A 72,089-nucleotide genomic window follows, 5' to 3' on the forward strand; every position below is an offset into this window, starting at 1 on the left:
TTTTTAGGCCAAAAATATGATTACCTTATAAGATACGATCAAACAAACAGAAACATTCATAAGAATAAAATTAGTGGACGACCTTGGTTGTTGGACAATTCTCCATGAGGTGATTGTGTTGTAATAAAACTTTACGAGGTTGTTGATGTCCACTTTTTCATACTTTAAAGGGTAACCGTGAAATTAACCAATTAGATTTAGAATAAAAACATTGTAAATTGTATTTTTTTCACTGTTAAAAATCTCTATTTTCCACTGATTTTCCATCAAAAAATGTTTAGTGGCTATTTTCCACTGAATCTTCGTGGGAAAAAACTAAATAGTAGTAGTATTTATCACACTGAAAAATTAGGAAGTTTCCAAGCGTTTCAATAAGAACCTGTTTCCCACCATGTGTTTTCCTTGTGAGTTGATTCGGTAAAAATGAGGTGGAAAAATCATGTTTTAACACAAATTTTTCCGTATGTCGGTGGGAAAAACCAGTAATGTTTTTGGTTCCAAGTAAGTTGTATTCTACATCTAAAAAGCAACAAGTTATACAATATTTAAAGAACATTAATTATTACATATTGCAACAATCACCGATTCAATAGTTTCAAGAAAGACAAAAAAACTTAACATAATATAAATTCACACATACAAACATTTTAAAGTAAAAAAACACACTACAAAGAGAGAATTAATCCAAAAAAATGGTCACATCTTCTCAATTCTCACTTCTAATCTTGTTCTTCAACCTACTTTTAATTGGCTTTTCATTTGGCCATTTCATTCCAAGTGTTTGTAAACAAATCAAGAATGAAACATTTTGTAAGGAGAATTTAGAGTCAAATCCTAAAGCGAAAACAGCAAATTTGTTCACTCTTGAGAAAATAGCCATTAATTCCCATGTTAATGCTACAAATGACAAGGTCAATTCACTTTTAGTGAAGGAAAAAGATCCAAAATTGAGGAATATTTATGGGAATTGTTCAATTAATTATGAAGAAGCCGTGGATTTTTTAAAACAAGCAAAATTGTACTTGAAATAAAAGCAATTTTGGGATTTGGGCTATTCTGCTAAAGATGCTAAGCTAAGCCTTGCTTTTTGTGAGAAATCATTTTAAGGAAAAATGACCTAATAATATTACTTAAGACTATAAATGACAAAACATAAAAATATTTTTTCTTATTTACAAAATATAATAATTTAATTAGTAAACATACCAGAATTGGAATTAATGTGTCTTTCCATGATTTTGGGCCCTTTTTTAGAAACATAATCTGGATTTTAATTTTTGGCTTAGCATAGTACGATTTTTTTTTTTAAGATTAGTATAGTACGATTCAGTTTCTACTTTCAGAGTCTTTATCAAAACAAATTTTTCTCTCTCCTTTATTCTCTCTCTTCAAAAAGATTTTCTCTTTCTATTCCCCTTATCTTTTCAATCTCTCTAACTTCTCCTCTGTAGCAGTTCAAATACACCATTACTCAAACCCAAATTTCATATTTTTTTCTAATAACAAACGTTTTCATATTCATGACAAACAAGTATTTATTCTTCAATTGGTGTTTTATGATCAAAATGACTGGTATGAATTTTGTATAGAAAATGGTATGTTTTATTTTTATTTTTGGGTTTATTATTTTGGGTATGAATAAAAAGTGTATGAAAATGGTATGTTTTATTTTTATTTTTGGATTTATTATTTTGGGTATGAATATTGTATAATTTAGGTATATTTTAGTATTTTTCATTTTTATTTTTTGGTCTCACTATTTTGTGTATGAATTTTGTATAGAAAATGGTATGTTTCATTTTTATTTTTGGGTTTATTATTTTGGGTATGAATATTTGTATAATTTGGGTATGAATTTTGTATAGAAAATGGTATGTTTCATTTTTATTTTTGGGTTTATTATTTTGTGCTTAATGTTGAAAAAGAACAGTACATTGTGCTTAATGTTGAGAAAATACATGATTTTTGTGGATTTTGACTTCCAAATTTTGAAACGATTGTCATGTAAGATGTAATTTTGAGAAATAGCTCTATTTGAAAAATCTCAAATTACTAATTAAATAGTCAAAGTTGTTTGGGGTGTGAATATTGTTACCAGCATATCCATAATTAGGATACTCATTCTGGCATATTATGACTTACAGTTTCCTAATGGAACAAGAAGTTGGTGTGATTCAGTGCTAACTAAATACTCATATTCAGCAACTGTAAGTCATTTTGGCATGTTATGACTTACGGTTACATGATTTATGGGTTATGCTTTATTGCATATTAACTTTTTTTTACTGTATTTGGTATTTGTATACATTTTGTAAGTTTTCTACTGTTAGGTTTTGCAAACATAAAAGTATCGTTATGTTTTATAAATACACCCTCTATCTATGTATATATATGTTTTTCTCCCATCATTTAAAAAGGCTGATTTGCCTTCCCCTTTTACAAATGATAATTATTTTTTGGGTCTGCTTTGTGATATCATTGTTGTTATCTCTAATATGCTTTTAAAATCAATGTAGAGTTGTTATTTTATTAAAATGGGAGTACTAGTATTGTACTCTTATAGTAATGTATTATATTATATCATCATCGACTCATTCTCATCTATAGATAGAGTGATAGATTAGAGGTAAGATATGTGTCTCCCTCCGCCAAGGTTTATGTCTTTTTTTTAATTACATCCTCCGTTCCAAAATAAATGTTATCTTAACAAAAATAATTTATCCGAAAATAAGTCTCACTTTAGGAATTCAAGACAAAAATTGACAATTGTTTTCAACTATGCCCTTAGCATTAAAGAAGTAGTCTTATTGCAAATCTAAAAAAACATTTAATAAATAGGGACAAAGTAAACTTCACATTGAATTTATTGGTTTCTTAATGGGCGTGATATTTTCCAAGGTGACACTTATTTTGGGACGGAGGGAATATTCATGAGGCTACTCTTTACGCTACAAATAATTGATTCCTTTATTGATCGATGAACTAAAATAGGGCGGAGGCAGATGGGGGTAACGTTGAAAAATTATAGAAGTAATATGCAAATAGGGTAAAAGTATTATTTTTATTTTTCGTATATATATATATATATAATTTTTTAAATCTCCTTGGTATAATGTTTTTTCAAAATCTCCTTAGTTGAATTTCCGTCTCACCACTATGGGAAGACTAATTCAAAGTTGCTTGGGTTTCAATTATCAATCCTTCGAAGTCCAGCAACGTTTCTTGAAAATGTTCCATGTCTTAGCTGGGATATCTTCTGGGGAAATAACTCATAGATATAGCCCACACATCTCTACACATCTCCACACATCTAGTTTTCAGTTGATGTAACCCATTATATCGTCGGTGTATAGATAATGTATATGTAATGTATAACTATATATAAATTGCTTAACTTTTTGTGTAACTTTACATATACATCCTTATACACTATTATACATTACATGTACATTGTTATACACTATATATAATGTATAAATAGTGTATGTGCTTTGTATAACAATGTATAAACATTGTGTAATTGTCTTAAAAGAAAAGACAACTCCTAAAATCTCATTGTACACTACTATAACATGTACATTCTTATACACTATATATAATGTATAAGTAGTGTATGTGCTTTGTATAACAACGTATAAACATTGTATAATTGTCTTAAAAGAAAGGATAACTCTTAAAAATACTTATTTTCATTATTTTTAAAAGCTACTGGGTTAGAGATATTTATTGTCTAATGGTAAAAGAGATTGAAACAAGCAGAGGAAGAAAGCACTTAATATTTCTTCAAATTTCTTCTCAATTATAAATGGAGCTCCAGGATGAGATGTTGGCAAAACAAAGAAAAGTAGGTGATATAACTTTTGGGAAAAAAAAGAAGAGAGGGGAGGCTGGGAATTAAAAAGAGTGATGTGGAAGAGGGAAAAGTGAAGTGTAGACCAAGTTTCCAATAAGAAATTGATTAAAATGCTAAGATAAAACTATAAAATGTAATAAACTAAGTAGGCGTTTGGACATGCGATTTCATGTCATGAGATGAAATTAGCGTTTGGACATATGATTTCATCTCATGAGACAGCGTTTGGACATATGATTTCATCTCATGAAATCAGTGTTTGGACATATGATTTCCGTCAAGATAGGGGTATATTTGAAAACTTTAAGGACGGGAGGGGTATTTTTTATCCAAAATAAGTTTGGAGGATATTTTTAACCCTTTTTTCAAAGTAGAGGGGTATTTTTGACCCTTTTCCCTATATTTAACTTGTGACCACATTATGTCCTTTATCATAATCCTTCAATATTTCCTTTTTTTTTTTTTTTTGGGAAAAGCCTTTCTTAAACTACATATATATATATATATATATACATGTTAAGGAGAAATATTTACGAAACGTGACGATAGTTTTCCTTATTTACAAAACATAACGATATATTATGAAACATGACAGATTTTCATATATTTTTTGTTTTTTTATTTTTTTCCAGAAAATATTTTTTTTTAATTTATTTTTTTGCTCAAAGGCTTAAAAAATTACCTCAAATTTTTGTGTATGAAAGCTGTATGAAAAATATATGAAATGTGTATGTATGAGCGAAATTTTTAATATAATTTTCATACACAAAATTGTGAGCGAAAACTTTAAGCCTTGAATATTATATGAAAGTTGTTACAATGTTGTTGTAGTTGTATTAATTTTCCAGAAACCTAATATGAATATTATATACGAAAGCCTTGAATATTATATGAAAGTTGTTACAATGTTGTTGTAGTTGTATTAATTTTCCAAAAACCTAATATGAATATTATATACGAAAAATGTGAATGAAATTCTAAGTCTTAAACGAGATATACACATTTCATACCATTCTCATGCATAAAATTTTGAGTGTAATGTTTAAGCCTTGATCGAGATATACACACTTCATACATTCTTCATACATAAAATTTGAGCAAATTTTTTAAGCCTTGAGTAAGATATATACTTTTCATACACAAAAATTTGAGCGATTATTTTAAGTTTTGAATGTTGTATCAAAGTTGTATACAATGTTGTTGTAGTTGTATTAATTTTTTTTAGAAGCATGTTTTGTATAGGTTTGTAATGTTATATTTTGTAAATATAAAACTATCGTCACGTTTCGTAAATATTTCTCCTTAAGATGTATATATACGGAGTTGTCCCAATTGTAAATTGTCACTTTTGCTTTTTCTTCAAAGTATCACCATCAACTCAATTTTGATTGTGGGCCCAATATATCATACCAACTTGTATACACAAAACCTATTCAGTCTTTCTCGCCGCACCTACTCTTCCTCGAAAAAACCCTATTCAGTCTTTCTCGCCGCAACTACTCTTCCTCCAAAAAATCCTAATCACTCTTTCTAGCCGCACCTGTCTCTCTTTCTCGAAAACTTCCTAACCATGGCCGATCCACAACAATGTTCTGAGTGTTACTATGCGTGGAACATATATGATTGTCCTGGATGTAAACTTCAAGTCTATTTCCCAGGCCTAAAACATATTTTAAAGCTGATGGCGGTTTATGGATACACTAAAAATGTCATACTAGCAAAAATACAAAAGTACGAAGATGCGAAGGAACATTTGCAGATTGAATCGTGGATCAAAAGAAAAACTGTATTGTTGGAACGAATTGATAAGGTTGAACAACTATTGAAACGTGTTGAAGAGCAGAACAAAAGAGGGGAAAAAAGCAAGAGAAGTTCACAATCTCATTCTAACAGAAATGAAGACAATGATGGAGATGATTCTAGATCGGATAATGATGGAGATGATTCTAGATCGGATAATGATGAATTTCCTCCATCTAAATCGGCGGTGAATGAAGTTGTTCCTCCATCTACTTCGCCGCCGGTGAATGAAGATGTTTCTAGATCCACTCTGGCGGTTAACAAACAAAATGCTTTTAGATCTGGTAGAAACACAAGTTTGGAAGTTTATCAACTTATTGAATCATACATTTTATAAAGAACTTTATTGTATCGTAGCTTAAATAATGAAATAGAATTAGTTTTTGCGATTATCTGTGATTTCTAATTTAATCTATTTGCTCATTTTGTTTTTTATTATGTATTAGATAATGAAGATTTTCTTCCATCTACTTCGGCGGTGAATGAAATGGTCGCTCTAGATGTTTCTAGATCCACTCTTGCGGTTAACGAAGAAAATGCTTCTGGATCTGGTGGAATTACATGTTTCAACTTATTATATCATATTTTCTTTTATAAAGAATTCTTATTATACTCAAAGCTTAAATAATGAAATAGATTTAGTTTTTGCGATTATATATGATTTCTAATTTAATCCATTTACTCGTTTTATTTATTTATTATGGATCGGATAATGAAGATTTTCCTCAATCATTTTCGCCGGTGAATGCAAATGTCGCTTCTAGATCCACTCTGGTTGTTAACGAGGAAGAAAACGCTTCTGGATCTGGTCGACATACAGGCTTCCACTTTTATATCATACTTTTTTTTATAAAGAATTTAGCTTAAATAATGAAATAGAATTAGTTTTTGCGATTATCTGTGATTTCTAATTTAATCTATTTGCTCGTTTTATTTTTTATTATGGATCGGATAATGAAGATTTCCTCCATCTACTTCGGCGGTGAATAAAAATATCGCTTCTAGACCTCTGGCTGTTAACGAGGAAGAAAATGCTTCGAGTCGAAATACAGGAGATGTCAATTCCAGGAAAAATCAACCTAGACCAGTGAGAGGAGATGTCAATTTAAGAGAAAATCGACCAGAGCAAAGAGGAGATGTCAATTCAAGAGAAAATGGACCAGTGCAAGGAGTTGTCAATTCAAGGGAAAATCGACCAGTACAAGGAGGTGTCAATTCAAGAGAAAATCGGCCAGTGCAAGGAGGTGTCGACTCAAGGGAAAATTGACCAGTGCAAGGAGGTGTCAATTCAAGGGAAAATCGGTCAGTGCAAGGAGGTGTCAATTCAAGGGAAAATCAACCAGTGCAAGGAGGTGTCTTCAAGGGAATATCGACCAGTGGAAGGATATGTCAATTCAAGGAAACATCAACCAGTGCAAGGAGGTGTCAATTCAAGGAAAAATCGACCAGTGCAAGGAGGTGTCAATTCAAGGGAAAATCGACCGGTACAAGGAGGGGAGGTGTCAATTCAAGGGAAAATCGACCGGTGCAAGGAGGGGAGGTGTCAATTCAAGGAAAAATCGATCGGTGCAAGGAGGGGAGGTGTCAATTCAATCGGCCGGTGCAAGGAGGTGCCAATTCAAGGGAAAATCGACCGGTGCAAGGAGGTGACGTGTCAATTCAAGGGAAAATCGACCGGTGCAAAGAGGTGTCAATTCAAGGGAAAATCGACCGGTGCAAGGAGGTGTTAAATTCAAGGGAAAATCGACTGGTGCAAGGAGGTGTCAATTCAAGGGAAAATCAACAGGTGCAAGGAGATGTCAATTCAAGGGAAAATCAACCGGTGCAAGAAGATTCAATTAAAGGGAAAATCAACCTAGACCAATGACTGTTTCTCGCATTCGTAGGTCAGTCGGTGCTGTTGGAGGGAATAGTGGTGCTTCTGGAGGGAATAGTATTGCTACTTCCTTCTCCCGCGTGCTTAGGGCACGCCATACCCCTGACGGTATATTTGCTGAGAGGGGTGCACCAGGATGCAGACGCAACAGAAGGAAAGTGATGAAAAAGTGTCATCCTACTTCCGAGTGCAATTGCCTAACTTGCAAGTGCTCAGAGTTTCAGGTGCGTTTTGTTTCGTAGATTTTTTTTTTTGGGTGTTTTCAAGTTTACTAGTTCCCCTCTCTATTAGTTTTATTGTAAGTTTTGAGGTGTGTCTGGTGACTTGTGTTACTAGCTGTCATATGGGCATTAGTACTTTAATTTTTCTTGGGTGTTTTCTTAGGTTGAGGTTGGATTGTGGGTTATAATGTTTAGATTGACAGTAGATTTTTGGTTACATGTGAAGAGTTAATTTAAGTAACCTCTTAATTATCATGTTCACTGTTATGTTTTGATGGCCAACTTTTTTATCATACTTTTTTATAAAGAATTTAGCTTAAATAATGAAATAGAATTAGTTTTTGCGATTATCTGTGATTTCTAATTTAATCTATTTGCTCATTTTGTTTTTTATTGTGGATCGGATGGTGAAGATTTTCCTCCATCTACTTCGGCGGTGAATGAAAATGTCGCTTCAAGATCTTTGGCTGTTAACTAGGAAGAAAATGCTTCCGGTCGAAATACATGAGATGTCAATTTAAGAGAAAATCGACCAGTGCAAGGAGATGCCAATTTAAGAGAAAATCGACCAGTGCAAGGAGGAGATGTCAATTCAAGGGAAAATAGACTAGTGCAAGGAGGTGTCAACTCAAGGGAAAATCGACCAGTGCAAGGAGGTGTCAACTCAAGGGAAAATCGACCAGTGTAAGGAGGTGTCAATTCAAGGGAAAATCTACAAGTGTAAGGAGGTGTCATCAAGGGAATATCGACCAGTGCAAGGAGGTGTCAATTCAAGGAAAAGTCGACCTGTGCAAGGTGGTGTCAATTCAAGGGAAAATCGACCAGTGCAAGGAGGTGTCAATTCAAGGGAAAATCGACTAGTGCAAAGAGGTGTCAATTCAAGGGAAAATCGACCGATGCAAGGAGGGGAGGCGTCAATTCAAGGGAAAATCGACCGGTGCAAGGAGGTGTTAATTCAAGGGAAAGTCAACCCATGCAAGGAGGTGTCAATTCAAGGAAAAATCAACCGGAGCAAAGAAGTGTCAATTCACGGGAAAATCGGCCGGTGCAAGGAGGTGAGGTGTCAATTTAAGGGAAAATCGACCGATTCAAGGAGGTGTCAATTCAAGGGAAAATCGACCGGTGCAAGGAGGTGTCAAATTCAAGCGAAAATCAACCAGTGCAAGGAGGTGTCAATTCAAGGAAAAATCGACCGGTGCAAGGAGATTTCAATTCAAGGGAAAATCAACCTAGACTAGTGACTGTTTCTCGCGTTCGTAGGTCAGCCGGTGTTACTGGAGGGAATAGTAGTGCTGCTGGAGGGAATAGTCTTGCTACTTCCTCCTCCGGCGTGCTTAGGGCATGCCATACCCCTAATGGTATACAAGCCGAGAGGGGTGCACTAGGATGCAGACGCAAAAGAAGAAAAGTTATGAAAAAGTGTCGTCCCACTTGCAAGTGCAATTGCCTAACTTGCAGGTGCTCGGAGTTTAAGGTACGTTTTGTTCGTAGAGTTTTTTTTTTTTTTTTTTGGGTGTTTTCAAGTTTGCTAGTTCCCCTTTCTATTAGTTTTATTGTACGTTTTTTTTTTGTGTTACTAGCTGTCATATGGGCATTAGTACTTAAAATTTTTCTTGGGTGTTTTCTTAGGTTGTGGCTAGAATGTGGGTTATAATGTTTAGATTGACAGTAGATTTTTGGTTACATGTGAAGAGTTAATTTAAGGAACCTCTTAATTATCATGTTCACTGTTATGTTTTGATTGCCAACTTTTATATAAAGAATTTAGCTTAAATAATGAAATAGAATTAGTTTTTGAGATTATCTGTGATTCCTAATTTAATATATTTGCTCGTTTTGTTATTTTATTATAGATCGGATAATGAAGATTTTCCTCCATCTACTTCGGCGGTGAATGAAAATGTCGCTTCTAGATCTCTGGCTGTTAACGAGGAAGAAAATGCTTCTGGTCGAAATACAGGAGATGTCAATTTAAGAGAGAATCGACCAATGCAAGGAAATGTCAATTTAAGAGAAAATCGACTAGTGCAAGGAGGAGATGTCAATTCTAGAGAAAATGGACCAGTGCAAGGAGATGTCAATTCAAGGGAAAATCGGCCAGTGCAAGGAGGTGTCAATTCAAGGAAAAATCAGCCAGTGCAAGGAGGTGTCAATTCAAGGAAAAATCGACCAGTGCAAGGAGGTGTCAATTCAAGGAAAAATCGACAAGTGCAAGGAGGTGTCTTCAAGGGAATATCGACCAGTGCAAGGAGGTGTCAATTCAAGGGAAAATCAACTAGTTCAAGGAGGTGTCAATTCAAGAAAAAATCGACCAGTGCAAGGAGGTGTCAATTCAAGGGAAAATCGACCGGTGCAAGGAGGGGAGGTGTCAATTCAAGGGAAAATCGACTGATGCAAGGAATGGAGGTGTCAATTCTAGGGAAAATCGACCGGTGCAAGGAGGGGAGGTGTCAATTCAAAGGAAAGTCGACTCGTGCAAGGAGGTGTCAATTCAAGGGAAAGTAGACCCGTGCAAGGTGGTGTCAATTAAAGGAAAACTTGATCGGAGTAAGGAGGTGTCAATTCAAGGAAAAATTGACCGGTGCAAGGAGGTGAGGTGTCAATTTAAGGGAAAATCGACCTGTGCAAGGAGGTCAGGTGTCAATTCAAGGAAAAATCGACCGGTTCAAGGAGGTGTCAATTCAAGAGAAAATCGACCGGTGCAAGAAGATGTCAATTCAAGGGAAAATCAACCTAGACCAGTGTCTGTTTCTTGCGTTCGTAGGTTATCCGGTGTTGTTGGAGGGAATAATATTGCTATTTCCTCCTCCCGCGTGCTTAGGGCACGCCATAGCCCTGACGGTATATAAGCCAAGAGCGGTGCACCAGGATGCAGACTCAACAGAAGAAAATTTATGAAAAAGTTTCGTCCCACTTGCGAGTGCAATTGCCTAACTTGCAAGTGCTCGGAGTTTCAGGTAAGTTTTGTTTCGTAGATTTTTTTTTTTTGGGTATTTTCAAGTTTGCTAGTTCCCCTTTCTATTAGTTTTATTGTATGTTTTGTGGAGTGTCTGGTCATTTGTGTTACTAGCTGTTATATGGGCATTAGTACTTAAAAATTTTCTTGGGTGTTTTCTTAGGTTGAGGTTAGAATGTGGGTTATAATGTTTAGATTGACAGTAGATTTTTTGATACATATGAAGAGTTAATTTAAGTAACCTCTTAATTATCATGTTCACTGTTATGTTTTGATGGCCAACTTTTATATCATACTTTTATATAAAGAATTTACCTTAAATAATGAAATAGAATTAGTTTTTGCAATTATCTGTGATTCCTAATTTAATCTATTTGCTCGTTTTGTTTTTTTATTATGGATCGGATAATGAAGATTTTCCTCCATCCACTTCGGCGGTGAATGAAAATGTCGCTTCTAGATCTCTGGCTGTTAACGAGGAAGAAAATGCTTCTGGTCGAAATACAGGAGATGTCAATTTAAGAGAGAATCGACCAATGCAAGGAGATTTCAATTTAAGAGAAAATCGACCAGTGCAAGAAGGAGATGTCAATTCAAGAGAAAATGGACTAGTGCAAGGAGATGTCAATTCAAGGGAAAATCGGCCAGTGCAAGGAGGTGTCAATTCAAGGAAAAATCAGCCAGTGCAAGGAGGTGTCAATTCAAGGAAAAATCGACAAGTGCAAGGAGGTGTCTTCAAGGGAATATCGACCAGTGCAAGGAGGTGTCGATTCAAGGGAAAATCGAGCAGTGCAAGGAGGTGTCAATTCAAGGAAAAATCGACCAGTGCAAGGAGGTGTCAATTCAAGGGAAAATCTACTGGTACAGGGAGGGGAGGTGTCAATTCAAGGGAAAATTGACCGGTGCAAGGAGGGGAGGTGTCAATTTAAGGGAAATTCGACCAGTGCAAGGAGGTGTCAATTCAAGGAAAAATCGACCGGAGTAAGGAGGTGTCAATTCAAGGGAAAATCGACCTGTACAAGGAGGTGAGGTGTCAATTTAAGGGAAAATCGACCGGTGCAAGGTGGTGTCAATTCATGGGAAAATCGATCGGTGCAAGGAGGTGTCAAAATCAAGGTAAAATCGACAGGTGCAAGGAGGTGTCAATTCAAGGGAAAATCGACCAGTGCAAGGAGATGTCAATTCAAGGGAAAATCAAACTAGACCGGTGACTATTTCTCGCGTTCGTAGGTCAGCCGGTGCTGCTGGAGGGAATAGTGGTGCTGCTAGAGGGAATAGTATTGCTACTTCCTCCTCCCGCGTGCTTAGGGCACGCCATACCCCTGAAGGTATATATGCCGAGAGGGGTGCATCAGGATGCAGACACAAAAGAAGAAAAGTTATGAAAAAGTGTCATCCCACTTGCGAGTGCAATTGCCTAACTTGCAAGTGCCTGGAGTTTAAGATACGTTTTGTTCCGTAGATTTTTTTTTTTTTTTTTGGTGTTTTCAAGTTTGCTAGTTCCCCTTTCTATTAGTTTTATTGTAAGTTTTGTTTTGTGTTACTAGCTATCATATGGGCATTAGTACTTAAAATTTTTCTTGGGTGTTTTCTTAGGTTGAGGTTAGAATGTGGGTTATAATGTTTAAATTGACAGTGGATTTTTGGTTACATGTGAAGTGTTAATTTAAGTAACCTCTTAATTATCATGTTCACTGTATGTTTTGATTGCCAACTTTTATATCATACTTTTATATAAAGAATTTAGCTTAAATAATGAAATAGAATTAGTTTTTGCAATTATCTGTGATTCCTAATTTAATCTATTTGCTCTTTTTTTTATTTTTTTTTATTTTTTATTATAGACCGGAAAATGAAGATTTTCCTCCATCTACTTCGGCGGTGAATGAAAATGTCGCTTCTAGATCTCTGGTTGTTAACGAGGAAGAAAATTCTTCTGGTCGAAATACAAGAGATATCAATTTAAGAAAGAATCGACCAATGCAACGAGATGTCAATTAAAGAGAAAATCGACCACTGCAAGTTGGAGATGTCAATTCAAGAGAAAATGGTCCAGTGCAAGAAGGTGTCAATTCAAGGGAAAATCGGCCAGTGCAAGGAGGTGTCAATTCAAGGGAAAATCGGTCAGTGCAAGGAGGTGTCAATTCAAGGGAAAATCGACCAGTACAAGGAGGTGTCAATTTAAGGGAAAATCGACATGTGCAAGGAGGTGTCTTCAAAGGAATATCGACCAGTGCAATGAGGTGTCATTTCAAGGGAAAATCGACCGGTGCAAGGAGGTCAGGTGTCAATTCAAGGGAAAATCGACCGGTGCAAGGAGGTGTCAATTCAAGGGAAAATCAACCGGTGCAAGGTGGTGTCAAATTCAATAGTGTCAAATTCAAGGGAAAATCGACCAGTGCAAGAAGGTGTCAATTCAAGGGAAAATCTACCGGTGCAAGGAGATGTCAATTCAAGGGAAAATCAACCTAGACTAGTGATTGTTTCTCGCGTTCGTAGGTCAGCCGGTGTTGCTGGAGGGAATAGTATTGCTACTTCCTCCTCCCGCATCCTTAGGGCACGCCATACCCCTGACGGTATATATGCCGAGAGGGGTGCACTAGGATGCAGACACAAAAGAAGAAAAGTTATGAAAAAGTCTCGTCCCACTTGCGAATGCAATTGCCTAACTTGCAAGTGCTTGGAGTTTTAGGTACGTTTTGTTTCGTAGATTTTTTTTTTTGGGTGTTTTCAAGTTTGCTAGTTCCCCTTTCTATTAGTTTTATTGTAAGTTTTGAGGAGTGTCTGGTGATTTGCGTTACTAGCTGTTATATGGGCATTAGTACTTAAATTTTTCTTGGGTGTTGAAGAGCAGAACAGAAGAGGAAAAAAACACAAGAGAAGTTCACGGTATCGTTCTAACAAAACTGAAGACAATGATGGAGATGATTCTGGATCGGATAATGATGATAATGATTCTGGATCGGATAATGATGACTTTCCTCCATCTAAATCGACGGTGAATGAAGGAACAGAGCCAGATTTTGAGGTCTGGGGATTCGGAATTTTAAGACAGGACAACGACCATAAGGTAATGTATAACAACCAATGGCGTCTCAATAAAATTAATGGCCTAAAGCTAAATTTTAATCCGAGACCTTAAATATATACACATACATAAAAAAAATAAAAAATCTAGTCTTGCTTTTTTGGTTTTTTAATAATTGTTGCCTTTACTTCACATAGTAACATTATTATTAATATTTATAATAGTGAGGATTAATTCAAGTTAATAAGTTGTTAGTCATGTGTTTTAAATACATTACCTTAGATGTTGTTGTAAAAACTTTATTTAATAATATGAAGATTTTGAGTAATTTAGTTCAAAGTTCTAAAATATTTCTCTTGAAAAGTAGATAGTTTTTCCCCTTCTTTTATTACATAAATTTTGTACTTCTTTTTACAATCTTCATAAAATTCATTCGTAAAAATTTTGAGGCCTCAAAAGTTTGGGGGCTAAAGCAAAGTTTTTACTAGCTTCACCCTTGAGCCACCCTGATAACAACCATCAAACTAACGAACAAGTATAAGTATTTATTATATTTTGAAAATCTAATTTTGGGTTTGACTTTGTGAAAGAAAATCATGAAAAAGAATGGTAGCAGCAAGTATCGGGGGAATTCAGTTTGCTTTTTGCTTATTGATTTGTCAATTCTATATATTGTTTTTAAAATATAAAGTGTTAAAAGAAATTATGTATGATAGCAAAAGGGAAAAAGTTACCCCCAAAGGAAAAGAATTGCACGAGTTCAATTTATACGTTCTTCTAATTTTAAAAAGTGAATTAAAAGACAATATTACTTATTATAACTAAAAAACGAAAAAACATAGGCACTGATGGGGTTTCGAACCCACATCTCTGGAAAGAGAGCATCTCTAGCCTCTACAGAATTAAACACGTGCAAAAAGGCAGTTGCACGACTCAACCGGAGGGCAATGACGGGCACCCGGAGTTAACTTACCGAGCACCTCTCATCATACTCTCATAATCATATCTAGGTGAGCCACATGGCTAACTCATAATTACCATGCACTAATGACACAAATTACATCGGACGAAGGCACCATTATGTAAACATCATTAACTATACCTATATATACACAAGCCGACAAGGCTATCAAAAGGATATACAAAATACGAACCGACAAGGCTGAGGGATATTTAGCTATACACATCTGTCTACGAGCCTCTACGGAGAGTATGTAATATCATAAAGACGGGATAGGACCCCGCCATGCCCATATATGTATACAAAAATAATAATACCAACTATTACAGCCTAAATGTCTGGTCTGTCTCTCTGTCTACCTGCGGGCATGAACGCAATGTCCATAAACAAAAGGACGTCAGTACAAACAATGTACTGAGTATGTAAGGCATGAATACTAACATGATAAAAGCATGAGGAATAACATAAGAAAAGTGAATCATTTATACCTCATAATACCTCTTAAGACGTTCATTATGCTTACTTAACCTTTCTCTGAAGAAAACATTTCCTACATATACATATAATGATACCATACCCGACCATATAGGTTCGGTGTCATTCATACCCGGCTATAACAAGGCTTGGTGTTTTTCATACCCAACTACAGTGGTGTGCGTGCTATAGATATCATACCCGGCCATATAAGTTCGGTGTCACAACATAGCTATATACATATATGACATACATGAGTATCCAAAGGAAACATTACAACTTTATCGGGTACCATTATGGAATCACCATCATCATCATCATCATTATCATCATCACTATGAAGAGATTTTACCAATCATATCTTAAGAATCTTGAAAGTCATGACTTCTAGCATTTCTAAAAATAGGACATTACAGATATCTTCGATGGATTTACAATAAGGAAATCATGCCTTTAGAAAGAAGGGTTAGCCTTACATACCTTTACGTCTTCTTAACTACTTAACGTTCTCCTCCAAAGTTCGCAAAATCTACATTCAAGAGGATTCATACTAAGGTTAAGTCTTGAAAACACTTCTAAGTTCAAACTAGTGCAATTAACGAGCTAACGAAATTTGGGCAGCATTTCCCCTATTTTGTCAACTTCCACTATATCACAAAACAACTCCCAAACAACAATAACAACATTCACAATATCATAGTTAAGAAGTTAGATGCAATTTAATCTCAAATTTGTCCAAAATCACTTTTCAAATTCATCTCATAGTCATCTTGTTCACTCCAACACTTTATGACTTCTCCACTTTAATTATTTTCCTTTCCAAGAGTTACTAAACCTTTATATCAACTCAATCATGTAAATAATAGGAAGAACATACCTTATTATAGAAGAACTTCACCTTTCCCAACTCCTTTCAAGACCAAGTTTATCACAACTTTGAAGAGAAGTAAGAACCATCACCCTCCATGGATTAGCTTCAGGGTTTTGATGTTGATCTTCTCCTTTGATGATATAGAAAGGTTTAGAACATTGGGGAACCTTCAAAAACTCTCTAGAAGTGTGGGGAAATAAGTGTGGGAAGTTAATGTGAAAAATGGGGTCTTTTGGGGTTTAAAAAGGTGTCCAATTGGCCCCACGCTCCGTATTGCGGTGAGTATGCGGCTCAGCATAATGAGTATGCGGCCGCATACTCCCTCCACAACATGGGGGTGGTGTTGGGTAGAAAGCTCACCCAAAATGGGGAGTTTGCAGCCAATGTGCGGCCCAACATACTGAGTATGCGGCCACATATTGCCCTAATTTCTTTGGTTTTGCGAAAATGCGTTCTTTTCGATTCATTTGACCTCCAATCCTTATGGAACCTTCTTGGCACTTATATAAAACTTCATTAACCATCTAAGAGGCCCTATAGATCCACCCTCAAGGTAAATCTAAGCAATGTATAACTCAAACGATACGAACTCTTCCCAAAACATAACTCAAATTCCAATTTCTTCAACAAACTTACTTCCGTCGATTCATATGACTCCAAAACCTTAAGGTACGCACTTAAAGTTATCAAATACCCTGCTTAACCTTATAAGAACTTCATGTCCACTTTAGGCTTACATTAGTTCACTCATAAGGCAGACGACACGAAATTTCCAAGGTGTAACACATATGCAATGGGGTTCACATGATTTTCACCGAACTTAGGTATGTATTCCAATTTCATAAACTCATAAAGGTAACACACAAAGAAAAGTTAAAAAGGGATAAAACCTCTGAGGCCATTTACTCCTAGATCTTACTTGTTATATTAAACATTTTTTCCCACTTCCCTTCATTGAACTCATATGACATTACGTGGTTTAAGCAAAAACAAATTCGTTCTGCTCAGAAACTTATACATGGACGGAAATGTAGAGAAACAAGCAGATACTACAAAAGCAAAGGGAAGTCATTAAGTGTTCTGATACCTTCATTTCCTAACTCAATTTGATATTCAAGTCCAAATGGGGCATTCAGAATTGGTTTTCCGTTTGCTGGTCAGTCAAGCAAGAAAAAAAAGACAAAATACTTCTCTTGGATGGTTACAAAAATTGAATACAAAAAGGAAACCTACATTTCTATGCTGGATACAAGTAGAGGTGATTGCTTTCTTTAATATTGTTGCTTCAAAGTTAAGACTAATCAACATCCCCCAACTAGTCCCTGTCTTTTGAACCATACCTAATTTTCACAGCAACCAAACAAAGTGAAAATCCACTTCCAATCAACTTTCTTGATCCATTTCTGGGTGCAAAGACATGATCTTTTTTAGGTACATTCCAATGTTGGATACAAGTGAAGGCGGTTCCTTTTTTTCATTATTGTTCTTGTCTAAAATTAAGATTAGTCAACATCCTCAATTAATCCTTCTGTTTCTTGAACTATGCCCAATATTTCCAGCAGCCAAACAAAGTGAAAATCCATTCCCAATCATTTCTTATCCATTTCTAGGTGCAAAGACAATAAGACATGATCTTTTTCAACACTGGATACAAGTAAAGGTGATTCCTTTTAATTTTCTTTAAATGTTATTGCTTATAATTAAAAAATTAATCAATATCCCAAACTAGTCCTTCTGTTTTTTTAACAACACCCAATTTTCCCAGCAAACAAACAAAGTGAAAATCCATTTCCAATCATCTTTTTAGATGCAAAGACATGATTATTTTTAAGGTACATCGAAAGGTTAAGCAAGAAAGAATACCTGAGTAATTCAGTTTCAGTGGAAGAGAAACGATAGTCAATAGTCCAAAGCCTTAAGTAAACAACTAATCCCATAACCATAACAAGACCAACTCCAATGAACATTTGCTTTCTCCCTTTTCCGATGTTTTCCTTCTTTTTCTCCAACCTATGCATTTGGTGATTCTTAGGTTGTCACAAATGTAAACCAATTAGTTGACACCACCGTATTATATACGGTGTGCGTTCAGTTCTTCGGTTCGATTTTATCAAACTTCGATTCAGCTATTTCGGTTTTGATTTTTTTGAAAGTGGACACCGAACACCGAACTAAATTAGTTCGGTTCAATTCTTTCGGTTTCGATTTTTTAAAGTTTGATCCGATTTTTTTATTTTCGTTATTTATGCCCAACCCTAAATTATTATATATAGGAGGAAAAAAATGCTAGCTTACTTTAATTTGGGATTACTACTAAGTAAAGGGTGTTTAAGGTTTCGATAGTTTTTTTTTTTTTTTGCACGAATGGACCTTCAAAGGTGCTGTTATTTAATTTTTTACCTTCACCTAAAAAAATGACCGAAAATATTTCGAGATTTTGGATTCGAACACTTGCTCAGTAAAATAAAAAAAGACAATTTCACAACGGAGAGTTTCGTAGCAAAGTAGGCCTACTTGGGCAAAAGTCTGCCTTATAAGGCAGAAGTTTGCCTTTATGCAAAATTTGTCTTAAGGCAAAAGTCTGTCTTAAGATAGATTTTTCTTTTTTTTTGGGGAAAAGAACATCAATGTCCACTACACACAAAATAATTAGTCTTCCATGTCTCCCTTCCTTTTATATCCCAAAACTATTTACCCTTTCTACCCATTATAGATTTTGTAGGTAATTATCTCTTCTTTTTTTAAAAAAAAATTCTCTACTTATTATCTTTTTGTCTTCTTTTCTTTCTTTTCTCCTTTTATTTTTTCTTTTTTTTTCTTAATTTTTTTTCTTTTTTCTCCACTTTTGTTGACTATTTTTTTCAGATTATGTTATTCTTTATTTTTTTTCACCATATTTAATTTTAGCTCTTTTCTTTTTGTTTCCTATTTTCTGTTTTTTTATTCTTCATTTCTTGTTCCTTTTTTTATTTTATTTAATTCTTTTTTTTCTCCATAATCTAATTTCATTCACTTTTTTCTCTTATTTCTTTTCTCTGTAATCTAATTTCATTCATTTTTTTGTTTCTTTTTTAATTTCTGGTAATATTCATTCAATTCTTTCTCCTTTTTTTAAAAAAAAAAATTCTTTTCATTATCTTATTCTATACACCTTGTCACGACCCAACTAGAGGATCATGACGGGTACCTAACGCTAGCTCACCGAGCACCACCTTTCAGACTTATCATCAAATTCAACCTGAATATACCCCATTCTCAACACAAACTTATCATGAATTGATCTTCGAATGCCCCTCAAAACATACATGTACATAAGCCTACAATGATACAAAATGATAAACAGAGCATATACATTAAGAGATCACATAACATCTGCTACTCACACATGTATCTACGAGCCTCTAACTGGAGTACTGAAATCATAAGGACGGGACAGGATCCCGCCATGCTCCAAATATGTGCACAAAAGAATATACCAATAATCGGCAATTCCAGAGTAGTGGAGTGCTCCTGTACATCTGCTGATAAAGCTCCTAAGTGTCTATGTCGTCTCCCTGTCTACCTGCGGGCATGAACGCACCATAAAAGAAAAGACATCAGTACGAACAATGTACTGAGTATGTAAGGCATGTATAACAACATAATCAAGAAATAAAAGAACATAAGACGAAGAGATAACCTGAACTGCTTGCCTCTTAAGGCGGAGTCATGCATGCTAACTTTTATATTAAACAACATCATATCATATGTACATACATAAACTGCCCGACCATATAGGTATGGTGTGATCATCATTAGCCCGCGTCCGGGGCAACCATCTCATGCCGCCCACCAGTGGTGTCTGCCCGGCAAACTAGGCACGGTGTAATTATCATCATAGCCGCCCAGTACGCCCAGCGCAGTGGTGTCTGCCCGGCCAATTAGGCACGGTGTAATCATACACATACATAACATAAAGCATGCATGAGAGCTCAAGTAAAAGCTGTAACTCTATCGGAGTGACGTAAGGTCGGGAACCTCCGATTATATTATGGATCAAGCATCATCACTAGGTCTCACCTTGAAGGAACTAGTATCATGAAGTGAGATGGCCAACAATAAATAAAATCAAGGAAATTATGAAATAAGATCATTAAGCTCATAATAACATCAATTCATAAGCTTTGGAATCTCTAGAAGTAAAATCATCATCATTATCATAGAATATATCTTATCTCTTTCTCATAAGAAGCTCTTAAGACTTTGTAACTTTCAACTTTTGGGATGTAAGAAGGTCATGGAAATAAAATATAGAGAGGAAATCATAATATAGAAGTCGTGCCTTTGAAAGAAAGGGGCTAGCCTTAACATACCTTTACGTCTCCTTAACGACTAAACAATCTTCTTCCAAACTCACAACTCTACATTCAAGAGAATTCGTACTAAATTAGATCATTTAAACATGCTTGAGTCAAAACTAAAGCGACTACGAGCTAGCGAAAATTGGGCAGCATTTCCTTTGTTTTGACAACTTTCTCCATATACTAAACAACTCCCAAACATCAATAGCAACACCCATAATATCATACTCAATAGACTTCTTCAAGTTAAACATTGTTCAATCCCCAAAACTCCTTTTCAAAGTCATTCATAACCATAATTACAACACAACACCATATTCATTTACATATAATACTTCCTCAACGTCCTTAGTATAATTCATAACAAGACTATACTCATAGTATACTAAGAATCATGACTAAAGTTAACTTACTATTCAAAATCTCATTATTTTCGTATTTGAGCTTATATTCTATTTTCTTCTCTCATCCAAGTCATTCAACCACTCAAATACTTTTAAATGGAATGGATGTAAAACTCACCTTTGATCATATAGAAATGAACCTTGGATGAAGATACTTCACTTGAGAAAACCCCAACTTCAATACCAAAGGGAATCTTGACTTCTACAAACCCTAGTGAGCCTCTTTACACTTGATTCTCTTGATTCTTGGTGTTTAATCCTTGATGTCCCTTGGATTTGTGTGGATATGGTGAGTGGAATATTCTAAAGTTCTGAAGAAGTGTGGAGAATATGGGAAATGAAAAATAAGAACTTTGGTCATATATATATATATATATATATATATATATATATATATATATATAAATAGAAAAATCTGGAAAAAAGTGACCCGATTAAGTTATACGAACATTTATACGGTCCGTATAAGTGACCGTATAATACTATCAGGGACTGACCTTCTCTGTAATACGAACCCTTATACGGACCGTATAAGTGGTCGTATAACTCCACTTTTCCGAAATTATTCTCGTTCATTTGTTTGATCTCAAATCCTCATGGAACCTTCTTGGCACTTGTGTAACACTGCATCAACTATCTAAGGATCCCTATAGCTTCTCCTCAAGACACTACTAAATAATCATTAGCTCGATAACAGTGAAACCTTCCCAAACACAACTTATACTTCACTTCCCTCGACGAACTTAATTTCTCTTCATATAACTTCGAAATTTTGTTGTATACACCTTTAAAGCTATCAATGGCCCTCCTTAAGGTCATATCGACTCCATGTTCACCTTAAGCTTGCGTTAGTCTATTCACAGCACAACACGAAATGTCTGAGGTATAACACACCTTTTGACTCCTTTATTTTGTTCATTTTTCGTTTTCTTTATATCAATAAAAAAAAAAAAGAACAGATAAAGTATTTTTTTTTTTTAATATCCCAAAAATGACTTATTCTAGCATATAGTATATCAAATCAGTGCCTGTTGAATATATTGTTGCAGTATACTATGATACTCACATGGTATATAACTATACTGATAGGCCCCGAATGAGCTAAGGCTCACCAATTAGCTGATACTGGAGATCCAGTGAGCAGATGCGTCGTCCTGTAAATCGTTACTTGCATCATGAGATGCAGGCCCCGGGCAAAACAGACGTCAGTACATTTGAATTGCCCTGGTATGTAAAGCAACTGAAAGAAAGAACTGTAAGTACTGAAACTGATAACTGATAACTCAAGTGAATAAAAGGGGGTGAAGATAAGAATACTTCATGTTCCGAAGAGTGAATCACCTGTCTGATTGAGTTTATAATATGTGGGGCCTCGACCCAATATAAGTGCACAAATCAGTGGTCTCGGCCAAGTAAATGTGTCAGTCTATGACCTCGGCCAAGTATACGTATACATCAGACTGTGCCCTCCGGCAAAGTTACAAGTGTTCAATATTCAACGATATTAGGAACTGAAATCATTGGAATAATGAACATCGCTAAACTGAGACATGTATTCAAGAACTCATTATAAGAACTTGAGCTTTAACTAGTTTATAGCATGCTGAGTATTCTAGACTAAGACTCATGGGTATCAAACACAAGTCTATATTGATTACGTACTGAGCTTACAACATTCAGAATGAAAGTCATGAACGAATTGCGAAACTAGCGAATAGATGTTTTGCAACTATTCAAGGAATTAAGCTTAGCTATGTTTCTGAGGCAAATCTATAACGTTATAAAAGAACACTGCGTAGGGAGAGTCATTAACATTCCCAAACGTAGAGAGTTATTCTCTACCAAACGTAGAGAGTTATTCTTACATAGTTCCTGCTCTTGAGAGTAATACAACGTTCGTCATCCCTTTCAACTTTAATCTATAGCAATACAAGTCAAAGGGATTCCATATTAGCAATAATATTTATGCTTTAGTCATCTAAGCATTTTATCAAACACTTGGTGGACATAAAACTCCACAATCTTCTTTAATGGTCCATGGATAATTTGCAGTTTTATAAGTATACTTTTATATGTTTTATATGGGTACCATGAGTGAAAACTAGAAATCATCATATAAATCCAGTAAAGCAAATGTAACAAGTTTATATGGGGTATATCGAGTGAAAACTAAAAATCATGACAATCTGGTAGAGTAGATGGAACACATGTAAATGGAGTACCATGACAATACTGTATAGTAGATGGAATACATGTAAATGGAGTACCATGAGTGAAAACAAGAAATCATTACAATCCAACAAGATAGCTAGGTTGAATATAGCATGAAATCTTACCAATTTTTCATGACTTGCCTGCCACATTGTACCATCTCTCCCGCTCAAGTTAAGGTTATTTTAATCCCATTTTTTTTGTTAGACTTAAAAAGGCTATTTTTGAACCATTGTCAGATTCGGGAACAATTTTTAAATACTGGCGTGAAAGTAGCCTATCTGTACAAGTTACCCCTAGAACTGTGGTGACATACCGATCCAAACCTTAAATTTTGTTACCTTGTCCTGTTTGAGTTAAATAAATTGTGAATCAAACATTTACTGTGAAGCATGCAACATGCTGCATACTGGTTTCTGTAATTCATCTTCACTAGCCATTCATATTTATGTATGTATGAACCTTCAAAAGTGAAGAAAGCATTTAAATACAATCATCCATATTTATAGATACTAGTCTTCGGTGTATCGGTACAAACTTTTTAAAATGATGAAATAATATTAAAATATATGTGATTAATAATATGGAATTTCAAAGGAAATAGACGAGATCAAACTGATGAATAGTGAGCCGATTCGACTAATTTGATGGTTGAAAATTGAATTCTCGGGGAAAGACATGATTGCTTGTACATTGGCCAAACACAATTTCAACATATAAGAATAATATAACACCTAATTAAACTTAAACAGTAGATTATCAATCTAACAGTCATTAATGATTATAAGTTGATCATGTATACCACCATGAGAAAAGTAATTTAAAGAACATGCAAATTTGTAACTGAAAATGATCTATCTGCACATCTCACAGAATATTATATGTTGTTATCAAACCATACAACAGAGGACAAAAAGAGATAGGGAGAGAAACATAAATGAATGATATGCAGTAATTAAATTATTTGTTAAGGCCTGAAGAACTATAAAGGCAAAATAAAATAAAAGAAATAGTAGGGATCACAAATAGGACTTTAGAAGTTTAGAGGGTGTATCTTTCATGAATTTCTCTACAGTTCCTTTTATCATTTTGTTTATTCAGAAAATTTAGAATTTTTACACATATGGCATAGCATAGCAAGCTAAAGTATCATCACCTATAAAATTAGCAAAATGTTCATAGGAAGTATCAGAAAAAGAAATCAATTTACCTGATTTTACACTTGTAAGTTGGTTTGCATGTTGCAAATGGTGAGCATATATGCCAAGCCAAATTCTAAGAAAAACACGGATTTTATTATTGGAAAAAAGATTATTCACTTGGACAATGATTTGATAGAAAGGAGAATTGCTTAATTGAAATTTGCTCTATTTTTAGTGTTTGAGCAAGATATAGCAGATAAATAAAGAATTAAAAATGACTTACATGCATGGTTTATGTGGAGCGAGCAAATGATTAACTGGTATATGCCAATGTTACAATATTTGGCAGAAATTTCCTTGCTCTTATAGTGTATTTAGTGCACCAACTTGTGAATTAATGATTCATCAATACTATTATTATTTACGTTGATACATGTAGGAAGCTCAAAAGTTCTTGATAAGTTCCAGGAAAAGATAATGCAGCATCAACTGAAATTGGTTGCTCTATGGTGCCTGAGCAACTGCAAGCGTCTGCTGAGCATAACATTGCAATAGACAGGGGACCACAATTGGGGCTATGAGAATGAAGATCTCGAGGTGGTTTAAGCAGCAATGCTAGTTCAAGAGGAACATGAATCTCAGAATGTTGAGCTGATTAAAGTTTGTGATAGCCCATCAATGAAAATGGACGATGCTTCAAGAAAGAGAAAGAGAAAGAGAAAGATAGCGAGGGAAAATGAGACCAGCTGCCCTCATTGAACCAACTAGCTTGCATGACTTTGATTGGATCATGATAAGAAACCTCCTACTTTGCTAGCAGGGGTGGATCTATGTACGAGGGTCCGGATGCCACGGCACCCGGACTCCTCGGTTTAAACTTTGTCTGTATATGTCTGTATGTATAAGAAAATGGTTAAATCTAAAACTCGACACCTGTAGTACAATGTAAGTGTCTGGTGCCACTGGCAAAGGGCTAGGCTATTTGACCCCAAGTAACCGAGTTCGATTCACGCTTGCTCCATATTTTGATCTTTTGCTTTCTTTAGGTTACACCATATGTCTTCACTTCAGTTCTTTTCTTTCTTTTTTCTTTTTCTTTAATTTATCTTAACTTGCTATTCTTCTTTCTTTGTTTAAATAAACTTTGCCTTTTCTTTAACTTCCTCTTTCATTACATACATAAGTACTAAATTTTTAAAAAGTTACATTAATACAAATAAAAATATGTTTGAAAAGTAAAATATAAGTTTAAAAAGAAATTACTATTTTAAAGAATAATGAATGTTGAGGCTAAAAATCTTTGGGTCTCAAATACGTATGATATGGCCAATAACACACAACAGGCAGTGGAGTATGAATATTAAGGTAACAATAGGAAAGATCGTTTATACAAGTGTTTCTAATAGAATTTTTTTATTTCTCCAAATTTTAGAGAATAAGGCATTTTATTTGTGCAAAATAAAATAAAATTAGACAGCTCAGGAAATCTTTAATCTCACGATATTTAAAAGAGAACATAACTAAATAAATCTGCATATTCGATCAATTATCTATATAAATAAAAAAAGATGCATCCGAACTGAAGCCCAAAATTGAACGAGCTGACCCATTTGTCCTAATTGTGGCATCCGGAACCTCCAAATCCTAGATCCGCCTCTGTTTGCTAGCAAAAACGGGTTACCAAAAGAAGATAGTCAAGGTTATCCTTGAAGATATCTGGAGAATTCTCGTGTAAGATATGTATTTTTACCCTTTAATTTGTTTGATGTAAGAAGCATCTAATCCAATTGGATATTCAAACCAACGAGGATGTGATGTAGCAATTACTCAAACATCAAAATCAAGTATTCAAAGCTATGCGATTAAGCCCCATTATTTCCAAACTTAAGCTGAAAAACGGAAAGACAAAAAAGGAGAACATATCCTTATAAACTGATTATCTTATCTTGTTTGTCTGAAATAAACATAGCATTTAATTGAAGTAATCTTGTCCAAACCTATTAGTATTCTGTAAACCAGAATATATGAAGAAAACAATTATACGGGAAAATCAGAATTGTTAATTAAATATCTGAGCCCACAGAATTCACTATGCATCCTTAAGGAATTAATCCCCTCACCGTACCTGAAGTTTTGGATTACTTCCTCCCAGGATAGAACGGATATACCTGTTATTAGAATAGCGGTACCTAAAACACCAATAACTTTGTCGAACTCAACAAACAGAGTAAATCAAACAATTCTATGATAATTTTTTGAAAAAAAAAATGTGGAGAACAGTTTTTGAGGGGAGAAAAATCAGAATTTTTAGTTTCTAAAATCAGAGGCAAGACAGATCTCATTCACACCTTTTAAAAAACGCAACAAAACCTTCACAATTTTTGTATGTAAATGGAAAAACAAATGGTAAGATATACTGTCGAATCCTTTTTTATCCTTTATACCCTGTTATGTGAGTAAAAGTTAGACAACACAACTTAGGCGAAAGATCAAGAAAATCGACTAGTAGCTATTCCTATGGATAATCATAAATTCTTTAAACTGTCAGGGGACGTATTGTTTGAAGTAGTTCTACATGACTTGTACAACGTTCGTTTTTGGTATAAACCTGCTTAATTAATATGATCTCCGTATAATTGATACATCATTTGGCATCTGATATTAAACTTAGGATAACTTAAACCTTACATAAGTGTGCAATTTTTTTTTACAGAAAGTTAGATATTGTATTACTAATTTTCCTATAACTTATAATTATTCCTCTCTTTCTGTATTCCAAATTGATAAAAGAGATAGATTTTGATTTTCGTGGATCAGTCCTGGGATTTGCCAGTGGTTATGCGATTGTAATGGGGTTGCTTCTATTTGCTTCAGTTGTTTTTCTAGCATGCTTTAATCAGCAGTAATCTAAATTCCAAACTCGGGCTGTTGTTTAACCAAAAAATTCAGTCGAAATCTCCTAATTATTTGTATTCTTGGTGAATATATAGCTGAGATAGCATTCTTCTCAAAACAAAGGACTAATTTTGCAAGCATGAACAATTGTTCAATACTGACGTGATAGCTAGGGAAGAAGAACATGTTTTTTGGAACTCTACTCCTCCTTTCATTTCTTTTACTTTATGCAAAGACATCTCTGGAGCATGTTCCTAGCGAACTGTTCCATTATGTAATAACTCTTTAATTTCCAGTCCTTAAATTTTAATGCAAACTACGTTTTTCCAGCAAAAAAAAAAAAAAAAAGACGTTGTAACTAAGTTGCTTTGTGCTAATTATGCATTTTTGGGGAGTCAATATTCCACATTGGATAATTCTTTGCACCCCATGCATTTCCTTCCTTTCTTCCTTTGGACTTCGGCAATTGTAATTGAGTTTGCTTGACTTAGTATTTCAATCCATGATTGACTTTTTAAATTGAATTTTGTTTTTGCTCATATGTGTCTGCAAGTGAATCTATATGTAAATGTATGCAATGTGAAGTGAAATTACATTATCTTCTTCGTTGATCTCTCCATTATTGTGCAAGTTAGCTGGATTGATGAGTCTTCTTTAATTTTATTTTATTTGTGGGGTTTATGTCTACATGCATTAATTTATTTTGTCATGTTAGATTTTTTGATGATAAATTTGGTTGAGTGATTTATGAGAGAAAAGTTCTAAGTCGAGTGATTTTTTTTTAATGCAAAACAAAGTTGAATAGCTTTGCTATATAATTCTCATAGTTGAGTGACCTTTTGAGATATTTACCCTCTTCCAAACACTAGGATTGTCAAGGCTTACTTGTAACTATTTATAACGTGTGTTGTTGAATTACCTTCAAGTCCTACCAAATTGTCAAGACTTACATGTAACACTTTACGACGTGTGTTGTTGACTTGCCTTGAAATCTTACTAGATTGTCAAGACTTACTTAACGACATGTGTTGTTGAATTACCTTAAAATGTACTAGATTGGCATGACATTTTGCTGTATGTACTAGATTGGCATAACTAGTTAAATCATTGATAAATCCTAACGGATTGACATGACTTTGCGTTGTCTGCATGATAGCTCTCTTGTTAAATTGTTCATAAAATTTACTGGATTGACATGATTTGTTTATGTTTGTGTTGTTCAACAAGGCGTTCTTCGAATGTACAATTCCGATTTCGAAAAAATCGAATTGTGCAATTCAAACTTTAGGCCATCATCCTGTAGTACAAAAGGGTAAAACTTACTTAGATCCTTTGGATTAAAGTCAAAACTAGAAGATAAGCATCAAAATCAGAGGATCGATCTAACATCAAAACTTACAAAAATAAACAATCTAATCTAATAAAAAACAAAAACAAAATCATAATTATGCCCCATCCACTGTTAATTAATCAAGATTACTAATCTTAAAAACTACTTTATTTCCAAATAGCATTTCTGACCCTACTCAAAATTAGAGTTGACATTGATGATTCACCCATATATTAACTCAACGCATTTTGATCAATTCAATTTTGTTTATTTAAAAGTTAGAGTTGATAAGCTATTCAAATTGACCCATGAGAAACCTTGTCAAAATATTTTTTGAAAGACATCTTTTTGTTTAATATGTTACATATATAGTCATAATAAAGAAAAGAAGTTTTATTAGGTACTTAAACAAATTATAAAAAAATAAAAAATTTAGTAAGCGTTGAACGGGTTAGGCTATGACCCATTAGTTAGCTCATGTTAACTCAACCCCACTCTGCCCAAGTAACTTTTCTCAACCCATTTTACACCTAAATTCAATTCAATCGCCCATTTGACGCACCTACTTAAATCTCTTCCTTTTAAGTGTCCTTCCAATTCCATCGTATAATGAAAATGGATTTTGGACATACAGATCAGCAAGTATACAAATATATATAGTAACATCAGTTGGACACGATATATACTCTTCAAGCTGCATTGCATTTTATTTCGATAGCAAGTTAGCAACATCTTTTTATGATTAGATCGATAGACCCTAATCTTGTGCAACTTCGACGTGAATTTGTCAATATTAGATTCCTTTTACGATATAATTAATGTAAATCTTCCTAATTAACCTTGATTACAACACAACCAAGCTGCTGTAAATCAAGCTGCGCCCATTGTTTAATTAGTGCCTAATTAATATGTTTAGGCTAATTAGGCCAGTGCTTAATGGATAAGTTTTGTCAAATCTGTCTAATTAATTTAAAGGTTAGTCTCAGAAATTTTGTGACAAGACGTATCTGTTTGAAATGTCTCCACTATTCTAAACATGGACCAAATTACCCGCACTAAACAAATACTCCCTCTGTTTCAATTTATGTGAACGTATTTCCTTTTTAATTCGTGTCAAAATGAATGACCTCTTTCCTCATTTGGAAACAAATTTACTTTATGAAATGATTTACAGTCATACAAATATTCAAGACTTATTTTGAACCACAAGTTTCAAAAGTCTTCACTTTTTCTTAAATGTCGTGCCTAGTCAAATGAGTTCACATAAATTGAAAGGGAGAGAGTAATTAATAAATACATTATACAGTAATTAAGATGAATTTCAGTAAGAAGAATTTGTTTTACAACTATGAACTGTAGTTATTTTCGTGTTTAATCACTTAAAACTATGTGGATTTTTATGGTTTGACGAGCTACGATTTGCTAATGTGAGCATAATATAATCGGTCTCAAACTCGAAAAATTAAAAAATTATGTTTGTGGTAAATTGATTGCATTGTAAAAATAGTTTAAGCAGGATATATTGATTAATCAAAGAAGAACAACATAATTACATAATATTCACCAATTAATTTAGAATAGTATGTGGATTATTAAGATACAAATACTTCCTTCGTACTAATTTGTTTGGTATAGTTTGATCCTATACAAAATTTAAGGAAAAAATATATAAAAAAAATTATGGTCTTAAAAGTTTTAGTGGATTATGGTTCCTATAGCAACCTCAAGTTAATATATTATAATAACTGAATTCACAGTCAAATATTTATCGTATTTAGTGAATTTTATAGGGAAAATTTCAAAAATATACAAATTTGTCACTTACATTGCAAAAAATAGCTCAAAACTTACGTTACAAAAAAATAGCCCAAATATATACATACATATACACACATATACAGATACTTATACCAACATGTACAAACATATAAGCAGAGAGAGAGAGAAGATTGAGTCATTTTTTGTAAGAATTTTAAAAAAGGGTCAATTTTGATAGCATTGTAGCCCCAATTAACATACAATGTCATTTTCTCATTATATATATATATATATAGTCTGAGTAAAAGTTATTGGTTTCTGGGAAACCCATATTACTCTAGGTTCATCTTTGTTTAAATATGTCATAATATTTGTGTGACTATAAGAATGTATAAAATGAAAAGTTCAAAGTTAATTTTTTTTAATTATAAAAACAATATGTTCTTTTTTCCAAACAAACTACTAAGAAAATAGTGTTAAATAAATGAATACAAACTCTTTTAATTTTCTTTTGTTTTGCAAAATGAGCTGACAAACATTTATTGGTTGTTTTGATTTTAAAAATGAAAATCCAAGTGACAAGGTTGAGAGGAATGTGTCACAGATAAATACACGTAAGTATATCCAATATAACAGCCGGTACAAAATTTTAAAACTATGGTCCAAAATTAAAGTAGAAGGGTTGTTCACAGTATAATAATCTAAAAAACTTTGAATATGACCTCAATGTCAGTATACAGAATTATTACAATGCATAAGGTCAATTTATTGGTACACATTATCTCTGCATATAAATTATACTTTTTAACGCATATATGAAATTTGTAACAAACAAGTCAAGTTACCATTTCTTTAAAGATAAATAAAAACAAAAAAAAAATTCCCTCCTTAGGTGGCGTGTGATTTTTGCTTCAAAGGATTGTCCAAGCAAATATGTTGTTTTCTCACCTACCACTAAATATCCAAAAGTCTACAGAAACCTCTCTCTCACATACATTTCCTTTTTAAATTTTTTCATATCCGAGCACAAAGCATTTCGCGTTCAAACAAGATTCGTAAAAAAAATGTACTCAAATTTAAGAAAAATTCAGAGAAGAACGGCATCTTAATTCAAATAAGGTCAGGAAATGAATCGTACTTCAAAAATATATAATGTAAGTAGTTTATCTTTAACACATGAGGTATATATCAATAATTGATTCCACAACTGTAAGTAATAACCATGATCTGTAAATCACATGAAAATAATTTTATCTTTGTTTAAGGCTCTCCTTCAATCTTTCCATATTTTCTCATTTAAGTTTAAGTTCACCCAAAAATGAAACTACCACATCAACAAGAAACAACAATAGGCCCAAGAACATAACTATATACTTTAATTCTCTCTTCTTTTTTATGAAAAATGTGTTCTGGTGAAAAGCAAATCAAAGGTCATAAAAGCAAAAAAGTACTTACACAAAAGCAAGAAAGATGAAGAATAATGTATATCATTAATCGGAGAAAAAAATTAAATTAATTACTTGTTGATAAAATCCTACAACACAACCCCAAAAGCTCATCAAGTTTAAAATTACAAACTAATTAGAAAATCCATAGGATTCTTTAATCCTCTGAGTTGAAGTCACAACTAAAAGATCAACATCAAAAAAACAGAGGATTAATGTAGCCCCAAAACTTTAAAATAATAATAATAATAAAATAAAAAATAATAAAAACCATTAATCCAATTGACAGCCCCAAAGAACTAAACAAAAATTGTAAGGGCTAACAGGTTTGACTTTGTAACACTAACTTCCCTTGTAGTTTGAGATATTACGTTCACCTCCTCTATTTTAATATTTTTGTAACGAAACTAATTTAAATGATATATTGTCCATAAAGTTCCGAAACTACCCTTATCTACCACTTAAATGTAAACCTCCTCTCCAATTTCTAAAAAAAAAAAAAAATCAAGAAATTAGTATTTCGTTGTAGTTTATTACGTAGCAACCTGCAATTCTTGCACATAAAAAATTTTGTTATTGATTTTAGCTTTTGCCAATAAAAATTAACTAGATATCTAGTTCGTGTGTCCTTGCATTGATTTATATGCCTAAACGATGAATCAGTGATGTTCTCGCATTGACTTGTGATTACTCCTTTAACTTCAGCTCATAATTTTAAAATTTTAATTATCATTTAGTAAATGAAAAAATGTAAGTGAACTACAACAAATTCAATAAAAAGTAACTTACGATCTATAGACCTACTTTAACATTAAATATGGCATGTTATTTTCTTCAATCTTTGCAAATCCATCAATATATCCAATTATTGGGTAAGAGTACGTAATTTATTTATTTTTGTTATCAATTTATGATTATCTGAGGTAAAATTGTTAGAGAATGATATTCTATTAGGCATATTCTAACTCCATCCAATTTGATTAAGAAATATATCTACTTTTTCTTTGAGGAAAAAAATACGTCACTTACAGCTTTAATTCAGAGATGGCATAACAGATAAACATGCCGGGGAATTTAATATTTCGCTTTTATATCAAGTTATCAGTCCTTGAAATACTTTTTATTTTTGTAGAAATTAGAGAGGAGATTTACATTTAACAAAAGGTGGTAGATAAGGATAGTTTCGGGATATTATAGATAATTTATCATTTAAATTAGTTTCGTTACAAAAGTAACAAAATAAGGAAAGTAAATATAATATCTCAAACTACAAGGGAGATTAGTATTATGAAGGCAAACCTCAGGTGAGATCTCTGAAATTTACCCAAATTCACTGCAAATTAATTAAGAATTAGAACTAATCCTCAAAACCACTTTGTTTTCAAATGGCATTTCTCACCCTACTCAAAAAGTATTCACACAAAGCAAGAAAGATGAAAGAACAATGTATATTATTAATCATGAAAAAAGAAAGCCTTAATTACTCATAAGTGATAATATCCTACAACACAATCCCCAAAACTCGTCAAGCTCAAAATTACAAACTAGAGTTGAAGTCACAACTAAAAGATAACCAATCAAAACATAGAGGATACACCCATCTAACCCAAAACTTACTAAAAAAAGGAAAAAAAAAAAAGGTATCTACACTAAGCTAGAAAGATGAAGAACAATGTTATTTGTATTAATCAGAGAAAATCAATTAAATTAATTAATACATAGTTAATAAAATCCTACAAAACAGTCCCCAAAACTCATCAAGTTCAAAATTACAAACTAATCAGAACATCTAATAACACAAAGTTACATCAAATCCTCTGAATTGAAGTCAAAACTAAAAGATAACCATCTAAACCAGAGGATCAATCCATCTAACCCCAAAACTTACAAAAAACAAAAAACAAAAATCCATTAATCCAATAAACAAAAAGAACACAATTAGCCTTCACTGCTAATTAATCAAGAATTAGCACTAATCTTGAAAACCACTTTGTTTCCAAATAGCATTTCTCACCCTACTCAAAAAAGTATTTACACCAAAGCAAGAAAGATGAAAGAACAATGTCTATTATTTATCAGGAAAAAAAAGACAAATTAAATTAGTCACTACATAGTTGATCCCCAAAACTCATCAAGTACAAAATTACAAACTAATTAGAAAATCTAATAACACAAACTTACATTAAATCCTCTGAGTTGAAGTCACAGCCAAAAAATAACCACCAAAACCAGAGGATCAATCCATCTAACCGCATAACTTACAACAAAAGAAAAAAAAAAAGAGAAAAAAAAAACCCATTAATCCAATAAAAAAACCCAAACAAAAACAAAACAAAACAAAACAAAAAAAAACATAATTACCCTTCACTACTAATTAATCAAGGCTATTTTCACTAATCTTCAAAACCAGTTTGTTTCCAAATAGCATTTCTAACTCTACTTAAATCTCTTCCTTTTAATGTCCTTCCAATTCCTTCATGTACTGAAAATGAAGCAACTCTTGTCCTTGCTAAATATTCATGTGGGGGTATTCTACTTTCATAATCGAAATCCACGTCATCATCATAATCATAACCAACAACATCATTATTTCCAAAACTGCCCTTCTGATCATTACCTAGTATTTTAGACCAGTCTGGTATATTAACTGGCAATGATGTTGACGAAATTGCCCTCCTATCGCCTTTTTTCGTAGTTTTCTTCGAAATTCTTGAACTTGGTATAGATAATTTTTGTTCAGAATTATGAACAACATTTATTTCTTCAGAATTGGACCACATTTCAGCTTCATCAAATTCAAACTGGAGGGTACTTGTGCTTGAAGGTAGAGGGGTAATTCTGTCTTTTCCACCTAGGAACAAGAAGTTTTTGTTCTTCCTTGTTGCCATTGTCGTAGAAAAGGAAGGGAAATGATTATTTTGAGAGATGAAGAAGAAGAAGAGTGTTGAGTTGTTACTATTTGTTAGGTATGTTACAGTTAAAAATCTGTTCTTGCTTTGATTGAAGTATAGAGATATATATAATAATTGAGTTGTAGTAATGGATAAGCTCTGTTTGATTTTTTTATTTTTATTTTTTTTGGTTGTTATGGTTTTTGTACTATTAGTAGGACTAGGTAAGACTTTACTATCATTAATTAGTACATAGTACCAACGATTAGAGAAGGTAAAGTACTTGTACAATCTCTTAAATATTTAAATTATGGTCTATTTTAATGCAGCACTTGAACACATGATAAAGTGTTCAAATGAAACATCTTCAGCTCAAAAAAAAAAAAAAAATTGCATGTGTTCTTAAAAGTCTATTACGTAAACAAGTTAACCATAAAGTATGTCAATTTCTTTAATTATATACATCAATCTTAATTTATTCCTTCTTATTTATCTACGGTAGCTTCTGCTTCTTTTTTCAGACTGATTTATCATGACTTTTTCGCTTTCGTTATTTTCATTCGTACGACTTTGAATTACTTTTCCTTATCTGACATTTTTTGTCCTGCTTTCTTTGAGTCTTTCAGAAACAGTCTCCCTACCTTCCAAGGTAAAGTCTGCGTACACTTTACCCTCCCCAAACCCCACATTGTGGGATTTCACTGGTTACAATGGTGGAGCCACACCCATTGAAGGGTGTTCATATGAACACCCTTCGTCGGAAAAAATTATCGAATGCCTATGTTAAATATAGAATTTTGTGGATATATACTAGTAATGAACAACCTTGACATAGAAACGAAGGATAGCCTAGCGGCTAAGGGTGTGCAAACTATCGCTCACACATCCCCTGTCCTAAAATATGAACACCCTTCGTCGGAATCCTGGCTCCGCCCCTGACTGGTTATGTTGTTGTAATCTTAATTTCTTCCTTCCTTGGAATTAAGATGCAACGAGAATTGAATCTAAACATATTGAGTGATAACAAAAAAAAGATTCAAAATTTAAAGTTTATAAGTTTTTATAACAATTTCAAGTTGACCCATATAATTGAGCTTCTCGATTCGCCCCTTACGTGATAGATTTGTGGAATTAGGAGCTGAAGTGCGGCTTCTAACTCATATAGATTTATGTGTAATTATATTAAGTTAGTAATTAATTTCGTTAATCAACAAGGATAAATATAGTCCATTTTCTTAACAAACTCAACTAAGAGTTTAAATCTAGATCCATTCATATAATTCAGGAGAAAATTTAACTCTTTCGTTGTTTTTCTTAATAAAATACATTTATGATAAGTTCAAATTCATGACCACAAAACAATTAAGTGTAAGTGACCTTATACACCTATTAACCTATGATTTAAGATATATACACCTATGTTGCCGAATCTGCAAATAATTTAACGTACAAAAATTTATATGTAGTAATACTTTTACACGACTAATGCATAAAATTTTACTGATTATTTAAATGGTAGATCTGACTAGGTGTGATAAACTTTATGGATAAAATAAGTTGAATGCTAGCTGGTTGTTATAGGGGAAAAAATTCAAAACATTGACTTTCACTTCTTCCGACTCTTCTTTTTATTTGTTTCTAAGAAACTATTCCATCATACACGTGATCCTTCATGAAAGTATCAAATGCGGATCCCAATAAAATTATGGCATGGGTTCTTAGTCCATTAGCAGCTGCCTATGATACTTCTTTTATGTGATCTATTCTCCGTATATTTTATTGGGTATAATAAGATAAGGTTATAAAATTTAATACTATAAAATAAAGACCAGCAATAATAGTACATGCATCAATGTAGCTAAAGAAGGATTTAGTCTTTGAAATCTAATAATGTTGTAAAAATTATTTGAAATATAATTGTAGAAATCCTTTTCAAATTTGAGGCATATCGTTGATGATACTGTCCTTCAGAACATTTCATTCGTTACAATTATATTTTTCAGGATTCAATAATTTTATTTAGTATAAATTAGGACCGGAAACAATAAAGAATGATTTAGTAGCAGAAAAATCCAATTGATTATTAGAAAGAAAGAAGGATAATATTTTTTGTGTTGGTTCATTTCTCGTACGAATGAGTCTGTGTAATTAGCAAAAAAAAAAAAAAAAAAAAAAAGGAATGAGTCTGTGTATATTTAGGTGAAATATTCAGAACGTTACATTGACTAAATAATGACCATAACAGTCTAAAGGTAGAAATTCTGAAATAATGGCCATCATATGGAGTTTTTTGCACTTAATCTCAAGAGAATGTATCTGGACATATTTTGATAAGCTTGAAATTGGACTCTTTTTGGTATTTTATTGCACTCCGGGGGAGAAAATTCATCACTTTTGCCTTTAAGTTCATCTTCATGTGCGCAAGCCACTTTTCATATTTTAGCTCATTACAAATTCACTAAAGGACAATTTCTTTTTTGGAACCCCAGAGAAACCCGCAGCTGCTATCTTTCGGGTGCGCACTGGGTAATTTGCTCCCTGTGTAATAGCTCACTAATCACAAAGAAAATGTAAGCCGCACTAGGCAAGCCCGGTGCGACGAATCTGATCGAAAAGGCTGCTGGTGAGGGAAATTGATCCCAGGTCTCTCAAGTGAGAAACCACTCACCAGCCAACTTAGCCAACTTTACAGGTATAAAATAAAAATGTTAGAGTTTTTCTTATTACGAGGGACAGTAATATTTCTGTGATGTCCTTTATTTTCCTATCAAACACTACTTGCATATATAACATCACAAAGTTTTCTTTTCTTCTTTTCAATGGTTTTAGTTTTCTTTTCAATGGTTTTAGTTTTAAGGAATACCTTAGGGAACATTCTAAGAATTTTCATAAAATTTTGTACGAGATGATCACATATTTCAATATAATATTAGAGCAGATAATTATGGAATTGAACTCATATTTAGTGACTCGAAAAAAGGAAAAAATTGTATTTGCATATTTGTTTTATTAAAAAAAAAAAAAAAAACAGGTCCACGGGTGAAGGATGTGTAAAGAATATAATTATACAAATAAAAATTGTCATTTTAACAATTTTTAAATTTAGATGAGAGAGTTACATATTTCAAAGAAAAAAAATATCGCTTCTGACATGCACTATGATCTTGAATTATATTTTCAGTACGATACTATGAATCATAAAACTTTTCATGTAACTACAAAATTAGTTGTTGAAAATCACCTAATATATTTTTTCACCAACAACCAGAATATATATATACTAGTTATGTGAGGTCCGTGCTAAGCCCGGGCCCAAACTCAAAATATAAAAGTAAATATTTTAATTAAAGAAATATAATTTGTGTTAGTACAAGTGTACAACAACAACAACCATATACCCATTGTAGTCCCACAAGTGCGTAATTACGTTAGTAATAATTAAATTTCATATAAGTATATTTTCAATATATGAAAGCAAAACTTTCATTCCACTCCCTTAATATTTCAACTTCCATTTTGATGAAATTATTTACTTCAAATCAAATGCGGAGCCAGAATTTGACATTTATAAGTTATATATCCTAATTTTCTGAAGTTATTTAGTTTTAAATAAATAATCTATACATAGTTAATGAACTTTTAAGACAAATACATAATTTAACTTGTGCAGCGGATGGAGTTGCTCCTCTCTTAATTAGGGATTAGGGGTTCGAACATGGATATGGAAAAAATCTTTGGAGGAAGCGCTCCCCCGAATAGGCGCGATACAGTGCGAATTATCTGGATTAATTGGGCTCAAATGCGGATATCGAGCACCAACCAGAAAATCAAAGAACATGAAAAATGAGGTAGGAGGTACGATAGCTTTTGAAAAGTAGACATTAAAAATAAAAAACAAAAAAAATTGACTTTAATAAATAAGATTAGGACCAAAAAGTAATTAATTAAATTTTTTTAAAATTTTTTGGAAATTATTGTGAGGACTCAGGTTCGATAGATTTGAAAAGTAGACCTTAAAAACAAAAAAAAAAAACAAAAAATTGACTTAAATAAATAAGATTAGGACCTAAAAGTAATTAATTCAAAAGTTTTTAAAAATTTGGGAAATTATTGTGAGGACTACAAAAGTCCTCACATTTGCTCTTATATTATATAAACTAGTTATGTGAGGCCCGTGCTAAGCCCGGGCTCAAACTCAAGATATAAAAGTAGATATTTTAACTAAAGAAATATAATAATCTATACATAGTAAATGAACTTTTAAGACAAATACATAATTTAACTTGTGCAGCTGATGGAGCTGCTCCTCTCTTAATTAGAGATTAGGGGTTCGAACATGGATATGGAAAAAATCTTTGGAGGAAGCGCTCCCCCCCGAATAGGCGCGATACAATGCGAATTATCTGGATTAATTGGGCTCAAATGCAGATATCGAGGACCAACCAGAAAATCAAAGAACATGAAAAATGAGGTAGGAGGTTCGATAGCTTTTCAAAAGTAGACCTTAAAAACAAAAAACAAAAAAAATTGACTTAAATAAATAAAATTAGGACCTAAAAGTAATTAATTAAAAAGTTTTTAAAAAATTTGAAAATTATTGTGAGGACTATTGTAGTCCTCACATTTGCTCTTATATATAATAGTAATAGTAGTAATATGATCAATCAAATTTCGACAGAATAGCAACGTACTTAAGCCATTATGTAAAATGTCGTAAGACTATTAAAACTTTGTCATTATCCCATTAAACAAGATGGATAATAGTGGAAATTAAAGTAATCGTCCCCTTGGATATTTAGAGAACTATAATTAGGTGCCGAAATAATTCAATGTGAGAACTCTATCTTAACCAGCTTTTCCATTATAATTAATTATATCTTCCTTGTTATAAAACTATATAATTGGAAATAAACAAGAGAAGCAAACTAATAACTTTGTAGAAAGAAGGGAGAGATTATATTTCACTTCTTGTTGATATCTCAAATTGAGAACTTAACTATCTATTTATAGAGATGGTAAATCTCTTGATGAAGTCATCAATGACAACACCAAGAATTAAAATCAAATTTGTGTTGCTTCATTTTCTTCATTTCATACATGCCACCAAATGTACATGTACCTATTCTTATTTAGGACATGTGAAAAACGTAGGCTATATGGACATTCATATATATTTTACAACACTCCCCCTTGGATGTCCATTGATAGATAATATGCCTCGTTAAAACCTTACTAGAAAAAACCCAGTGGGAAAAATTCTAGTGAAGGAAAAAGAGTACATATTTCTAATAATATACATTTTGGTTGCCTCATTAAAAACCTTACAAGAAAAACCCAGTGGGACAAAACCTTGTATGGAAAAAAGAGTACAACATGTATTAACTCCCCCTGATGAGAACTTCAGTCCAAATATTTGAATCTTCGCATTCCAATCTTGTGCACTATCTTCTCGAAAGTTGCGGTTGGTAGAGACTTGGTGAACAAATCAGTCATATTATCACTTGAACGAATCTGTTGCACGTTGATATCACCATCCTTTTGGAGCTCGTGTGTGAAGAACAACTTTGGTGAAATGTGCTTTGTCCTATCTCCTTTTATGAATCCTCCTTTCAATTGGGCAATGCATGCTGCATTATCTTCATATAAGATTGTGGGTATTTTATCACATTTCAAACCACACTTTTCTCGAATGAGATGTATCATTGACCTCAGCCACACAACTTCACGGCTCGCTTCATGAATAGTTATTATCTCAACATGATTTGATGAGGTAGCCACAATAGACTGCTTTGTAGATCGCCAAGATATGGCAGCGCCCCCACAAATAAATACATAGCCTGTTTGAGATCTAGCTTTGTGTGGGTCAGATAAATATCCTGCATCGGCATAACCAACAAGATCGGGACTGCAATTGCTAGAATAAAATAAGCCCAAATCGATAATCCCCTTTAGATACCTCAATATGTGTTTAATTCCGTTCCAGTGTCTCCTTGTAGGAGCACAACTATGTCTCGCTAACACATTAACTGAAAATGTTATGTCAGGCCTTGTGGTATTAGCAAGATACATTAGTGCACCAATTGCACTAAGATATGGTACTTCTGGACCAAGAATTTCCTCATTCTTTTCTTAAGGTCGGAATGGATCTTTATTCGCATCAAGTGATCGAACAACCATCGGAGTACTTAATGGATGTGCTTCATCCATATAAAATCGTTTCAACACTTTCTCTGTATAGGCAGATTGATGGACAAAAATGTCATTTGTCAAATGTTCAATTTGCAAACCAAGGCATAAATTTGTCTTTCCAAGATCTTTCATCTCAAATTCCTTCTTTAAATAATCAATTGCCTTTTTGAGCTCTGCAGGAGTTCCAATAAGGTTTATGTCGTCAACATATACAACAAGTACAACAAACTCCGATATTACTTTCTTTATAAAAACACATGGGCAAATTGCATCATTTGTATAGCCTTCCTTTAACAAATATTCACTAAGGCGGTTATACCACATGCGCCCGGATTGCTTCAAACCATACAATGATCTTTGTAATCTGATTGAATACATTTCCCGAGACTTTGAACTACATGCTTCAGGCATCTTAAATCCTTCAGGGATTTTCATGTATATTTCATTTTCAAGTGATCCATATAGATAGGCTGTGACCACATCCATCAAATGCATCTCAAGTCTCTCATGGACAACGAAACTAATGAGATAACGTAATGTTATTGCATCCATAACTGGGGAGTATGTCTCTTCATAATCAACACCAGGCCTTTGTGAAAATCCTTGTGCAACAAGGCGTGCCTTATATCTTTGTATCTCATTTTTCTCATTTCTTTTTCGCACAAAAACCCATTTATAGCCAACGGGTTTAATGCCATTAGGTGTTTGGACTATAGGTCCAAAAACTTCCCGTTTGGTAAGTGAGTTTAACTCTGATTGAATTGCCTCTTGCCACTTTGGCCAATCACGTCTTTCTTGGCATTCTTTAACAGATTGGGGTTCAAGATCCTCACTATCTTGCATAATTCTTGTTGCAACATTATAGGCAAAGACATAATCCACATTTATTTCCAATCTATTCAAATTAGTCCCAACATTAATTGGATTAATTGATATTTCCTCATTTTCTTGAGTCTCAGGCTCATTGATTTCTTCAAGAATATCACTATTGCTCAAATCTCGAATTTCTTTGTGAGGTTCTTTCGTAGTGTCATCTTGACCATTTGTTTTTCTTTTTCTAGGATTTCGATCCTTAGAACCCAATGGTCTACCACACTTCTGGCGTGCTTTGGACTCATTTGCTATGACACTAGTAGATGGTCCTACAGGGACATCAATCCGAATCGGGACATTCTCTGCAGGGATATGTGATTTGGTAATCCTTTTCAAATCTGTAAATGCGTCTGGCATTTGATTTGCTATTTTCTGCAAGTGAATAATCTTTTGAACCTCTTGCTCACAAATAGAAGTACGTGGATCAAGATGAGACAATGATGAATTATTCCACAAAATTTTCCTTTTTATTTCATTATTCTCTCCCCCTAATTTTGGGAAAATTGTCTCATGAAATTGACAATCTGCAAATCGAGCAGTGAACAAATCTCTGGTTAATGGTTCAAGGTAGCGAATAATGGAGGGCGATTCAAACCCAACATATATTCCTAATCTTCTTTGGGGACCCATCTTGGTGCGATGTGGTGGTGCTACGGGCACATATACGGCACATCCAAAAATTCATAGATGGGATATATTAGGTTCTTGACCCAAAACCAATTGCAACGGAGAAAATTTATGATAGTTTGTCGGTCTGAGACGAACAAGTGTTGCTGCATGCAAAATAGCGTGACCCCAAACAGCCGTGGGCAACCTCGTTTTCATGAGTAATGGTCTTGCAATCAACTGCAGACGTTTAATTAATGACTCTGCAAGGCCATTTTGAGTGTGAACATGAGCTACAGGATGTTCAACTCTTATCCCAATTGATAAAAAATAATCATTAAATGCTTGGGATGAAAACTCTGCAGCATTATCAAGGCGAATAGACTTTATCGGATTATCAGGAAATTGTGCCCGTATTCGAATTATTTGTGCCAATAATTTCGCAAACGCCAGGTTGCGAGATGACAGTAGGCACACATGAGACCATCTAGAAGAAGCATCTATTAGGACCATAAAATATCTAAATGACCCACTAGGGGGGTGAATTGGTCCACAAATATCCCCATGTATACGTTCCAAAAATTCAGGGGATTCAAACTCAACCTTTGTAGGTGATGGCCTAATAATTAACTTGCCTTGATAACAAGAAGGGCAAGAAAATTCATTGTTTAAAAGAATCTTCAGGTTCTTTAATGGGTGCCCATTTGAATTTTCTATAATTCGTCTCATCATTATAGATCCAGGGTGTCCCAATCGATCATGCCAAAGTACAAACGTATTGGAGTCAGTAAACTTCTGGTTTACGACAGAGTGTGCCTCAATTACACCAATTTTTGTCCAATATAAGCCAGAAGACAAAGCAGGAAACTTTTCTATAACAACTTTCTGGCTAGAGACATCCTTGGTGATACCAATATATTCAAGATTCATCTCATCCATTGTTTTAATATGGTATCCATTTTGACGGATATCTTTAAAACTTAATAAGTTCCTTCTGGACTTAGGAGAGAACATGGCATTGCTTATAATGAGTTTTGTTCCCTTAGGCAAAATTATGGCGGCTCTTCCGGAGCCTTCAATCAAACTAGTACTACCAGATATGGTATTAACATTTGCCTTACCCATAAGTAAATGAGTAAAATATTTCTTGTCTTTGAATATAGTGTGTGTAGTAGCAGAATCAATCAAACAAATGTCTTCATAATTGGATTTTAATCCAAACTTGCTTTGACAATAATCCATAACTTCAAGTGAAATTACACAAAATTAAATGAATACCCATTAAATATTAACACTTATACACATATAAAGTCAAGGAGGTTAGATAATGCTAAATAGTTTCACGTATTTTATCCGGTAAAATGAAGTATACCAAGAGACATGAATTAACTATGTAACTGTAAAAATGAAATAGCATAACACTGCAATTTTTACCACTAGATTTGATAAACCAATTTCCATCTTTCCAGTTCGCTCTTTAGTAGTATATTAATTCTATTATACTTCAAGTATAAAGTGTAGTGATTAAAAGAATGTAAAGTGTATATAAAATGAAAATTTTTGTCGGCCAGAGGAATAGAAGAAGTAACAAGATATAGATAATTCAAACTCCATTGAATTGGTGTCATAAGTTTATAAATCTCCCAAAATACTCACTGAGCCTTTATAATTAGTAAGCAGAGGATACTGTCACAAGACAAACCAGTTTTTTTTTTTTTTTTTTTTTAAATATTAATAACTAACTATAACAAACTGACTAAATCTAGACTAATTAAAAATAGTACTCATGTAAACAACTACTGTCACATGGTCTTTTATTCATCAACTATTACGACTAGTAAAAATTAAAATAAACAACTTAATCATCTCTAACCACAGAACCATCACCAATCAAGTGATCTATCTTTCGTTCAGGGTGCTCAAAGAAATCTGCTACATCCAAGTGTGTGATGTCAATTTGATTTTCAGAGATAAAATTAGCTTCGGGATTTTTCTTTTTTCTTTTAATTGATGCTTGATAAAGCTCAACCAAGTGTTTTGCCGTACGACAGGTACGTGCCCAGTGTCCAATTCCACCACATCGATAGCATTTATTTTCTAAGCCACGTGCTTCTGGCACTTCATGCCTATCATCCTTCCTTTTCCCCTTTTGGTGGTGATTTTTCTTTGAAGAGTGATTAACACCAGGAAAATAATTTCTTCTTTGACCATTATCACGACCACGACCACGACCACGACTATTATCACGACCACGACTATTGTCATGACCACGACCGGGGCCACGACCTTTTCCACGCCTGGAGTAGTGGGCATACACCTCATTTACTTCCGGGAGTGGTGCAGCGCCAGTAGGTCGATTCTTGTGATTTTTCATCAGCAAATCATTATTTTGTTCAGCCACAAGAAAATGGGCAATCAAATCACAATACTTTGTGAAACCTTTCTCTCGATATTGCTGCTGCAGGAGCACATTCGAGGCATGAAAAGTGGAGAACGTCTTTTCGAGTTTATCAGAATCACTAATCTTTTCTCCACATAGTGTCAATATAGAAGTAATTCTGAACATCTCAGAGTTATACTTCATAACTGATTTGAAATCTTGTAGCCTTAAATTGATCCATTCGTATCGTGCTTTTGGGAGGAAGACCATCTTCTGGTGGTCATACCTTTCTTTCAAGTTTTTCCATAAAACGAGTGGATCCTTAATAGTAAGATATTCAATTTTCAGGTCCTCATCAAGATGATGACGCAAGAATATCATAGCCTTGGCATTTTCTTGGTTGGATGCTTTATTATTTTCTTTAATGGTGTCTCCAAGACCCATAGCATCAAGATGGATTTCAGCATCTAGCACCCATGATAGGTAGTTCTTGCCTGAAATATCAAGGGCAACGAACTCGAGTTTTGTAAGGTTAGCCATAAAATAGAGAGAATAAAAATAGTACCTTAACCTTCAAAAATTCCTTGAGACGGTAGAGTCTCGTGCTGATAACGTGTTATAAAACTATATAATTGGAAATAAACAAGAGAAGCAAACTAATAACTTTGTAGAAAGAAGGGAGAGATTATATTTCACTTCTTGTTGATATCTCAAATTGAGAACTTAACCATCTATTTATAGAGATGGTAAATCTCTTGATGAAGTCATCAATGACAACACCAAGAATTAAAATCAAACTTGTGTTGCTTCATTTTCTTCATTTCATACATGCCACCAAATGTACATGTACCTTGCCACCAAATGTACATGTACCTATTCTTATTTAGGACATGTGAAAAACCTAGGCTATATGGACATTCATATATATTTTACAACATTCCTAATTTTATGTAGATTTATCAATCACGAACGGAAACAAGATTTCACTCACCAAAGATTTATAAGCTACCCAAACAATCAATTTACTTTCTTTTTTTGTAGGTAGATTTTCTTCTATTCAACTTATAAAACACGAATTTTCTACATAAAATTGATCAGTACTTGTTGAAAACATTTCTATTTGAAAGTTCAACAAAAAGTCTAATGAAAATTTTGTATTTTTGACGATGTTTCGATGGGAACGGCAGTCGGAAATTAGTAGCACCATCATATGGATGTGTCCTTTATACACTTTGAGTTATTCATGATCCTGTTGCATTCAGGGAGAATCACACCCCAAAAGTTAGATATTGAGGTGAAAGAGCGCAAGGCTATATAAATTCCATATCAAGCATATATAGTAGCGTCGATTGTAGGATTGGAACATAACCATCTACGGTTGTGCGCTAGAGAATACTAGCACCGGATGAACATTGCCATACCGGCGTCACCATTCATGGCACGGTGGGCACGGAGGGTGGTGGGTAGCTCTGATACCATTTGTTACAACCCAGAGAGAACCACACCCAAAAGCTAGCTATTGAGGTGGGAGCCCAAGACTATATAAATTTCACATCAAGCACATATGGAAGTACCGATTGTGGGACTGGAACATAACAAACCACCATGCTCTGCATCTGTCGTCCTCGACGGCTGTGCGCTAGACATTACTAGCACCGGACGAATATTGTCATACTGGCGTCACCATTCATGGCACGGTGGCACGAATGGCTGTAGGTAACTCTGATATCATTTATTACAACCCAGAGAGAGCCACACCGAAAAGTTAGCTATTGAGGTGGGAGAGCTCAAGGCTGTATAAATCTCACATCAAGCACATAGTAGTATTGAGATGGGATTGAAACATAACAGATCCAAACAGACATAATTAACTGGAAGTATCTTATTGTTTAATCAATTCATAACTATCTTTGTTATTTTTAAAACTAAATTAAGTTCTAACAAAAAAAAAAAAAAAAAAAACTTTCCAATCATCTACCCTTTAACTTTACTAGTCCATCTTATTGATTGGTAGATATGGTTCTTTTATTTTTGTTAAAACTTAAAGCATGTGATATAAGATAATGGATTCAAATTTGAGGCATGCGATACAAGATAAGTAGATAACTAGGTAGATTTGAATGGACTGTACATGGTGTTACCATGAGCTGGATCCGTTGCCAATTCATATTTTTACAACCTTTCATATTTGGAAATGACTGACTTTAATAGTATTATTTTTTTTTATTGCTAATAATATACATTTTTGTTGTCACAAAAAGGTAGAAGACAGTTAATTTTTTTTAAAATAATAATTTGGTACACCCATATGCCATACGTAAAATGAAAGAGGAGCACTCAATTATGTGAGAATGACACGTAGGAAATTTGCTGGATCAATCATTGATGAGGAAATTTAGGTTATTTAAATGCTGCAAAACAAGATAGCATAGTTTATCCAATAAAAATGACAGGTGAAACGTGGACGAATCAGAAACTTTAATCAAAGACTAAAAATAAAAACCGATAATGTATAATGATGGACTTTATTTCTGTGGGTCACTCTTGTTGTTTTTCATCCCATCACTACGACTTTTACAAGAAATAAAAAATGTTCTTATCAAGACACGTCATGATCGCAAGAATTTCTCATCCTAGTCTAATAAGTAACAGCATATTTTTTTATGGAAACTTCTCGATTATTTTTTTATGGAAACTTCTCGATCTACAAGTAACCTAAAATAGTAATTTTATAGAGTTTTTCTACGTGATAAAATTATAGGATATTGTCAATGAATCAGTTCCATGTAATGTAAATGTCATCATGTTTTGACATCACTTGAGAACCTAATAGTTTGAGTGTTTTAATGTGATAAATTACCGAAAGCGGATTCAAATTTTTAGCTATTCTGAATCTTAAAACAGGATTGATAGACTATGTAATAGTCTACGTAAATATTGTAAATATTCTCTTCCTTATGTATAGTAATTAGGTCCTATAATTTAGCCTAGTATCATTCTGATAGTGAGATACCTACTTTGTATATAATGACTTTCATACATCAATACAGATCACGGATTGATTTCCCTACATGGTATCAGACTAGGTTTCTCCTAAAAACTCTAGCATCCTAAACCCTAGCCGTCCACCTCCCTCTTCTCTCCTAACCCTAGCCGTAACCGCCACCCCTTCCTCCTCCCTCTTCTCTTTTCAATGGCTGACAACAAAAATTTCCATTCTGCTTTAACCGTCACGAATGTGAAATCTTTAATCCCAATCACTCTAGACATAGAAACCGGCCATTATCATGAATGGGCGACACTATTCAAAGTTCTAGCCCGCGTCCACTCCGTACTTGAACACATCATACCACCAACTGACACCACTGAACTCACCGCGTACAACGCAACAAAGGCGGCTAACCTTCCGCTCTGGAAACGGCTAGATGCGGTGGTCCTTCAATGGATATACGCCACCGTATCCCATGATATTCTTACCTCTATTCTCGTGGCGGATGATGTTGCAGAGAAGGCTTGGAATAGGGTTGCTCAACTTTTCCAAGATAACAAGCACTCAAGGGCAGTCATGGCCTGGAAACTGAATTCACCACCACAAAAATGGCCAACTTCGGCTCAGTCATGGCCTATTATAATAGGCTCAAGTCTCTCGCGGATCAGCTTGCCAACGTGGGGTCGTCGGTGTTCGAACAACGTATGGTCTTGCGCCTCCTTGCAGGCTTACTGAAGATATCTGCACACTTTGTCACCACCATCCAGCAGAAGGATGTGCTGCACTCTTTCTCTGAAGTGTGCTCCAGACTCAAGCTTGAAGACGCAACAGCCAAGGAACGTGCCCGCGATTCCGTTCCCGCGGCTCTACTTGTTGATAATGATACTCCCTCCCCGCTACTTGACGACAACAATAATTCAACTAACCGTCGTGATAATAATCGTGGAAGGAATTCTAACAGGAACAAGGGAAAGGGGAACAACAACAACAACCGCGGGAAATCCGGCCGCGGCGACGGCGGACATACCAGCAACAGCCAGTGGCTGACGGGACAGCCACCGGCAGAGGGCTACTACTGGCCTGCCTGGCCGCCCCAGCAGTGGTCAATGCCCCCCTGCCCGTATCCGACGAGACAGTGGCAGCAGCGTCCCACCACACGGTGGCTCGACAGCGGCATTCTCGGTGCGGGTCCACGACCTCAGCAGGCCTATTCCATGCATGGTCCGACCTATACTGGGTACACTCCGACAGACGTGGAGGCAGCCATGCACACTCTGTCCATGCATCAACCGGATGATAATTGGTACATGGACACAGGAGCGACTTCCCACATGACTGCCAACTCAGGTACTCTCACGTCTTATTTTAATTTGAGCAATAATTCTGGAATCATTGTTGGTAATGGTAGCACTATTCCAATTCGAGGCTATGGTCATACATCCTTACCCCCACCTAATCCTCAATTACGTCTCCGAAGTGTCTTGCATGCTCCAAAACTCATCAAAAACCTTATTTCCGTACGTAAATTCACGAAGGACAATAATGTTTCTGTTGAGTTTGATCCTCTTGGGTTTTCTGTGAAGGATTTACCGACGGGGAGCCGCCTAATGAGATGTGAGAGCATCGGGGAATTGTATCCTATCATTGCCACAAAATGGACCACTCCACCATCCACTTTCATTGCCGCATCACCTAGCTTGTGGCATTCCCGACTCGGCCATCCGGGAAATGCTATCCTTAGTTCTCTTCGTAGTAATGCCTTAATTGAATGTAATAGGGCCCGAACTTCTTTTTGTACCTCTTGTCCTTTGGGGAAACATGTTAAATTGCCATTTTATGATTCATTGTCATTTACTACTATGCCCTTTGATATCATTCATAGTGATTTATGGACATCTCCTGTTTTAAGTTCTAATGGGCACCGCTATTATGTTTTCTTTCTTGATGATTATAGTAATTTTCTTTGTACTTTTCCAATCTCTAACAAGTCCCAAGTCTATTCCACTTTTCTATCTTTTAAGGCATTAATACGGACTCAATTCGAAGAGACATTAAAAACATTCAATGTGATAATGGGCGGGAGTTCGCCAATGGGCATTTTCAATCTTTTTGCGCCTCAAATGGTTTAAATTTTTTATTTTCTTGCCCCCATACCTCTCCTCAAAACGGCAAAGCGGAAAGAAAAATTAAATCCATTAACAACATAGTGCGCACTCTTCTTGTCCACTCTTCCATACCCTCCTCTTTTTGGCATCATGCTCTCCAAATGGCCACATGCCTCCTTAATGTACTTCCCACCAAAGTCCTTGGGTATAAATCACCAACGCAAGTTCTCTATCAACGAACGCCCTCATATTCTCATCTCCGGATTTTTGGGTGTCTATGCTATCCACTTTTCCCATCTACAACTATTCATAAGTTACAAGCAAGATCCACCCCGTGTGTATTTTTGGGCTATCCGTTGAATCATAGAGGATATAAATGTTATGATTTATCCACCAACAAAAACATCATCTCAAGGCATGTCATCTTTGAGGAAACTCAATTTCCCTTCTCCAAATTGCACTCACCAACCCCAACTTCTTATGATTTTTTGGACTATAGGATTTCTCCAAATACCCTGCATTTTCTGTCACAGCCTCCTCCACCCGTCGTTCCCTCGGTCCAGCCCCTCCCCCCACTGCTCTACCCGTGACTGCCCAGCAGCCCTCCCCCCCACTGCCCAGCAGTCCAACCCCACGGTCACTGCCCCACTGCCCCACCCGTGACTGCCCAGCAGCCCACCCGTATGGTCACTAGAAGCCAACATGAGATTTTTAAGCCCAAACAACCGTTCAACTTAAATACTTCTAGCACTCCCTCCATCTCGCCTATCCCACGAAATCCTGTCAGTGCTCTAAATGACCACAATTGGAAAGCTGCCATGGTTGATGAATATAATGCTCTAATTAATAATAAGATGTGGGAGTTGGTTCCACGTCCCACTGATGTGAATCTTATTCGTTCTATGTGGATTTTTCGTCATAAAAAAAAATCTGATGGTTCTTTTGAGAGGCACAAAGCCCGTCTTGTCTGTGATGGCAGGTCTCAACAGGTTGGAGTTGACTGCGACGAGACTTTCAGTCCGGTTGTCAAACCGGCTACTATTCGCGCTGTCTTGAGCATTGCACTTGCACACTCTTGGCCCATTCATCAGTTGGACGTCAAGAATGCTTTCCTACACGGTAATCTTAATGAGACTGTTTATATGCATCAGCCTATTGGGTTTAAGGATCCAAAGCATCCACATCATGTCTGTCTCTTGAAGAAATCGTTGTACGGACTTAAGCAAGCTCGCCGTGCATGGTTCGAACGCTTTGCAGACTATGTCTCCACTATTGGTTTTTCACATAGTCGATCTGATCACTCTATCTTTATTTATTGTCGAGGTTCTGACATTGCTTACATTCTGCTATATGTTGATGATATTATTCTCACAGCTTCCTCAGATTTTCTCAGAAAATCCATCATGTCTCTGCTTAGTGCCGAATTTGCTGAAGGATTTGGGCCCTCTAAGTTATTTTCTGGGTATCGCTGTTACCCGGACTTCACACGGCATGTTTCTCTCTCAGAAAAATTATGCAGCAGATATTATAGAGCGTGTGGGCGTGACTGCCTGTAAGCCAAGTCAGACACCGGTCGATACCAAAGCCAAACTTGGTGCCACGGCCGGGCCTTCTTGCGATGATCCCACCCAATATCGTAAGTTGGCCGGCGCGTTACAGTACCTTACATTCACAAGACCAGACATCTCCTATGCGGTTCAACAAGTATGCCTTCACATGCATGATCCAAAAGTTGCACATATGCATGCTCTTAAGCGCATATTCCGATACATTCAAGGTACTATTGAGTTTGGTCTCTATCTGTACAAATCCTCCATTGCCTCTCTTGTTTCTTATACAGATGCAGATTGGGGTGGTTTTCCAGACACTCGCCGATCCACATCAGGTTACTGTGTCTTCCTTGGCGATAATCTCCTCTCATGGTCATCCAAACGGCAACCTACTATGTTTAAGTCGAGTGCCGAGGCCGAATACCGTGGTGTCGTTAATGTCGTCTCTGAGTCCTGTTGGCTTCGCAACCTTCTTTTGGAGCTCTGTTGTCCCATCCGGACAACTACATTGGTTTATTGTGATAATGTTAGTGCCATATACCTATCAGGTAATCCAATTCAGCACCAACGCACTAAACATATTGAGATGGACATACATTTCGTACGTGAGAAAGTTGCCCGTGGATAAGTTCGTGTTCTTCACGTCCCGTCCCGTTACCAGATCGCAGATATCTTCACTAAAGGTCTTCCGCGCGTGCTCTTTGATGATTTTAGGGACAGTCTAAGCGTATGATAACCTCCCGCTTCGACTGCGGGGGTGTGATAGACTATGTAATAGTCTGCGTAAATATTGTAAATATTCTCTTCCTTATGTATAGTAATTAGGTCCTATAATTTAGCCTAGTATCATTCTGATAGTGAGATACCTACTTTGTATATAATGACTTTCATACATCAATACAGATCATGGATTGATTTCCTACAAGGATAGCAATTGAGTTCAAAATAAATTATTTATATATTAAGTAAATTATTTAACACAAAAATAAGATTTGAGCTGAAATTACTAGGTTCAATCGAACTCTTAACTTGAATAACAATCAGTCCCAGATTCTCAATCTCGTATTAGAAGGATATTTTCCCAGTTTACTCTTATTGGCATGCTTTCATAGCCACACATAAACGTTTTAATGCAAGGCGTTATGGCTTTTTGGAGCACTGCCGATCTCCACTAAAATTGGTGGGGAATCCCAAATGGCGGCACACTGCAAGCTGTCATACGCCGGGGAGTCAAATTTGACCCAAAAGGTGATGGCCCATCCAATCCGTCCAAAATTTTATGGGTTGGGTTCAAGATAATTTTATATTGGGCTGATTTTAGCCAAACCCAACATAGTCCATTTTAAAGTTATCTCCAACATAGCCCAATTCTAGCCCATTTTTAAGATTTACTTATATTTGGGTTTATTGCTTGAGATTTACTTTATTTTTTTATTTATTTATACATTTTTCTTGTATCATGTATCTTAGAAGTTTGTGGTATGTTTAATATGAAGGGAAATATTCTTCACGAAAATATGTTTAAAATGAAGGGAAATATTTTTCACGAAAAATGTGTTTTTCTTGAAAATATTTACCACGAAAAATGTTTTCCTTAAAGATATTTTTCACAAAAAATCCGCGAAAATAATTTTCAAGAAAAATGTTTTTCTAGAAACTAGACCCTTAAAAACAAACTGAGTCAAGTTGGGCGGGTCATGACCCAGCCCGTTTTTAGCTCATTTCAGCACAACCCATTTCAGCCCAAGTAACTTTTGGGCCAATGTTAGCCCAACCCATTTATTACTTCAGCCCATTTTAATTGGGTCAATTTCAACCTAACCCGCCCATTTGGCACCCCTAGTTCCTTCGTCTTTCAAGTATGATTTTTGTGTTAAAATGAGATGTATCTTAGGACGTACCGGTTAATTTTATAATAAATTTAAATTTTGCAAATTCTATAAGTCAATCTTTTTTCTTCTTCTTTTTTCCCCTTAAATTCACTGGCAATCAAATTACGTCAAATAGAACGAGTATTTTTTTTTTTTTTTGGTGACAGCAACAGCAAGTTCTAATTAAACGTGTTTGGTAGCGTGTATACATTTGCAAATCTTTAATTATACTAATACTAATGATAATAGCGGATGTACGTACACCAAACTTCGTCTTTACCCATTTTATTGGTCTTAGTTCTTTTTAAGAAGTTAAAGATTAAAAGGAAAAGAAAAAAAAAACTTGTCTTTTCCCATGGTCTCATGTGCAAAAAGCTAAAAGAAACACGTGTCACGAAATCAAATTTGACTATCTAGGTCTTTATTTATTCTGTAGTTATCCTATAAAAAATGAACTTTTCCCATTTTAGCGGCTCGTGATATTTCTGCATTAATCAATGTTATAGGTGGCTATTGATTTAAGACACGAATCTGCTAATTTATGAATTTACGTAAATTTAATAATTTTAATAGATTATCTAAAATTAAACTTAAAATTTTATTAAGTATTATATATAAATATTTAACTATAAACCTAATTATTATAATGGATTAATTTTAGATCGTTAGAGTCTTATAGAAAATTTTAAACTCCACTCCGTATTTTATAAAACTTGTGTAAAAGCTAGTCACATGTCATACACTAACCAATTAACACTTATTAATTAGCCGCTGTTGACTAAGGAAAAATAAAAGGGGGTGGGCATTAAAGAGAGTGCATGCATGCAAAGCAGCTCCCGTGTGAAACATGGGCAACCTCATTTTAAAATTAACATGTGTCAATTGTTTAGCATGGAACAGACATGAATCTTGAATACATGTAACTACGTAGTTGCATAATATATATTTAACTTACTTATTATATAAAAAATACAGAATCTGTTAAGGAATTTTTACATGGGAAATTTAACTTATTGTGCTTTATTATTTGTTTTATTTGTTAGGTATAGTTTCATATTTTAATTATAGAAAGTTATTTATAGTTATTTTCTTAATAATTCTTATAATCTAATGATTTTTACATTATCAATGTATATAATTTATATTCTACCGTAGCTATAAAACGATTCCTTAAAAAAGAGCACTAAAGATGAGAGTAATAATAAGGTCAAAATTCAATATGGTTAGGCAAGTCAATGCAACGTATTTTGACCTCAAATTTTTTTCCTTCACGAGTTTTTATTATTCTTTTATGGAGTACACCTTCATTCACAAGGCAAATAACTAAAGCTGTTTTAATTAGACGTACCAAGTTTAAATTGCGATTCCAATATAAATATTCTAGGACCAACTGATAAATGAGATATTACACATTTTGGACTAGTATTTATTTTCTACAATTATATTACGAATTCATTTTTACTTGACATTATTCATTCACCAAAACAAAATCATGCGCATTTGAATGCTAGGATACTTATGCAAGCTAGAAAAATGTCTCACTTTACTTCATGGTATGAGTTAATCTTTTTGGTATGTGATTGTCTTAGACTTAATATATCATTCATCTGTGACAATTACGTGCTCAGCGTGATATATTTTTTAGGAGAAAAAATAAAAAGTTCATGAATAAAAACAAAATCGCATTAATTGTTTCCTTCTATTCCATGCCTCATAATAGGCTCATTCTTTTTTCTCGTGAGTTAGACCAATTATTGGCAATGAAATAAAATAGAGGACCCTACAAGATTACATAACGAGACTCTCTTATTGGTATACATGTTGCTACTTGCTAATGCAAAGTTTGTCCCTTATTTCTTGGAATCAATCATGCAAGAATTGTAATTTTGCTGAAGGAAAAATCAATAACACATAGGGTGTGTTTGGTACGAAGGAAAATATTTTTCAGGGAAATGAATTCTGGAAAATCATGTGTTTTTGAAAAATAAATAATTTTCTTATTTTCTGGTATTTGGTAAGTACGAAGAAAGTACTATCCCATGAGCAATCTCGGTATAGGGTGGTCGAGATGTGGGGGGGTTGGGAGAATTTAGGGAGAACAAAAAGTTTTTTGTGTTGTTTCAGAAGGAGAAACTTATTGTTAAAGAAGAAGGAATTCTATTTAAGCAAGACGCCTCTTGTTTAAATGGAACATATTACCAATAGTCATATCTCTTCTTATTTTCTCCTTTTAAATTTGTTTTATTTAATTTCTAAGGTTAATCCAGATGAGTAACCCCAATTATTTCCTTCAATTTCATAGCAAAAAACTAATCTTTATTCTAGGACATAAATATTGTCTCCATATATAAGATAAGTCGGGCTCCAAAATGGACGATGTATAATGCATGGAAAACAAAAATATAAGACGAGTACTAGTTGGACATTGAATATTTTAATTATGTCTAGATATAGAGAGTAAGTCAATTGAAAAAAAGTGCAAGCTTGAAATAATATATTGGGATATGCTACAAATATTGTGGGATATGTTTCAAGTCTCGAAAACAAACTTTAGAAAGATGTCTTGGCCTGTGAGGATCACCCTACGAGCTACAGTGCGCAATTAAATTTAAACAGTATTATCTAATAATGGTGTTTAAAGTATATACAAAAAGGATAAGTTACATTTCTTACTTCCCCAATTGGTTTAGTAATTACATTCAAAATCAACCAAATCAACCAAAGGACATGATTAATGGTATAAAGTAAAAAAAATAATCAACTATGGACTCATGTAAACATCAATAGTTTTTTGCGTACGTTTTATGATAGATCATAATCAAATACTTTCATTTTATGGCAATTCACTTGTCATTCACACTTTTATTCGAGGTGAGTTAATCGACAACCTTTTATCAAAAAATTATATTCACTTAAAGAGGCAATCTTTTTTATGTATCTATATTATATTTTGATTTAAAACTGTCTCTACTTGCTACATTACCAAGAATATGATGAGTTTATGGAAAAGGGCTTTAAATTTACCAGCCCAACAAGGCAACAACTAGGACAATTCGCAAGAATACCCTTATTTTGGGGTGCTCTTTAATTTTTGTCCCTCAAATTGGTGGTCTTTAATTTTTATCCTTCGTCTAACGAAATCTTGGTTGGTGATGTACTTGAGTTGTTGCCTCTTGTTCGGTGCTTATTTAAAAACTTGACACACTTGTGGATTCGAACCTTGCACCTAGGATTATGATCTGAGGATACTGAGGTTTATTGCGATTATTAATATTGGAGCTTTTACTTGAAGTATGCTTCGTGACTATACTCGACTTCTTACCTAATTTTCTACTTGTTAATTGCTTTCCATTTATATGTGTTATCTTATCGTTTTCGGCGTTGTGCTCATAATACTCTTGTTGCACTCCTTATGGAGTGTACAGATTGATCCATATTCTTGTTCGAGTTTTGTTGAAAATACAACTTAGTTTGTAACATACCTGAACCACTTGGGTCTCAATCCAACCCCCCCCCCCCCCCCCCCCCCCATCATATGATAAAATAACTAATACAAAGTATTAGAGCATATTTTAAGGCAAAAATGCTCAAAAAGAGGGGTTGGGTATTTTATCTATAATCAATTTCTTGCTATAATTTTATTTCCATATGAGAGTTAATATCCATCAAGTCATTTTAGATTTCCATAATTCAGTTTATATCCCTGACTTAGTTTAAAACATGTAAGATTTTGGTAACTTGTTTTTTTGTTTTAGTGATCTTGGGAACTTAGTCATTTCATTAACATTTTAATCAATTAGTTACCATAGTTCTACCTTATTTGGTCCTATATATAGTGCAGAACACTTTAATCCTACCATCAAAAGCCATATTGATATAATTTCATTAGGTATCATGAAGAACTTCTCAAGCATAGTTGTCTTTCTATTTGCCCTTTTCATTGCTCTCAGTAAGTTTCTTTCTAATTCATCTAATCTTTCAAATGGAATTCTTATGGTTACATTCGATACAACAATTTTTTTGTCATTTTTAAAACAATCAGAAAATAAAATGTTTATGATGATATATAATTAAAAAGTGCACAACCCGTTAATAACTGAAGTGGAGAAACTTTTAAATTCAAAGTTATATGACGACTTTGTATTAAGCTGGATCATGATATTATCATTTAGATTATAAAGAAAAAATAAATTATTAGTATAGAAAATTAAATGACCCAATGTGCTCTAATGTTATAAAGTGGTTGCTTGTATATGCAAAATCCACCTACTGACTTCATTGTCATTGAATAATTGCTCAATTTTCTTTCTCATAATTTTTTTTTGTTTTTCCGTTTTCTTCTCTGTCCAACCAAATTAAGGCACTGAAATGAGAGGATTACATCTTGAAGCAAAAGAATGTCAATTTCCACTTCCAGGAGCTACCAAACCTTGTGATCCAACAAAATGCAACACTGATTGTTTTGACAAGTACCAGGGAAAGCCTAATCCTCCTGGTATTTCAGGACAACTTCTTGGAGGAACTTGTTTTGGCGATGATTGTAATTGCACTTTTTTGTGTTAAATGTACTGCCTCTGTTCTCTGTTCAAGAATTAAGTTACTAAATACATCTTAATGGAATAAACTGATATAATTCTTCTTTGTTATAGATGAATTGTCATGTTTTCATTATTTTTGAAGTAGATAATTAAGTATATATGGACATTTTTAATCTAAAATGAAATTATCTATAATTTTAACTTTTTATTTTTAAGTTTCTAATTTTTTTCTTGAGGGTCTATACTTATCCGTTTTTGTTTAACCTATTTTCGATCCACCCATATCCGACATATGTTTGCCACTTGTAGTTATGTACAAGACAACCATAAAAATATATAAATAAAGACAAAGGGGTAAAAGAGAGTAATCTGACACAATCAATATACATTACGTCAATTAGCATTTAATTTTGTTTTTGAAACAATTTAAAATATAATTTACATACTGGGATAACTCATGAGGAAATATTTACAGTGAATATCTTTATTATTTTGAGTAAAAACATACATTAGAGTTTTTTTATACCCAAAAAGTATTTAAATTTGATTTTCAAAACACTGTTTATTTTGAAAAGCATGAGCGAGAGAATATTTACAATCAAAGAATATCGATATTTTTAGTTTTACAATCAAAGAATATCAATATTTTTAGTTTCTCAAAATGTTGAAAAGGTGGGTTAATTTGGGCGGGTTGGGTTATGACCCTTCATTTAGCCCATCTTGACCCAGCCCATCTTAGACTAAACAATCTTTGGGCAAGGTTGGGTTTTGGCCCATCTATAGGTTTAGCCCATATTGACTTACCCAACTTTAACCCAAATGACCCATTTGCCACCCTTAGGCTTAAGTGGGCTACGAAGCCACAAACTCATGTCATATTCCTTTTGGCTCAATGTAATCTCTTTCATAGGAATTTCTCACTACAAGAAATCTGTCTTATTGTGGCGACGAAAACCTCAAAAGTCGCCTCTAAAGACTTATAGCAGCGACTTTCCCATCGTTGGTAGTACTTCCATAACTAAAGGTTATTTGTGACGACAACCAAAAGTCGCCACAATAAGTAGGCATTTGTAGCGACATATATCGCCACTAAAAGTAAACAAGTATGCCACAAAAAAATATTTTACAACATAGATATTAGCCTAGTCGCTACTGAAATAAGATCTTTAGTGGCGACATTGTTGCCACAAAAGCAAATTAACTATCAGCAGCAACTTTTACCTCGCCACTACAAAAGTGATATTAGTAGCGACTTTTGTCGCCACAAACCTATTAGACTATTAGTGGCAAGTTTTTTCTCGCTGCTACATGTTTCTATTAGTAGCGATTCTTGTCTTCACAAAAGCAATATACTATCTGTCGCAACTTTCATCTTGCTACTAAAACTATGTTTAGTAGCGACAAAAATCGCCACAAAAACTACTATAACATCTGTGGCAACATTTATCTTGCTACTGAATAACAAATTTTAGCAACAATAAATTGGCTACAAAAACTGTTAAATCATTAGATTTACTATTGAGAATTGAATTCTCTGAAACTAATATATAGCTACTAAAAACATCCAGTAGCATAACAAATTCCAAAAGCACTTCCAAGCTGAATATCATAAATACTTTCATTACTTAAAAGTCAACTACAGAAATACTATGGACATAGTACTACGGTTCATTATATGCATATACATATGACCCAAAAAAGCAAAAACTTCCAACGTATATATATTACATATCATCAAACACTTCCATTGTATGCATATTACATAAAAACTTTCATTTTATGCATATTATATATGACCAAAAACTTCTATTGCACGCCTTCAAACTTTTCTTTGGTTTGCTCCATTGTTTAAGAACCTCGTCCCTGTTATTAAAAAACATATAGGACCAGTTTGAAAATTATCATAATCCAATGCTAATAATAAAAAGGGTCACACAGAGCACATAAGATTTAAAAAGTCAATGACATAATAGTTCCAGGAAGTGTCAAAAGAAAAAAAAAAACGAGAGAACCACCAATCAACCAAAAAATCACAATTTACAAAACCATAGAGAAATTCCAACTGAAATAACCAAACCCCACAAGGATAATTTTTTTTTTCTCTCTCTCTTTTCATTGTTATGAAATATTGAGAAGAAGAAGAAAATGGTGCAATAATGTCAATGGCAACCAAACTTTCAGCGTATTTCAACAACATTAAAGAAAGATATTTCTTGAAAATGTAGAGGCTTTGAACCATACACAGTTTCCATTAATAGAAGTAGAGGAACTTGTAAAAAGAGATTGCAAATTCCACAATGTTGTAGTAATTCTTTTCCAGTTTCATTAATAACAAGGGAAGAAGAAGTGGAGTTAATCAAGTTGGGAAAACAAAGAGGAAAATATGAAGTGGAGTGTTTTGTGAATGATGAGAATGGATGGAAAGTGAGAAGAATGATTGAAACTGGAGAAGAAATAAGGGTAGTTGCTTTTGTTCAAGCTGAAGCTTTTCATGAGGTTTCTGCAGATGCAACTAGTCGTTTTGCTATTTTGAATGCAAGTTTGGGGCTCTTATCCAAACTGCAATTTTGAGCTATACAAAATTCCCACTTTGATAAATATACTAATAGTTACCAAAAAAAAAAAAATCCTAACAGTGAAGCTACAACCAACAATCATAGTTGAACATGATACCACTGATACTTTTTTTTTTTGACAATGGTAACGTAACGATAAAACTAATACTTTTTTTTTTTACAATGATAACATAACGATGCCACTTATACTACTTGCTAGCAGCCAGTAATCTTAGTACCAACTACACAAGCTTTTAACACCACTGAAAACTACTAATTCAATTAACATATGCAAACTTCATAAATCACTAAATTGAGCTATATTTCTAGCTACATATCAGAACTTCAGCACTGTAGTATTTTTAGCTAGCCATCATCAATCATAGATACAACATTTCTACATTTTTAGCTTACAACCAAAGTAGGGAAGAAGGTATTGATATCACAAGACTATAAGTTTTGGTACAAAGTGATTTTAAACTTCAAATCAAAAATCTAATTTTTTTTTTTTTAAAATGGTCTAACTTCTATGGGTGTGAATTTCAGAGCTATTTTTATTTTCATGCTATTTTTTAGGCCAAATACATGCACAACCCCCTAAACTTGTCATGAATTTCCATTTTGACACCTCAACTGAGGATGTTTCCTATTAGACACTCAATCCTCTCCAATTTGATGCCCCTTTTCTGTCCAGCAAGTTACTACCATTTTGTCAAACCAACGTGTTTCATCACAGCAGAGAATTTGTTTTCCTTTGTCTTTTCTCATTTGTTATGTATTTTTCTCTGTTCCTCACTTGAAAGACCCAAATTCATGAATTTGAAAAGTTTATCACTACACAACAAATAATTTTTCCTCAAAAAAAGATAAAATCAAAATACTTTTTTTCATTCTTTCGGTATCCTCACCAGACAATGAGGACTGAAATATTTCTACTCTTTTGAAAGAATTAAATCAACAGATTTTAATTTTCCTTTCTCTAATCCTTGTTGAATAACATAGAGTGGAAGAAAATATCATAATTATAAAAAAAAATAAGGTTTTCGGAAGCAAAGAAGCCATTTATAGTTAATAATAATAAACCAGTAATTTTTTCGAAAATCGAATTAATCTGAGTACATATTACGAATAAATGTCAAATCCAAAGTTACATCTAGAATCCTTGACTTAAGGAGCATATCAGGAGAAAAAAAAAAGAGGAGTAAAACAATCTTATTCCCTTCCTTGAAGAATGTGATAACAAGAGAAGGAGAAAAGGGGCAAGGAGAGAGGAAGATAGTGAGTCTAATTGTGTGGAATTAGTCAATCCAAGGTGGATTATTTTTAATTGATATGTCTTTTTCTAATTGGTTATTCAGCCACATAAGCAGCATTTGAGCTTCACGCACTGATCTTTTGTTTGGGACTGAGTTTTTAGCGTTCAATAGACACATTTTGATGGTAGTTTGAGTGTCTAATAGAAAACATCCTTTGTTAAGCTGCCTAAATGGAAATTCTTGTCAAGTTTAGGGGGCTATATAGGTATTTGGCCTATTTTTTACTATTTCATTGTGTTATGAATTTCAAAGCAGTAAAGAAAAAAGAAGAGTTCCAAACATCAGCGAAAGACTGATGCTATCTCCAACAACAACATAGACGTAAAAAAACTGCATATTTGAATCAATACTGCTCAGCAAATCACACTAAAATACCATAGATGAGCAAATCAAAGTTGGTTATTAATAAAAATGCTCCTCAATAGCAAGAGCAAGAACAAGAAAAAGTACCTGTTGCATTCTAGTCATGAAAGCAGCTATTTGTTCTTGGAACATCTTGTCAAATTCTCCTTTCATGTGTGCACGCTCCTCTTTCAATTTGTTTTGCAAATCTTGTCCCATATCCCTTTTTAAGTCGATAGCCATTTGTTCATGTTCTTCTTGCAACTTCCGGTTAAGTTCTTCTTGCAACTTCCGGTTAAGTTCTTCTTGCAACTTTCGATCCATATCGGCTTGCATCTCTTGCCGCATAATTTCCATTGCAGAAGATATTGGATCTCTCTTCAATATAGTTCAATAGGAAAATGTATAAGCAGATAAATATAAATAACAAAACAGTCTATGTAATAATAGGAGAACAATTGTATTCTTATCGTATATTCCTTTACTTCTGCAAAAGACTTTGTACCAAGAACCCTTTATGATGTTCTTGGTTTGGATTTAATAAGGAAATTGCTTCTCATATTCTGAACAGAAAATTAAGACAACTAATTGAACTGCATACTCAGTTGTGTATTGAATTCATGGGTTCTTCCTATGTTTGTGACAGTCATTTTATTGGTGCCACTTAAATGCATTTTTCTTTCTGGATGGATAGTTTTTGTAACAAAAGAGTCACTCAACTCAACTTTGCGTAAGTATCACAGAAATGCACCAACTACGATTGACTTTGATTTACGTTCAACTTAACAGAGTCACTGGAATTCGAATTGTGATACTACAGAAATCACTGTCTCCTTCCTTGGGAACATTTACATATGAATTTCAAGAAGTATATCATGTTCTTGCATTAGGCATGGTCCATTTTATCAATAGAACCATGTGTGAATACAAGAAGATACTTTTAACTACCAGCACTACATTTTTTTCCCTCTTTGTACTGATACAAACATCATAACAAGGGCACTAAGTTTTTGGGGTGGCCTAATTTTTTGTAGTACTTTTCACCAAATGGCTGGTGGGTCAGGACCACTTTTCAAATGTACTGAAAGGCTAAATGTGTTTCTTATTGAAAAACTTATAATTAAAGTAAAAGAGATTAAAGAGCACAAGCATAATCATGATAGATAAAGCAAAATCATTTGAAGCCTAATCAATAATTCAATATCGAATAATTCCTGGGGTACCCAACATCCTTTTTTCTTGCTTTTCTGACCCCAGGAAAGTTGCTACCAACAATGTCCTTTATTTTGTCATAGTGCAAATTATGTGGCACCATAAAAACAAAGGCGGAGCCAGAATTTAAAGCTTGTGGGTTCGGAGTTCTAATTTTTTAAAGGTAATGGGTTCTAAATTAATAATTTGTAAATATTTGAAAAAAATTTAATATAAATATATGATTCGGACCAATAGCATATAATGCTTCACTTTAGCGATTAATATAATGAAATTAGTTATTAAAAAAAAAAAAAGAGAATAATTTTTTTTAAAACTAACCTAAACCATTTGAAGCCTATGGAGAGGGAAGTACACTTTCTTCTAGATTCCTTGATGATTGTGTCTCTAGAGATGTTCTTTGGAGAGGGCTACTTGATGTTTGTTCAGTCTGTATAGGTCCTTGAGTTGGGTTACTTGATTGTCCTATCTCCAAAGATGCCTCGTTAATCTCTGTTGGTTGTATTTGTGGTTGAGACATCGTTCCTGAACTTCCATGTCCTCGAAAATTGCCATGTCCACGGCTCGTCCCGCCTCTCACACTTTTACCTCGTCCAATTCCTTTCATTTCCTGCAACATCAAATAAAAAAGGATAAGTCTCAGAATAAGAATTAAAGATGATAAAATATATAGCTATCTGTCCAAGAAAAATATCAATACATAAAGCAAAGTATTAAATCAAGCAATAACAAAAATGGGGGACACTTTGCTAACAACTATTGCTTCATTGATGGAAATGTTAGAGTAAGCCCCTGATTCGACTTAACTACTGATTCTATTTATAAAAATAAAGCTACAAGAATCTTGAATTAATTTCATGTCAGCCTAATAAGTACAAAAATATAGAGAGCTTCTCAAAACAAGATGACATCTAAATCATCAGTCTTTGCTTCTCAATTTCAAGAGTAATCACTGTCCTCTCCATCACTATCATCAAGTAACTCTTCTTCATCATATTCCTTGTCTGATACATCTATATGATTGTCATTAATGAAATCATCTTCCTCATTTTCTTGATCATTGGTAAGCAAAACAGTTTGCGGTTCAACATCATCCCTCTATAAAGTCAGTTTCTTGGTCATTGGTACGCAAAATATTACATTCAACTTCCTCTTGTTGATAAAATTCTTCATTTAATAATGTTTCATATTCAACTTCAAGCATATTTAAAAGGTCGCGAGGATTTGTTTTTATAGCAACAAGCCAATCTTTATCGACCATGTAATTCAAGTAGAAGACTTGCTCAGACTGAGTTGCCAACACAAATGGCTCATTTGTATTCAAGGCACAATGAGTATTCACACTTGTAAAACCATCTTTTTCAATCATATATCCTCTTCCTAGGCGAGCCACATCCCACCAAAGGGATTTATAAGAATCCCAGAAGCCCTTCATAGTTAGTGAGTGCATTATCATTATCAGCAGAAGAATTTAGTAGCTACATACATAAAGGATGAACTTTCCAGTTATACAAATAAAGCACCAGAAAAGTAGTTATTTTATGACAAAACAAAAAACTAAAAGTGATGTCCCAGAACTTTAACACATTTTAGAATGAGTTTAAGTTTTGTGCACTGTCCTGGTTACCTAAATTATTTTATAGTTTTACTGGTCGCCAAATTTATTTCCGAGTTTACTGTTAGCCAAAAATTCTTCCTTTTCCAGTTTTATTTACTAAAGTCTTAACAGTTTTCATGGATTTCTATCGACATCCTCGTCAAATTCTTCAATCCCTCAACTGGAAAAGCAAATTCAATCTCAGATGAGAATATTTTCATATTCCTCACAAAACAGAAATGGCCACAAAAAGGTCAGAAACCACAAAAGACATAAACTTTACTAACCAAACTCAATCAATCATCCAACCAGCAAAAAACCCAAGCTAAAAGTGAAGCAAAAAAAATCCAAATTTCATCCAAGATTCTACGTTTAACTCACCTTGCATTTTTTCTGAAGGAAACAAAGTTGGAATCTTGAAATTTTTAGCATGACCAAATAAAGGGAAAGAGAGCATTTTTAACAACCAAACTCAAGAAAAATCATTATTCATAACAAGGCTCACATCAAGTGGTATTATTTGAACCAAAATCATAATTTTAATAAACAACAATCAAGAATTCACATACTCACATCAGGTGTTTGATTCTTTGCTTCAAGATTCGCCTTTAAATCACTGAATTAGCTTTACCCATCTCTCTTTCAAGAAAAAAAGTACTAAATACTTCAAAACCCATGTAAATTTAACCTAATTAAACTCTTTTCTCTGCATAAATCACTGAATTAGCTTTACTCATCTCTCTTTCAGGAAAAAATGTACTCAATACTTCAAAATCAAGTAAATTTAACCTAAATTAACCTCTTTTCTCTGCATAAATCACCCAATTCAAGCTACCCAATGTAATATGAACATAAAATCACAATAACAACATCAAAAGGTCTAAAATTTTAAAAAGAAACTTTCAGTTAGGGGATAACACAAAAAATACTATCAAGACCAAGAATCGACAAAATACGAAAAGCAAAAATTAGCGATGAGAGTCGATAAACATGAACAACTTACCCTCAAAGTGATTTCAAGCTTCAAACCTTCAAACGGGTTAACCTTACAGTGAATATTCAGACTTTGAACTCTCTCCCTTCCTTCTTCAACTTCAGATAACTCAAATTCCTATAAATTATCAAATGGGTTAAACAAATTGGAGATGAAATCTAAAAAATTATATGACCAAAACGAAAAACATACCTGATGGAGTCATAATTTCTTGTTAGAGGTTTTGGGTTTCTAAAATGTGGCTCACATTTTATGCAACGAGCATAGAGAATTGGAAGATTTGAAGAAATTTTGTGATATGAGCAGAGAGAAATGGAGAAAAGGATTTTTTTTTTCTACAAAAATGGAGGACTGAATGTGTATAAGCTTTCTCTGTTATTTTAATGAATAATTTGCTTCTATTTTATTTTTATTTTAAAATTAAATTAATTGAATTATTAGATGCAACTAGGTTGCCATAAATTGATATTTAATGGCGACTATTTACAAGTCGCCACTAAATATTTGGAGCCAAATTTTTAGCAGTAGCGGGAACAGAAATTTCAGAATTATTGACACATATTAGTGGCGACCTAAGAAAAGTCGCCACTAAAAAATTAGTTTCTGTAGCAACAATGTGTGTCGCCACTGGATATGTCACTTCTGTAGCAATAAATAAGGTCGCCACTAAATGTTGCCACAATAAGTCATGTTTCTTGTAGTGTCTGTTGACACACAAAACCTTTTGACCCCTATAGTTTCTGTTCAAAAAGTCGACTTCCGACCAGATATATTATTAGGTAATATTTGATGTATGAATCATCGATTCACATGATATTTGTTTAGATTTTTAAGGGGAAAAACCTATTATATGAGGTCGCTTACTAGATAAGAAGGTATGAAGGTCAAGGATTGGGTTGAAGGGTAATAACTAGTAAAATGTTGTAGGACATTTTGTGGGAGAGACAGGGGCTAGTCTATTTGGTAGTATTAGTTAGTATTAACATAGACTCTTAGGAGTCGTTTGGTTGGAAACAAGCTATCCTAGCATGACTGGGATAAGTTATCCCTGAATTAGTTATTTTACCCTCCTAGAAGTCCCACAAGGATAAAATAATAGTACAATCCCGAGATAACTAACCCCGGAATTAGTTATAACACCATTTTATCCCAATCAAATGTGGGATAAATTCATCTCAAATATAATCCCGTGAGTATTTATCCTTATCCCTTGTACAATGAGCCCTTATTCTTCAATCTTTACTACTAATTGTTGCTTTATTTGTTCTGTACCTCTTGTTATAATTTGCTGGCGCTATTTTTCAGGGGCCTACTAAAAACAACCTCTCTACCCCACAAAGGTAGTAAAGTCTGCGTACATCATATGCTCTCAGTACCCACTTATGGGATTACATTGGATTTGTTGTTGTGGCTGACTACATGGGCCTTCACGTGTCGTTCATGTGTTGCACTATCGCATGCCACCTTTATTTACAGGCTTAATACCCCCTCAAACTTATTAACAAAGTTTATTTAAGCACTCTTAACTATGGTTTGTTTTAGTTGAACACCTGAAGACATGACAAAATATTTCTAAAAAATGTTTCTATTAAACCCTTTCGGTTCAAATTTTAGAAAAACTTTTGCACGTGATCTCAAATGTCCATTATATAAATAAGTTAACCACTTAAAATATGTCACTATCATATTCATCATGGATGAGTAGCCAATATCCAAAGGGCATGCCATTAATGGGAGGAATACAACGACTTTATTGAAAAGGGCTCCAAATAACCAGCCCAATTCAGCTCTCCATTGGGCTTAAATGGGCTCCGAAGCCACAAACGCATGCTACGTTTCTTTTGGTCAAATATTAATCTATTCCGCAAAAACTTTTGAACAATTGGGTAACTTAAATAAACAACTACTTTTTATAAGTTCCTACCAATATATAGCTACAACTTTAAAATTTACAAACCGTAGCTACCTTTGCAATTTCAACTGTATTTCCGTATTTTTAAATATAGCTATAAGGTTGCTATTCGAAATACAACTGAATACACCGAATATATGTGAAATATATCTGACCAGATACACTGAAATACATTCTAATACAGCGAAATGTTAGGTTGCTATTCGAAATACACCTCAATACATCAAAATACATATGACCTCAATGTGGTACAACCAATTTTGTTAATACAGTCAGATACATGTGTATTTGATTGTATTTATATACAGTAGAAGTTTGCACATTTAAATACAGCGAAAACGAAAAGATTATCAGTATATTAATACAAAGAAATACACGGAAATACAACCAGAATTGCAATTTCTCAAAAAAAAGAATATGGCTAACGGGATTCGAACCTGGCGCGCAAGGGCAAAGCACATGCCCAATGACCACTCCAGCTACAACGCGCCTCATGTATAGTAGCTACGAAATGTAAAATGTAGCTACAAAATGTAATTATTGCAAAAGGTAGTTATAATCCAAAAATAGCTCTTAGAAGTAATTATGGCATGTAAATTTTCCTTTTTGTTTTTGGCAAATGAGGGAATTTATTCATATTAATAGCCTGTTTGGCCAAACATATTTTTTCTAATGAGTGCTTATTTTAAAAAAGTGAGGTGTTTCGCCAAGCTTTTGGGAGAAAATAAGAGCTTTTGGGATTAGCAGAAGAAGTTGTTCAGAAGCTAAAAATAACTTTTGCGCAAAAATACTTTTGAGAAAATACACTTATAGCCTATTTGGCCAAGCTTATTTTTCCAGCTAGTGCTTATTTTAAAAAAAGGTGAAGTGTTTGGCCAAGCTTTTGGGAGAAAATAAGTGCTTTCGGGGAGTAACAGAAATAGTTTTTCAGAAGCTAAAAAAACAGCTTTTGCCCAAAAACACTTTTGAAAAAAATACACTTAGAAGCACCTTTTAAAAGTTTGTCCAAACACTAATTACTACTCAAAAGTTCTTTTAAAATTAATTGACCAAACATAAACTGTTTTTCACCCTAAGTACTTTTATGGAAAGCACTTTTGAAAAAAACATATTTTTCAAAATAAGTTGAGTTTAGAAGCTTGGTCAAACAGGCTATTACAAGCACTTTTTTATAAGCTTAGCCAAACAGTAATTTCTGCTCAAAAGTGTTTTTACAATTAATTGACCAAACACAGATTATTTTTTTTATCAAAAGTACCTTTTTTAAAATCACTCATTAAAATAAACTGATTTTTGAATCTTGGCGAAACACACTGTAAGTCGTCATTACATTGCCATAGATAATACTAACAGCCTGTTTGGCCAAACTTCTAAAAACAACTTATTTTAAAAAGTGTTTTTTTCAAAGGTACTTTTTAAAAAAGTATTTTTGGCTAAAAACAGTTTGTATTTGACCAATTAATTTAAAAAGTACCTTTGAACAACAATTAGTGTTTGGCCAAGCTTTTAAAAAGTGCTTCTATGTGTATTTTTCTTTAAAAATTACTTTTCAAAAAAGTGTCTTTGGGCAAAAAGTTATTTTTTTTAGCAATAGAAGACAATTGCAAAAAAAAAAAAAAAAAAATAGCACATTTACCACGTGAAGAAGTAGGAGACAATTGCAACAAAAAAAAAAATAGTACATTTAAATAATGATAATAAGTTCAGAAAATGGTAAATGTACGCTTAGAGAAAATTTAAAGAAAAAAAATTCAGAAAAAAAATAACGATTTAAATTGAACACAAAAACCTCTAAAGAAGTTATAAAACCAAAAGATTTAAACTTATACCTTTGGGTATAAGTTTAAACAATATGTCTCACATAATTAATGAAGAATAACATCAAGAAGACGAAATATAAATGGTCAAGAAATGTATACACATATTTTCTTAAGATGATGAAGTTGGTCTATACTTAAAAATTTAAGACTACAATAGATGCCGACACATGAAAGTGTTTTTCAGTGTTAATGAGTAAAAAGAGATGATGGCATGAAACTCGGGAGGAGAAGGTGTATTTCAAATCTTTCAATTGGAGAACCAAACCAAGAAAGTCATATATGGGACAAGCGGACTAAGTAAAATAATTTATTGATATTTTCAATTAATTAAATTATAATACTTTCTATAATAAAAATTTCATAATTATATTACTAAAAGGTACTCTCTCTGTCCCAATTTATGTGGCATAATTTGACTAGACACGAACTTTAAAAAAGAAAGGAAAGATTTTTGAAACCTATGGTCTAAAACAAGTCATAGATCTTTGTGTAGATTTAAATCATTTCATTAAAGGTAAAAAGGGAAGTTTCAAGTTAAATGATTTCTAAACATAAAAATATATCATTCTTTTTTAGACAGACTAAAAAAAATATGGTACAATTTTTTGTGTTGGGCACGGGCTTTCATCATCTAGTTTTAAGGAGAAAGACTTATTAAGGACGCTTACTACGATGCACCCACCTTCAATTGTTGCTGTTTCTATTAAGCTGTTCAAAGAGAAAAAATTGCATGAAGTAGAAGTAATACCTTCATTAGCTTTACAAAAATAGGTAACTTTCTACTCTCTAGTGTTGCTCTCTAAAATCTTGACAACACTTGAAGTTTCTCAGATGTTAATATGGCTCTGTCATAGCAATTCCCTTTTTTATCTTACATTTTCCATAGAAAAATATCAAAAAGGAAGAATGTACATAATTAAAATGTCTCACGATTTAAAATTTGTGTGTCGTCTAGATTTGCACTCTTATTTTCTTCTAAAAAAGATCTCAATTTTACCTAATTTTAATCCAAATTTTATTTTGGAACAGTATCCAATGATCAGGAGTTCACAATTAAAAACATATATAGTTCTTAGGAAATCATGATGATTAATAACTTATATGATATGTATTTGTCACAAAATATTTGTCACGATTCGCTTTTTGAAAGTCAATCTGACTATTCTTAGCTAAATTGGATTAGATTGATCCAATATTTTAAAATTGCATTTTAGATATTGAAAATTATACAAAAATTAATACTATAAATTGCAATTTTCTAATACTATAAGTTGCAATTTTCTCATAACAATATGATAGAAAAATACATTTTAAAAATGTTGGTGATATAATTTGAATATCGAAAAATTAAAAATAGCAAATATTTTGGAACAAAGGGAATAATTGTTTGTAATTTGAAGGTAGTTATGACTATTACAAAATAATTGAGATTTTACTTCCCCTATTCTAGAAGTCCTTTAGATTATTCATTGGAAGAAGCTCATACCTACCTCAAGATATAAAAGGTGATCCACTTCAAACGGCTGGCCACAAGATTATGTCTCACAATTGTAATATTCAAGAACCACAAATTAATGAAGCTTTGTCCTTGTTTCTCGGGGACTTGCACCTTTCCCATCTCTATAAATTGCCCAAGATACTTCCTCTCAATTCATTAAAAAATCAATTCAAAAGAGCTTAATCTTCTTCAAAGAACAACTCGTTTTTCAATCTCTCTTTCTTCCAAAAGCCAAGGAGGGAAGAGGGCAAATAAATCAATTACATCTCAATTCTAAATTAGCTGGCATTCAGAGAAAAGGAATCCTTACTAAAATTAAAATTCCAAATTTGTGCTAGCTATTTGATTGATCTATTCTAGTTCTATTTGCTTTCATGCACGTGGACAATTAATTCAAAAATGACAAGGGAAACTAGAAATGTACGTTCTTGGATGGAGGTTGCTCCTACCCTTATGACCTATAATCGACGAAAGTCTTCAAATTCACCAGCATTGGAGACCATTAGAGAAGAAACCAACGAGGGGTGCGATGATGAGTCACAAAATATATTTTCCACCCTTCAATTGCAACGTCGAAATTAAACAAGGGATATGATTGGACATTACATATAGCTTAAGTGTAACACTTACTTAGTTCTTTTATTTGAGAGGTTGATGAAATTTTAGCCCTCCACTGCAGATTCAGGAAGTGTACCATTATTGCTTAAGAATATTAACAACATTTGATGGTATTTGGTTAATTTTTGTCAGATTCTGTTGGATAATTTTGTGATTTAGATTTACTTTTGAAGTTTTCGATAATGTCATAAAAACCTCGTATTATAGTGAGTTACACCATCCGGCCACTCAGAAATCAATAAAACTAATCTATACTAATCGTCGGTTGATGGTCAATATGGAAAATAATATGAATAACTTGTTGTAAAGGTCAAATTAAACTGAGGTGGTAAAATTTCTTAGACTATAAGCAAATAAAACTTGAGTTCTTATATTAATGGTTTGCTCCTCTCTTAAATAATAAAATGCTAAGTTCAAAAATAGGTAAACTATCTAATGCATTAGGCTTCTATTTCGTATGTTCTTTTTAGGTTCGATAAGGTTGACTGGTTAATCCTTCAACTTGATTACAAGAAGAGTTAAAAATGTAAAACAGAACTTATACAGACTTCAGAGCTATCAATAACATTGGATCTAGGGTAAGAATACATATTAATTCACTATACTAATGTGATAGTAAATATCCAAGACAGGGGGCGAACTCACAATATAACGAGCAGGTTTAATCA

At 33.8% G+C, this 72,089-nt stretch overlaps 3 protein-coding genes and 3 long non-coding RNA genes across 7 annotated transcripts; 2 read left to right on the forward strand and 4 right to left on the reverse strand.

The window, feature by feature from the left end:
* Positions 1 to 11,782: 11,782 nt before the first annotated feature.
* LOC132630191 (uncharacterized) lies at positions 11,783 to 13,178 on the forward strand. Its single transcript, XM_060345772.1, has 3 exons — positions 11,783 to 11,913; positions 12,551 to 12,645; positions 12,763 to 13,178. Exons 1-3 carry the CDS (start codon positions 11,783 to 11,785, stop codon positions 13,176 to 13,178), a joined length of 642 nt encoding a protein of 213 aa, XP_060201755.1.
* Positions 13,179 to 14,215: 1,037 nt separating this feature from the next.
* Positions 14,216 to 20,381, reverse strand: LOC132630056 (uncharacterized). Of its 2 annotated transcripts, XR_009578472.1 has the most exons (4): positions 17,904 to 20,381; positions 16,047 to 16,170; positions 15,650 to 15,698; positions 14,216 to 15,054 (listed from the first exon to the last, which is right to left on the reverse strand). It is a non-coding gene; the product is annotated as an uncharacterized LOC132630056 (long non-coding RNA). The 2 variants fall into 2 exon arrangements; XR_009578471.1 differs by having other exon boundaries at positions 14,216 to 15,698; positions 17,904 to 20,006.
* Positions 20,382 to 33,616: 13,235 nt separating this feature from the next.
* On the reverse strand, positions 33,617 to 34,563 carry LOC132630057 (protein S40-4-like). The gene has a single exon (XM_060345579.1). It carries the CDS (start codon positions 34,451 to 34,453, stop codon positions 33,959 to 33,961), a length of 495 nt encoding a protein of 164 aa, XP_060201562.1. The 5' UTR covers positions 34,454 to 34,563; the 3' UTR covers positions 33,617 to 33,958.
* A 9,419-nt stretch (positions 34,564 to 43,982) lies between these two features.
* Positions 43,983 to 45,044, reverse strand: LOC132630192 (uncharacterized). Its single transcript, XM_060345773.1, has 3 exons — positions 44,791 to 45,044; positions 44,595 to 44,682; positions 43,983 to 44,483 (listed from the first exon to the last, which is right to left on the reverse strand). Exons 1-3 carry the CDS (start codon positions 45,042 to 45,044, stop codon positions 43,983 to 43,985), a joined length of 843 nt encoding a protein of 280 aa, XP_060201756.1.
* Positions 45,045 to 56,864: 11,820 nt separating this feature from the next.
* LOC132633680 (uncharacterized) lies at positions 56,865 to 57,665 on the forward strand. Its single transcript, XR_009579739.1, has 2 exons — positions 56,865 to 56,968; positions 57,380 to 57,665. It is a non-coding gene; the product is annotated as an uncharacterized LOC132633680 (long non-coding RNA).
* Positions 57,666 to 59,163: 1,498 nt separating this feature from the next.
* LOC132630058 (uncharacterized) lies at positions 59,164 to 65,906 on the reverse strand. Its single transcript, XR_009578473.1, has 5 exons — positions 65,766 to 65,906; positions 65,583 to 65,690; positions 63,304 to 63,592; positions 61,879 to 62,148; positions 59,164 to 59,420 (listed from the first exon to the last, which is right to left on the reverse strand). It is a non-coding gene; the product is annotated as an uncharacterized LOC132630058 (long non-coding RNA).
* Between the last annotated feature and the right edge of the window lie 6,183 nt (positions 65,907 to 72,089).

Source organism: Lycium barbarum, chromosome 3, assembly GCF_019175385.1.
Source record: "Lycium barbarum isolate Lr01 chromosome 3, ASM1917538v2, whole genome shotgun sequence".
NCBI lineage: Eukaryota > Viridiplantae > Streptophyta > Magnoliopsida > Solanales > Solanaceae > Lycium > Lycium barbarum.

Excerpts from the sequence above, each read along its gene's own strand:
- LOC132630191 (XM_060345772.1), top strand. The coding sequence starts at position 11,783 with ATGGGAAAATCGATCGGTGCAAGGAGGTGTCAAAATCAAGGTAAAATC. Across the intron at positions 11,914-12,550 it reads GGGAAAATCAAACTAGACCG|ACCGGAAAATGAAGATTTTC; the intron begins GTGACTATTTCT and ends TTTTTATTATAG. Across the intron at positions 12,646-12,762 it reads CGAGGAAGAAAATTCTTCTG|TGCAAGAAGGTGTCAATTCA; the intron begins GTCGAAATACAA and ends AAAATGGTCCAG.
- LOC132630057 (XM_060345579.1), bottom strand. The coding sequence starts at position 34,453 with ATGGCAACAAGGAAGAACAAAAACTTCTTGTTCCTAGGTGGAAAAGAC.
- LOC132630192 (XM_060345773.1), bottom strand. The coding sequence starts at position 45,044 with ATGGCTAACCTTACAAAACTCGAGTTCGTTGCCCTTGATATTTCAGGC. Across the intron at positions 44,683-44,790 it reads TGGAAAAACTTGAAAGAAAG|AATTACTTCTATATTGACAC; the intron begins GTATGACCACCA and ends TGAGATGTTCAG. Across the intron at positions 44,484-44,594 it reads CCACTTTTCATGCCTCGAAT|AATCGACCTACTGGCGCTGC; the intron begins GTGCTCCTGCAG and ends AAAAATCACAAG.